Consider the following 69,707-nt stretch of genomic DNA (forward strand, 5'->3'; position numbering starts at 1 on the left):
CTAATCTGTGTGATGTACTCCCTCCGTTTCAATTTGTTTGACTAGTTTTGACTTGGTACCGAGTTTAAGAAAATTTGTTTAGGTGGTTTTGACTTGGTATGGTTTAACAAATCAAACAATACCCGGTGTAATCTCACACCTAGGGTTTGGTCAGGGTAGAGTATACGCAGACCTTGCCCCTACCTTGGGAGTTAGAGAGGCTGTTTTCAGTAGACCCTCGGCTCAATACGTAAAAGATGAAAACAACTAGTAGCATGAATGGCGTTTAATTTCACAGGCTCACAGCCTTTTATTTTTAAGCATCAATTGTTGTCGGGGAGCATTTTTTTTTTTCCTTGTATCAGATTATTGCATCTTTGAGTACTTGGAATTGTAAGAATCGTCTGATGTAATTCAAGGTTTATTTATCACAGGTGAAGATGGCTATCGATGCTGGATCCGGGAGCAAAAGCAAGGATAGCAACGGTAGTAACTCAAAGAACAAATTCGTTAGTAAAGGATCATCAAGTTTTGACTTGGGAAAGACAGGTGTATCGACAAGATCCTCGGTTAAGGCAACCTCATCTAAACAAATGGATTTAAGACCTGCGTATAAAAGGAAGTCTGAGCGCCTCGAAAAGCGACCCCCACCCATGCCTTCTGCTAAGAAGAAGTCTGGCAGACTTGAACAACAGAATGCTCCGAGCCATTTAAGAAGGTCTGAAAGGTTCTCTACTTCATCAGTATCAAAGCACTTGGGCGGGGAATCCAGTTCGTCTAGTATAAAGGAGGAGAAACGTGAGAAGATTGTGAAGAAGCTGACAATGGAATCAGAAAGTGTTAGCACTAGGAATAAGAACTATACAACACCCGTTGATTTAAAAAGGAAAAAAATGGATAGCAGAGCTTACAGGTTGTTATTCAAAAAGCGAAAGAAAGAAAATATTGCATCAGGTAAGCCAATTGTTCTCTTGAAATTCTCATTTTATTATTCCGTTTTCCTTCGCCTTTCTTCTTTTCAAGGTTGTACATCCTTCTCGTTAACTACTTTTAAAATCTGGGTTTCTCTCCTGTATTACTACAATTAACTAAAGCAATCAAATATGAAATCGTGCGGCAAATTAATCTTTTCATCGTTGATTAGTTGAAAGTTCAAAATTAATTTTGTAATTCTTTCGGTGGCCCTGCTTAAATTGTACTTTAACGGAGCTTCATTGAAGAGTTAGATTAATATTGAATGCTGAATTGATTGCAATTTGATTATATAAGTATTTAATTCAAGTACGATCATTATTTATGAACATATGTGAAATGCTTAGCACTATTTTATCGTCAGTAAAAGCGTGCACCTCACTTATCCCTTCTTGATGCGTCATGGACCTTGTCCTTTTTTGCATTTTCCGTTTTTAAAAAAGCGTTGGTCGAAAGGCCGTATCTCTTCGAGTCAACCATATTCAATAGATCACATGTGGTGCAGCGCCTCTTTAGTAACAACTTATAATATGTGTTTGTTGGGTTCAGATGTTTGTGAAGATGATGGTACTGATGGGGAGCATGGTTCTAAATCTCAATCTAGTCCGTTGCATGACATAGACCTGGTTGAGCCTCCGAAATCTCAATCTAGTCCGTTGCATGACACAGACGTGGTTGAGCCTGAAGAAAGAAGAATGCTATACGATGAGCAGAAAAACCTCCATATCCATCTGAAAGCTGAGATAGCAAAACTATTTGGAGTGATAAAAGTTTCGGTATTGACTTTCACATTACACGTCTTCTATTTTATTTGTTTTTGTATTTAGTTTTATCATGTACCTCTAGAAGGGAATGCTAATATGGTATCTACAAAATGGTGTGAACTGTGTGTACTCTGAGAAACGTAGCAAGTGTCAATTTTCTGTTCAGGTGAGAGGATTACGTTCTTGTTAGCTTACCACGGTGTTTACTAGAGCTTTTTTAGTGGTTTTAACCAAATTGTTCGAGTAATAGAACATTTAGGAGAAACATACTGGAATGTTCGTGTTTGCTGTTGTAACTCTTCCCTTGAAGCCCTGTATCATTCAACTCTTGAAATTTTTTGACATAATCTTTTACGGTTGATCCTTTACTGTTGCATTTCTGCCCATTACTCCTATGATCTTTACGTTCCTCGAAGATGCTTTTGAAAAGAATTTTGTGTTTGCTTAAAACTCAATTCTTAAGAAATTTATCTCGCCCTTCCTAATCTTTCATGAGGAACCTCATGGCAACCCTAGTCATGACCTCCCAGTCATTTACTTCACGTTGATATGGCTCTAAAATCTAAATGCAGGAAGTCATCAAACGCATGGCAGAAAAATTTCTGGAATATATTATGGAGAATCATCGTGTTAGCAGGGAACCTGAAACAATTTTACAGGCTTTCCAGATATCTGTGGTTAGTATTTTTTTTCTCATCCACTTCCGGTATCTCTTCGTCTGTATTTTATGTTTCAATAAAGTACTTCTGGCATATTTTGTATTTTTAAGCGCAGATGAATTTCGTTATATTTCTTTATTTTCTATGCGGTCGAGGCTGCCTCTTAGAAACGACCATAGACTTGACATATCTGAATTTAGTTGTATTTGAGGAGATCCATATTTTAGCTTTTGGAACTTATCGACCTTTGGAAAAGACATTGTTTATATTAAATATATAGTATATTGGCTGTGTGGATATAGGTTAAGCCAAGCTTTATAGGTTATTGGCTGTGTGGATATAGGTTGAGCGAATTTTCCTATTAACTTTTTTTCCTGTTGTAATGCTGCACAAAGGGTGGAATGACAGCGGATGCCGATTAAAATTAGTTTTCTATTACTGAGAACGCGAAAAAAATGGAGCAGTTGCAGTTGTCTTTTTTATCACAAAGAAGGTGGATCTATCGTTGATGGTGGGTGGTAAATGGTCGATCTATGGGGTCATTTGGCGGTGCAATGGATGGAGTGTTTGGCCTCTGTGGTACTTGCGGGGACGGTGGAGTGTCAAAAAGGGAAAAAGAGAATCAGTAAACAAATAAAAAACAGGAAATAATTAGAAAATATATATGTGGCAGCACGTGGTATACACCGTTTAACTTGGATTTGGGCGTGTACTTAGTAAATAAAACATATCATAAATCAAAATTCTCATCGTCTTTTAGTAGATGAGGTAAATTATAAACAATTTTTAAGGGAAAAATATTTTGTGATTCCTTCATTATGATTATGGCATGCAATGAGTTTAAATAGAGAAACATGATTTAGTGAAAGCTCGAGGAAAGGGTTTGTCTCAGTTTATGAATCGTCTTGCAGCCTGAGATATCGTTAAAGTAGCCTTAAATTTGCATGTTCATTTTAGAGAATTTTACTATAGTTGCGTTCTCATTGTTGTTAATTTACTGTAATTTTTCAGTCTTGGACCGCAGCTTCAATCTTAAAGGAAAAGATTGACAAAGACTATATATTTTCGCTCGTAAAACAACAGTTAAAGTTCAGATGCACTAAAGAAGAGGCAAACAATGTCTATCTGAAGCTGCGTTCCTTAAAGAAGATGTTTTTGCAGAGATTGGATCAGAACGGTAGTGTTTCAAGCTCTTCAAGACATCCTATATCACCAGTGAAATCTGTTGGAGAAGAACCATCTAAGGACAGCACATCGCAAGCTGTAAAATCTACCCAACTGAACGTGGAAACTGATACCATAGACAGGTTACAAGATAATGAGTTAAGTGGAGAAGGCACTGTTACTCCTACGGAAAAACTTAGGGCTAGTCAAAGGGAAAAGGTCGTTAAGGAGGTTCAGTGTGGACATGGAAAGCGAATATCCATGCTGGAACAAGAGGAAAAGGAGAAAATTGAGGAGTTCCATAGAAGGTGGGAGAAGAAAAAAGAAGTGATAGAGGATGAGTGCAGACTGGAGATAGCTGTTCTTCGTGCTATACATGGTGAGAATGCAGCGACGAAGGATAGACAAAAATCATTAGAATCTAAGTTTGCAAAGAAAATTGAAGCGCACACACGTGATAAGGACCAGCAACTGAAAGAACTTGAGGCTAAATACGCTGCTACGAGGAATGAGGAAATGCAGAAGGTTTCATCACAGCGGACCAGAGAAAACTCCTCTGGTAGGGGCCCCTATTCTGGGGGCGAGCTGGAGTGCTCTCAGGAAAATTTAAATGTCGTTGACAGTATTCCTAAGACAACTGTCTCCGACTTTCAGGGTGACATGGCAGCATCTGATGCACCTGCATCTTCTCCAGACGCGTGTGATGTGCTTCCTGTTCAATCTACTAATGTTTTAGCAGCTTCTGGTTCAGAAGAGCCAGCTGAGATCACATCCACGGAGAGAGCATCTGTTGCTGCTGCTAAGCAGTTCAATGACGCAGGTAATTCTGGTGGCAGTGAAGAAAACATTGTCCGCAAGGTTCCCCCGTCTCCCAAAGAACATGCTGGTGAAATTGCATCAGACAAGCGAAGTAGAGACTGTTTGGAAATATCTGAAGTTTCTTTTAATGAAGCTGTTGGACATGATAAAATTTCTGTAGTAAATAACACTATTCAAGAATTGGTTAAAGAAAATAGTTCTTCTTTGCCAAATGTTGTTGGAAAACAGCGAGATGAGGTTAGTTCCATTGACAGAAACCAAACAACTCCAGAGGAATTGCCAGCAGACTTGCCTCGTGTAGCAGCAGTTCCTTCTTCAGATGATGCTAGTTCTTTGCCGCAAAATCTTGTATGTTCGCTTTTTGTGTTGCACGTTTTTTATTAATGCATGTGTCGGATCATCCTGTTGTCTGTTTAGTTCTAAATCTGGGCACAAGTAGTTTAAGGGTTTCCCTTGGCAAGTTAAAATTTCTGAAATAGCGGATAGGTGTTTTGTATCAGTGAAGTAAGTTCGAGTTATCTCAGGTGTCTTTCACTTAATATCTCCCAAAAATTGTGTACATGTTGTGCGAGCACATGCATTTTCTTTCAATGAGTTATGGATATAACCAGACTAATATGTTATTGATAGTTTTTCACTTCTACTGGATCAGGTAAATTTAGATGAATGTTCCCGGTCTTCAGGAGATAATGAAACAAACAATAACGATATGCCACTTGGTGAAAACCAGATTGGAATGCAAACTGAACTTGTTTCTGAACATACGATAAACAACACTTCTGAAGCAATTTTAGCGGGTAGTTGTGAGCAACATCATAGAGTATATGATGGTGTTCCCGTTGCTACTCATCATACTCACAGGGAATGTGCACCTCAAGCTCATGATGAAAGGAACTCCACTCCAATCCCTGGATCCTCCCCCCATGCAACAGAACCTTCACGTCAAGTTGTTTCTCCAGCTGGGGGAAATCCGGAGCCTTGTACATCTGTTCGGTCAGACGTTAGGGTTACCAACAATCAATCTAGCTTACCAGCAGTCAGTAGAGTGCATCCTCAATCAACTACGAATCTGTGTGTATGTTCTACTTCTCGGAATACTGAAACTGTGTTTCAAGTGGTTCAGCGTTCTGCCGAACTTCCTAGTCAAGCAATTTCTCAGTCTAACACTAACGTTTTCTTTGTTCAGGGATCTAGCACCATGCCCGTGCGTCCTGTCCATCAGATGGCCAATACTAATTTAGTTCTTCCTTTCCATGCTGACCCTCTTCATATAGAATGGGAAAAAATACATAAAGAAAAAGAACAAGCGACAAAGGGCCTTGAGGATCTGGTTGGTGTCCAATATCCTTCGTGATTATATATTCAGGACTCCACGCATCTTTTTGTTAACCTGTTTTCCTCTCTTTGAACAGAAATTGCATTTGAGATCTGAGTGTAAGAAAGAGATAGAGGTGGCTATATCATCAATCAGTAAGAAATATGATTTAAAGCTTCAGGAGGTTGAGGCAGTATATCTTTTGAAGAAGAAGGAGCTTGATATGAATCAGAGCAAAATTCTCATGAATAAAGCTCTGGCTGATGCTTTTAGATTTACGTGCTTGGATGTCAAAATTCCTGACTTTCCAGGTATACCGCAAGATATTTAAATATTTTTAATTATGTGTTCCTAATTGTATATTTCCTGTTTACAACAACAACATACCGAGTGTAATCCCACTAGTGGGGTTTTGGGAGGGTCGGGTGTAAGCAGCCGCATCCCTACCTTATGAAGGTAGAGAAGCTGTTTCCTCTAGACCCTTGGCTCAAGAAGTCACATATTTCCTGTTTACCGACATTAAATATGACATAGGGGAATCGTGCTGTTGACTTCAACATTTCTAGTGGCCCCTAAACACACATATTTGTTCAACATATCTAGCAGCCAAATCTTCTTGATTAAGTCTCGTTTTTGAGATGAACCATAATCTCTACCTCCCAGGCTTAATGTCTTGAACCAAATGCTATTTCTTGCAGAGGCCTCGTGTATCTCAAACTACAACCTGAAATCCATTGGTATCTTCTTAAAGTTGTGTTATATGATGCCTCAGATTTCTAATTTGCTTATAGTATACAGTTGTACGTGGTCTGGATCTAGTTCAAAGGCCCATAAAAATTTCATCTTTATCGCTTATACGGATAGTGCATACATGTATAATTTTCAGCTATCAGCACGACATGAAAAACTTGATTTCTTGTACATATCGTTTTTCTTTAACCAATGAAATTTTGTTTCGTTCCAGTTGCGCCTCCTGGTTATATGCCGCATCTACATCCGGTACGACAGCAGCAGATTTTAAGATCTTCCCCAATCAGTAGTTCGTCCCCAGCTCGCCAACCTGTGCCGGCCCGGCAGACTTCTATCTCATCTTCACCAGTTGCTAATTGTTCAGTACATTCGGCAGAAACTTCTTTGCCTCCATTGAGATCTTCAGCTGTTGCTGGCTCATCATCTAGCCAACCCGCTGCTGTTAGTCGTTCAACCGTATTTTCTGCAGGAAGTGTAAGCAGGCCGCCGCCGCCGCCACCTCTCATTAGTGCAATCACCCCTTCCAGGGGTAACCATCGATTAGGTGGCGAGTTTCGTGCTCCAGCCCCACATCTTCAGCGTTTCAAGGGACCCACATCAACCCCTGTTAGCAGTTCATCAACCCTTCCAAATGGTATGACAGTTCATCCACGGCCCGTTTACGTGGCTGCATCTCTTCGACCAGCATTGCAAAATCAAATACAGCCACCCATAGTGCAACAATTACCTGTAAATCTTCCTGATACTGGAAATGCATCATCGAACCGTGGCCTTGGAGTAGGAATGCCTGCTATACAGAGTCCATCTCTCTCAGCACGAGAACTGCTTCAAGAAATGGAGAATCGATCTCGAGCAAACAGGCCTAATTTTATGCCACCTTTACCAGATATTGGCTGTAACTTTGATTCATTAGACCTATCTGAATTTCATTCACCGGGCAGTGTACAGGGAGGTGCTATCTCTTCAGAGACAGTTGCTAATGTAAGTGGTGTCGTTTGTCTGTCCGATGATGACTGAACTATTGGATAATGAAGTGGATTTTCGTGTGTATTTGTGGGTCACCTCTTGTATATGTATATATGTGTAGAAACTTCCTTTTTAGAAAAATGAAAAAAGCAGAATGGAAAAGAAAGCTGTCAGCGGCAGTAACGGAGGCCTAACCAAATTTAGCGTTGGGAGAGGAAGCTTTGGGGAAGTATCTGGGTACGTACCTCCTTTCTCCACCGTGCTCTATATTTTTTAGGGTTCATGAGTAACGTAGTTGAGTATGCTCCAATTATATGTCTCTATTTATATTGGAATATCATCTGTTCCTCGATTTACGTTTCACTTGAATGTTTATTTCTCTCATAATACCATGTTTCTGAAGCTATGATTGTAGCTAGGCATGCTTAATTTATTGTACCTTGCAGCTCGTTAGAATATTACACCGTTTAGCTAGGTTAAAATTTTAGTTTTATGTATAAATATTATATGTTGACTCCCCATATTTTTTAAGTGTGTCTACATTTTTATATTTTGAGACCCCTCATTAAAATTCCCAACTCCGCCACTGTTACCTTGACACTACCAAAGATGATTTCCATCTTTTTCACTTTCGAGAATTTGGTTTTTCATCCTGTGAATTTGTAGCAATAGCTTGAGCTTCATATTTCAGAGTCTTGAATTCCACTAAACAACTAAAATCATCTATATCTATATATTATTAAAAGGAGAGGACAAATCCTTTCCATTAAGCCAAATGGCAGCATAGAATAAGTCACTTGGTAGTTTAGTTACAAAAATTAGTTATGTTGGTTGTTAGTTACTATTTTTAAAATTCAAAATCTTAAATATTTGAATTAAAATTCAAAAAGAAAATGGATAAAATAAAAGCAATTTAACTTAATCAGAATTGCACATTAACTGCAAATACTAACCGCTTAACACAAACATTCAACAAATTCCTTTTGTTCAAATTTAACCCATTACAAAGAAGAAATCAGTAGAAGCAACAAATTGGCCGGTTAAAAAGTTTCAAAGGTACTAAAATTCCTTAATTTAGTTTCTCCTTTTTTCTGGAGAGTGATTGGTTTTAGGAATTTAGCCACTTAGGTTTATCTGATATGAACAATTTGTTGATATGTGAGAATCATTGAGTATTTAATTTTACCTTCTGCTGATTATTTGTACTTTCTTAGTTCATGATTTGGGAACAATTATATGGTGAACTTGGCTGTTGTGTTGCTAATTCTTTACGTAGTAGATTTGCGTTTCTTTATTGTGTGATTGAAGGGTCACTCCATTTATATCAATTTCAATAAAATTGCGAAATGACTTGGTAATTTTCTTCTCTGCCTCCATCACATGTTACCGTTGTAATAATTTTTGCCTTTTTGTTGTCTAATAAACTTAATTTTAACAAAGCAATCATGGCCTTAATCGTCGGAGTTACTCTATTTTTTAGATTTTCAGATACTTATGTTTGAATTTTTCTCTTTGAGTGGATTATAATCTTTGAGTGGATTATAACATTTCTATGTTAGAAATTGTTGTACTATAGGCATGCGGTGTTGTACCTTATAATATTTATTATTTTTATTATAACTTGATATAACATCTCTATGCGTTGTTGGTTATTTTTTGTGTGTGTTAGGTTATTCTTATCATAGAATCATTTCTATGTTGTGAATGGTCGGGTGTGTCGTTGGATTTCAGAGTCATACACTGTGTATTTGATTTTTCACAAGTGCAATTGCAATCATTCGGTGCATTAAGTGGAAACTTTCTATGACTCATTCTGTATTGGTATTATTCGAAGCTTAGAATATTGAGTTATGGTAACCGATTTTTCGTTTTAATTTTGGAGAATGGAAATACGATTGAAATTGGTTGATTTTCAGAAGAAACAGGACAATGCAGTGGCTGCTGCTCTATATTATCACCCGGAAAATGCCAGCCTGAATATACGTTAATTAACTAAGTCACTTAAAGTAGAACTAGATTCTCTACAACCTTCCAAGGGTTTTTCCGTCTTCAATCGTATGAACTTAGAAAAATCACACGACTATTAATATTTATATGGTCTTATGAAATAGGCCTAAACCCCTAAGTAGAAGTCTAGTTGGCTAACAATAGAAAGACCCAAAGATAGGAAGTATGTTGAACACATTAGAGTTGTCATCGTAGTTGATCACGCTCTTTATGGTGTGGTTGCAGCTCTTTTATGGGTGCAGCCCGGGTGTATTCTGCCCGGGCCACTTAACCCTGCAATTATAGACTTCTTTGCAAGACGGGGGTGGTCACTGGTCCTCTCCTTTGAACTCTTCTATGCTCTCGTCTTGGGCTCCAGATGCGTCTCAATGATTTGAATTGGCTTTGCATCTTCTCGAGAACTCAACGTTATCCTTCTAATGCATTCTTGAATCTTGATCATTCCTTGAAGCTCTTCCAACCCCTTGTCTCGGAATCTCAAGAATGACTTGTTTGTAGTGTGTCCTCAATCCTCATTTGGGGTGTTCATGGTTTGGTTAAAAAACAATTCAAATCGAGAGTTGTGGATCCATTAGAAGATTGACTGTCGTCTCCTTTACCAATTTTTCAACTCACTCTAGTTTGTTTGGTTAAAAATCAATTCAAATCGACTGTTGTGGATCCATTGGAAGATTGACTGTCGTCGCCTTTCCCTATTTTTCAACTCACTCTAGTTTTCAGTCGTTCTTTCCCCGAATCTTGCTTCTCCGGCCCCTATCTTATAAGGACAAAGAAGCCCGTTATTATTTGTGAAAAATCTCATCAAAACTAACAAGGGGTGTTCGTAAATGAACTTGGCCTCTTCTTTTGCTTTTGTAAGTACAGATTGATGAAATTTCAACTTGCGTCTTTTGGCATGAGACCAATACAATATGGAATCCGATAAATATGAGGCCGAGAAAGGGTATGTAATATACTCCGTAATTTGGAACCCCCTACCCCTCCCTTAGTGGTCGTTTGGTTGTTGGTTAGGAGGTGATTTATTCATGTATTAAATCATGCGTAACTTATGCCATGTTTGGTAGCATTTTTTTGCTATGTATAGAATTCAACACGCCAAATAAGCTGTTTGGTTAGTAAGATAGAAGACGGAATAACTAATCCATGTATGAACTCTAATCAGCAACTAAACGACCCCTTAGTGTGTTTTCTTCTTTTTCCCGTACGTATTCCAGCAAAAAAGTAGCTTGATCGGCAGCTCAAATTAAGTGACTAGCTTCATGAAGAGTGTTGTTCTTGCTTGTGTTGCAGGTGCCAGCGAGGTAAAAAAAAGAAAGAAGCTTCAGAGAAGCCTAAAGGACAAGATCGCAGCTGCGCAAAAGCTAGTTTCTCCCAACGGCAAGGTACTTAATCGGCAGAAACTACGTTCCGCGTTTGATCATTTTTTCATGACTAGCTTGTTTGTTTGGCCAAGTTTTTCTGAGGCTAAAAGTAAGTGCTTCGGTTTTCAAAGTTTGAGGTGTTTGGCTGCGTGTTTCAGTAGACGTAGAAGCTGGAAAAAATAGTTTCTCCCCAAAAGGACTTTTGCGAAAATATACATGGAAACACCGATTGCTGCTCAAAAGTGTTTTTCAAACTGATTAGCTTACACAACCCGCTTTTCGCCAAAAATATTTTAAGCCGATTTTTGAAGCTTGGCCGAACAGGCTTATACATCATATGGCCAATTCTCAGAAAGCGGAGACTGTTGCAGGTTGAGACTGCTCCAGTCCTCCGCGAAACTTGCAACGCTATTAAAGCTGTTAAAAAACAGATTCAGGTTCGAACGCATTTCAATGCATTGAAGTAGAACGCATTTCAATGCATTGAAGTAAAAATCAACGCTTTTTCTCGTTTCATCATGCATGATTTACTCATTTGTCTGCAGGACTTGTGTAACACAGCAAGCAACGTTGGTTCCCTTTTTCAGTCGCAGGTAAAAATACGCGTAATCTTTAGCTACTTCATAAATCAATGTATTTCCCTTCGCGAACTATTTATCAATGATGTTAACAGAATAGCGGGGGGAAAAGAAATCGATGTACAAAGCGAAGTTTTTTGCTTGGTTCCAGTGTCACTTGTGCAGAAAGTAACAGACAGACATTTACGACGATGAAAACAGCTCTTTATAACTTATATCAATGAAGTAATCGACTAATAGTCGTAGTTTCAGTGCCAGAAATAGCTCATTTTCTTCATCGTTATCCAAAATATTCGTGGAAATAATATGATAGCACCTCGTATTTGGTACGATAGAAGTCATTTTTCGGATGTTAGTTTTCCAGCAGCACAGTTATTTTATGATGTTTGGTTATCAGGAGAATGTTTTTATACACAAATGTTCATATAAATACATTGTAGTAAGGGAATATTTTTCATTCACCAATCGAACTCCCGAAAACATACGGTAACGACGTATCTAACGTAATCCAGCAAGTAGGTTGAGAGAAGGTAAGGCGTATACAAATTTTATCCCTATCTTTGTGGGGCAGAGAGGTTGTTTTTGACAAACTCTTGATTTAGAAACACCAGAAAGCACGTTCCGAGGGAAATAGTATATAGTCGAAAACAACATCCGTCGTGCTAGATAGGGTACAATGGTATATCTAGCTACGCAAGGGTTGAGCTTGTTCCGGGACTTAAACCAACACCTTACGGCACGAGCTGACGACAACCATGCACATGTGTCTGCATTCCTGAAGGCGCCCTTCTATTTCAAGAGGATTTACGACATGTCAAGTCCTGATAAGGTTCTTCGCTTTGCATTGAATCAAACCACAAGATCCACCGCTTGTGCAGGCTTTCGTCAATTTCTTTGAGTTTCGTTCTTGTGAACGTACTCCTCAGGCGGGGCACTTAATGCGTTAGCTACAGCACCGCACGAGTTAATACACACATCGCCTGGTATTCATTGTTTATGGCTAGGACTACTGGGATATCTAATTTCATTCGCTCTCCTAGCTTTCATCTCTCAGTGTCGGTGTCGGTCCAGTAGAGTGCTTTTGCCGTTGGTGTTCTTTCCAAATTAGCCGCATAAGATGCATGTGTTCACTTATTTAACTGTATACAAATTTAAGTATCTACTTATGCACATTACAAATTGAAGCCAAGTTAAATGATACGTTTACGTATGCCTAAATGAATTAGAGAAAGTGTAATATAACAAAATTTAGCACTTAAAAAATAATTCAAAATTGTTCAATGTTCCATTCAATAATGGGAGTAAAGTGGAGCCAAACTTTTTCAACATTCACCAATAATTTTGGCCACTTTAAATGAATGACAGCCTGTGTGTATTATTATTATTATTAACCACTTTCCTCTTCCTCATAGATTCAATTGTTGAATTTTAATGACATCTAATTTTCTTTCCAACCATAATATATACAGTAAATATTTGCATTGGAACTTGAAAACTTATATGGAAAAAAGTTTAATTTTTTTGGTCACTTAAAAAGGCTGTCACACATGTCTTTTCAATAGTAACATCTTCAATTTCACTTTTGAACAACCAACATGGACTTTGGTGCAGGGCAGTGCAGTTTCGGATGTATCATGAGCTAATTATGTATCTTGACGGATTTAAAATCGAGATTTTGTTAATTATGCAAAATATCAAAAGTTTATATAATGAAGCTCCATATTGTCGGAATTAATGTTGTTTGCCCTCTATTTATTCATAATTTTCTAAATTAAAGTATTATGATCCATAATACATTTTTATGTTATTTCTAATATAAAAGTTTTATCAAAATATCTTTATTTTGAGATTGCTACTAAAATATTCATTAGTGTCTAGTCCTATTTTGGACCTAATTAATCCGAATTCACGTTTAGTAGTCTTACTTTTAAAAATAAATCGTTTTCCGCTAAAAAAAGATTTAATTTTTAAAATTTGAATCTGCGACCTCTTGTTAGAAGTATTACCATTTTAGGCAGAAATGTATTCCCATTCCATATTTACATCAAATTTATATTAATATGACATATTTTTTTGCTTACACTTTATTACCTAACTTTGACTAACAATATATATTCTCACCTCATTCATTACTTAATTATAAAATATATAAATTTGACGTAAATATTAATTATCGATAAAAAATTTATCCGATAAGTAGGAATAAACATTCGGTATTCGGTTGGTTTGGTATTTTTAAATTTAGATTCAATAATTTGATAATCGGTAATTAAAAGTAGATATCAAATACTATATTTTTACATTGCATTACGATAATTCGGTAATTTATAAATTAAACTTTGGTTCGATTCGGTTTCTGTAATACCATATTCCTATTATCTACCTAAAATTTTGAAAATCAACCTACTCGTAGTGAAGACAACGCGCCCTTTTTACTTTGAAAAGTTCCTCGTCGACTCTCTAGCTATCTTTCAAACCCACCTCAACGAACTTAACTCGCTATGAACTTTTTTACGAAGACCTAACTTTAACAAGTCAAAAGGGTCGATTCATAAGGATCTAATCCTCGATCGACTATACTATCAGGTAAGGCAAACGCTCATCGATTTATTTTTTAACGTCTAAGAGGATTCGAAATATAAAAATAGAGTGAGTGACGATGACATAGGTATAAGACATTAATTAAGAATTTAATATCGTACTATTATTATATAGAACATATAACATAAAGTCCCACTTGTTACTATGAATTAAATCATAATATTTATTGCAAACAAAAAATTGCCCCTTGATGATATGTCGGTCATGGCGGCGTGGTAAGTATTTTTTCATGTATAACGAGGGGTCTGAAGTTCGAGTTCTAAATGCGAAGTCGTCCTCCAAAACGAGATTTTCGCGTGTAAATCTGAATTAGTCAAACCTAAAAAAGATACCAGATATCGAGCGGAAAAAAAAAATACAAGTTGGTGAAAGGTATAATAAAAGCATGAAACTTGTGCCATCACTTATGAGATATTGACCTTTATATATATATTATTATTATATGTTGTGACCCCTACAAAATTAAACAAGAAAAATTAAATTTTGGCATTTAATAGCCTCACGTCTCTTGTGTTGAAGCATTTTTGTTGTTCCTTTTATATATATATATATATATACACATCAATAAATAAAATTCATAATTAATTTTATTTAGCAATGAATTAGTCATCGACTACTAAAGTATTCTGTTAGATACGAACCAGTTTTGATAGAATAAAAAAAAAAAATTATAACTAATTCCATATAACTAGCATCAACGTGGATTGTAGTGCAGCGGTGAAAGTTCGGTGGTGGAGCTAGAATTTTTGTTGACGAGGTTCAGAAGTATGTATACGAACTAGTCGAAGAGGGTTCAACATATGCTATATATACATAAAAAATATTTTTAATCATGTAAAAATAGTGTAAAAAAAGTATAATTTTTCATCGAAGGGAGTTCGGATGAACCCCTGGAGTAAAGGTGACTCTGCCACAGGGTGAAACTAATTCACCCTTAATCAGAGATTTCGAATTTGAGTCATGGGTATGAAAAAAATCTTGTTGGGGACGTCGCCCACAAAATGAGCCTTGCACTATGCGATTCGAATTAGTCGAAACTCCGATACGAGTACCAGACACCGGATTGACAACCTATCTCTTATTTCATTTATGAATAAGATTAGTACTATACTTTTATACAACAAAGGAATTGTATATATATATATATATATATATATGACTTACTATATGATTAGGAGCCACATAAATTTGATGTGATGAAAGTGAATAATTTACTTATAATAATTAATTTCCATCAAATGAGAAATGACCAAGTGTCATGCACCATTTGTGGTCAAAGTTCAAACTAGAAATTGGCATATTGTTTATCACATGTAGTGTTATTATTAAGAGAAAGACATTATATATGTTTATACTTTATTGGGTGAGGTATTTATGAAAGTGACTTTATGATAATCCCTTTAACTAAAATTAGTCAATTTTCTTAATGATTCTAAATTATTAGTATAAGCCATTGGTAACTATATACCAAACAAAAATATATAGTGGAAGTAACTATGCCTTACCACGTCGAGGGTTGTGATGTGATGTATAAGATACGTTCACTTTCAGCACGCTAAAAAATTATGAAAGAATGTATGACTAGGAATGACAATGAAGCAGTACGGGTATGGTGTGGTGTGGTGCGGTTTAGCCTATGCGGAGTAGGACAAGTTTTAGACTACGTGGGTGCAATGCGTTTTAGGCTATGTGGAGTGAGATAGGTTTTAGACTATGTGGGTGCGGGGTGGGTGAGGTGCGGCTATGCGGAGCGGGACAAGTTTAGACTATATGGGTGCGGTGCGGTGCGGTTTAGGCTATGTGGAGTGGGACAGGTTTTAGACTATGTGGGTGCGGAGCGGTTTAGGATATGGGGGGCGGGGCAGATTTTAGACTATGTGGGAGCGGGACGGATTGAAGTAAGTTTTCTTTAAAATTATGCGGGTCGAAGCGGGTTGCGGGTATATGCGGATTTAAATAAAAAAAAGGTTAAAAAATAGTATTATTCTCGTGAATCTATCTAAAATTATATGTATTCTTTACTTAGATATTATGATACTAAAAATGTCATGTATAACATTACATATAAATAATTTTATAACTTTCTTTTGAAATCGGAAAAATAATTTTATAACTCAAAATATCAAACAGAAGTTTAAATGTTTTTCTTTGTTAAATAAATTACATTGTCGTGCATATCTTATCTGTAGCAAGGACTTAAATAATAATTGATCTCTAACTTTAATTTCTTTATTCATTTTAATGAAAATCTGATATTTGATCATTGTTTGTACATATGATACTTCTCTGATAATTTCTTAGTGAAAAGTGATATAACGGTATTGGTTATTACTACTTCCTAGTAGCAAATTTTTCAGTGGAGTTACAATTTTTTAAAATATAAAAGAACAAAAACGTGGCGCGTTGCGGTGTGGATATGTGCAGGTATGAGTGTGGGGCGAATTTATGTAGATTTAAAGGTGACGTGAAACGATTTTTAAATTTGCGGATTTAGAAAAAACCTGCCCCGCACCCGCCCCGCTCCATTGCCACCCCTATATACGAGACATTTCACTTTTAATGCGTCGAGGTTTGTGATGGAATGTATGAGACATTATTTTACTTTTAATCACACGTTTCTGGTACGAGTCCTAACGATGGAAAAAACGATAGGGAATACTTTCTGCTTTAATGAGAATTATACAACACAAATTTAAATTAGTCATCGTATCTTTCCTAGTATACGCAACACAATAGAAGTCAATGGTTCCAAAATTCTATATGACTTAAATATAAATTTAGACTTTGAATTATAAGTAAAAGAGATCATTCCAATAAAAGTCATAGTTGAAAATGTATGGGTTTTTTTTTTTCTTTTTATGATAAAATGTATGCATTTAACCATATATCACATAAGAAAAAATAATCAAAAAATAGCATGCTAATATCTAGATTGGGACTTTGGAAAGTTTTATAAATCAACTAATTAATGTGAAATCTCACCTAATTTATATATATGTCTTGAATAAAACCAATAATTAAAGTCTCAACCAACATAAACTTTATGGTTAATGTTTACCCTTTTTTACATCTTTAATTTGGTGTACCAAATATTGAAGATGAAATCAAAGCTACCAATAATGATTAATCGAGTCAGAATTTTTATTAAGGGGACAGAAAAAATATATACATAAAAAAATTAATATATAAAGAAGTAATTAAGAAAATATAATTATCCATCGTGATTAAAAATAATTTTGATTTTATATATATTGTGTAATTTTCTATTAACTAAAGTCTTTCGTTGAATTTCAAAAGTTGAAAAATTTGAATATTTCTTAAACAAATTAAAGAAATTTTATCAAGGTACATAATTTCTCAAATTAAATAACAATTAGTCTACATTTATTTTATTTATTTATTAACAAAATATCTTCTTGGTCCTTACAAGATATTGTCTCTTTCTACCTTTATTATAGTCAAATCAAAATCAACATTAAATTGCAAAAAAGCTGTCGTTTTCATTTACTTAAAATTAATTAATAGCCGTATTTGCTTACTAAAAGATTTGACAATTCTCAAAAAATAAATATCATTGGTGGATTATTATGGGAGTTGCCAAAATAAAAATAAAAAATGAATTATTATTGGATCTTCACTTTGTTATTATGTTTGCCATTATCATTACTAATATTCCTATTTGTTTCGATTTGATATTTGACTAAAAATGCAATTTTTGATTTTGAATTTTAGCAAACCATTTAAAACAAACTTTGATTTTTTGACCTATAACCAACAATATTTTTCTAAGTGATCTATATCCATAATTGTTTAAAAGTCTTTAGGATTTTAGTATTTTGTAATAGTTTATACTTACATCTGTTTGAGTTTACTTGTTACATTTTGACGTTACATAATATTATAATATATAATAATTAATATAATAACTTTATTTCTATTAATTAATGTTTAGGGAGTAATAAATATTAAAAAATAATTTTAAAAAATAAGTAATTAATGCTAATGATAAAATATGAAAAAATTTGAAAATTCATTTCCTTCTTTGCTTGTTATCACTTTTTGTTATCTATTGTTGTTGGACCCTCTTATTTTTATTTTCATCTTTAATTAAATAATTTATAGTAACATATTTCAAAGAAAAAAAAATCAGAAATATATTTAAATTTTTGTAAAATTTGTTGTAACACGTCTCAATTTTGCGGGGGGTCCTATGAACCTCCTCAACTATTTTTTATCGTATTTTTGTGACATATATTTGTCCAGCTGGATCACTGGCGCGTATATTCACGCAGTGATTCAGCTGAGCAAATATATGCTACAAAAAGAAGATAATAAATAGTCGAGGAGGGTCGTAAGACCCCAATAAATTTCGCCGAAATTCAGATATATTTGGAATTTTTTTTTTTTTTTTTCCAATTTCAAATTGATGATACTAGACACAAAGTAGTGGAGTTTGTAAAACCCATGACTATTACAAAGTCCAAATACATCTTAACAAAGGGAAAGGTCAAATACATAACTTTGACCCACTCACTTAACCACCAATCCCAAGGTCTAATCATCCACTCTTTTCCAATTTTACCCTTTCTTTTTTTTTTTTTTTTAAAAAATATTCGATGTTCGATATTTATATTTGAATTGAAGTAAATTTGAATTCACGTGTTACAAGACCTATTTATGAGAATGATGCTCTCAAACGAAAGCATTTGATCAAGGATGAAACATGAAAGGAAGGTAGGGTGTCGATGAAGAGGTGATTAAATAAGACACGACACACCTTCGATAGAGGCGGAGCTAGCCTTTGGAACGGGAGTTCACCGAATCCCCTTCGGCGAGAAATTATTCTATTTATACATCACTAAAATTATATTTTATGTATATATAATAGACGTTGAACCTACTTCGATTAGTTTTTCTTCAAATTTTAAACTTTCTTCATGAAAATTCTAGCTCCGCCTTCTTCGACTTATTACTGAGGATATGACCCTAAGTAAAAAGGTAGAATGTTGAGGATTAGAATAGAAGAGTAGCAGATAGACGATCGTTGTCGTACTTTACGTGGGAGAGATAGAGTCGAATCTCCTCTTCCTTTCTTCTCGTTATTTAGTAGTAGTTCGTATTCACGTAATATCTTATTCTTAAGTTTTACTACTATATGTTATTTCATTTGCTTTGTTCATCCTGATATTTGTTATCGTTATTTTCACTACAATATTTTGTTTTGATTATACTTTTTTAAAGTCCAGAATCTAACAAGAAACAACCTCTTTACCCCACAAAATTAAGAATAAGGTCTTCGTATATCATGCTCTCGTCAGACCTATTTATAAAATTACACTGAGAATGTTATTGTCTTAACGAATGAAATGCCAAAAATATATACTTGCTCTGTCTCAATTTATATGATTCACTTTCTTTTTTAGTCAGTCCTAAACAGAATGATACATTTCTACTTTAGAAATAATTTCACTTTAAAATACCTATTTCATTCTTAATAAAATGATTTATATGCACGGAAACATCTATCATTTTATTTTATACCACAAATTTCAAAAAAATTTCTTTCTCTCTTAAACTCTGCATCTAGTCAAACTAACTCATATCAATTAGTAGAGAGCGAGTATATATATACTCCCTTCGTTTTATTTTATGTGTCGCTATTTATTTTTTGGTTTGTATAAAAAAGAACATTCATTTTAAAGACATAATTTTATTTTTACCCTTATTAATCCTACTTAATTAAAGATTGTAGTGCTTTTTTAATAAAAAATAATCCAATAAATATTATCAAGTGTTTTTTTTATCTTTTAAATTTCGTGTCTGATTAAAGTATGCCACATAAAATAAAACGGACGGAGTGTATACTTTTTTGGGAGCATTTCTCAAGTTGTAAATTTGGACCTTTCCCACTATTTAAAATTAGAAGAAAAATACTTGGGGGTGGGGGCATAAGAATACATATAGATAAACAAATGTATTACATATACAAACATTTATTTTGTCCAAGTGGTAACAAAGCCACATTGAATTGTTTACTGTGTTCAAAGATAACACAAACACTTCAACCAACAACAACAACAGCAAGAAGAAAGCCACCAAAAAAACTCCATTAAAATTTTATGATTTTTTGTTAATATTTCTTCAAGAAAGTGAAGGAAAAAAATGGGAAGTAAATGGAGAAAGGCAAAGTTAGCATTAGGTATAAACATGTGTTTATATGTACCAAAAACACATGAAGATGATTCAGATACTATGGTAAGAGGAAGATTTTCAGATGCAGTTTCATTGTCACCAACAACACCAAATAGAAACTCAGAATGTCATGTTGTTGTTGATATGCCAACTACACCTACACCTTCTTCTTCTGGTCTTCGTTTGCAGCAAAAACAACATCATACTACTTCCAAATCTTCCAAGGTTAGTAGTGTTTGGTTGGATTGATGTTTGGGTTGGTCATTTCTTGTTTATAATGTTTTTTCATTGTTTTGTTTCTATGAGTTTTATATCTGAACTATCAATTTTGTAGATTAGCTAAATCTTCCAAGGTTTGCAAAAACAAAATTATTGTTTTTTTTTGTTTGGTTGGATTGATGTTAAAGAAAGTTGAATTGGATTGGTGGTTTCTTGTTTATATTTGATGTTTTTCACTTTTTTTTTTAAATGGAGTGAAGGGTTGAAAAACACCTAAAGTATTCACGTTTTTTTTTTTTTTGGTGTTTCGTATCTGAACTATCGTGTGTCTGAGTTTTTCAATGGAGTGAAGAGTTGAAAAACACCTAAAGTATTCATGTTTTTTTTTTTTGTTTCGTATCTGAACTATCATGTGTTTGAGTTTCCTAAGTGAATGTTTCGTATCTGAATTATCATGTGTCTGAGTTTTCTAAGTGAATGTTTCGTGTCTGACTATCATGTGTCTGAGTTTTCTAAGTGAATGTTTTGTATCTGAACTATCATATGTATGAATTTTCTAAGTGAATGTTTCGTATCTGAACTATCATATATGTGAGTTTTCTAAGTGAACTATGTGAATTATCTCCTAATGTTTATCGAAATACACATCAACTATTTCTTGATTGTATTTGATGTTTTTTTACTGTACTTTTTGGAGTGAAGTATCACGATTTTTTGAGTTTTATACCCGAACTATCACGGGAGCTCCAAATTTGCAAAGTTGGGAAAAAAAAAGATTCAATTTTTATTGTTTGCTTGATGTGTCTGAGTTTTCTACGTGAACTGTCACCAAATGTTTATTGAAACACACCTTTAACTATCAGTTGTTCAGTTTTCCTACTTGAATAATGGTGAACGGTAATATTTCAGGTAGGAAAAGTTGTTAACGATCGATAGTTGAGGCGTATTTCGATAAATATTCAGGTAGTGAAAATTGAGTGTGTTTGATTGGGAGAAATGTTCAATGTAGAAACTGTTTTTTTTTAAGAAATTATTTTTTATATTATTTTGTTAGTGTTTGTTTGAGTGTAAAAGTGTGTTTGAGTATTAAATTTTTAAGTGTGAAATGAATTTTCTCAACTAATTTTCAACTTAATCTTAAATGGAGCTACTTTTCAACTCTTTTAGAGTAAGTTTCTTATTTGTTTTAATGAGATCATTTAAGTAGCTTTGATTTTCTTTTGCTTTTTTCTATTAATTAAAGGCAAGTTATAAGATGTAGCGGCGTAATTAGGATTTTCAATCAAGTGTTTCAACATATATTATATAGACGTACAAAAAGATTTGACCTTGTATACATAATACGATTCGGATTGTGAAGGACACTTTTGCCATTGTAGCTCCGCCCCTGATAAGATGTGTATGACGTGGGGTAGGAGCCGAGCTAGGTAGGGTCGAGTTTCATAAAAGGGAAGCCCGGTGACACTAAAGCTTTCGCTATGCGCACTATCCGGTGAAGGGATGTATTGTACGCAGCCTTACTTTGCATTTTTGCCAGAGACAGTTTTCAAGGCTTGAACCCGTAACCTCCTCCTGATCACATGACAACAACTTTTACCTTTACTCCAAGGCTCCCCTTCGTAGGGTCAACTTTCATAAATGATTAAAATTATTTTCTTCGTATATATAGTAAATGTACTAGGTATGGTGTTGTTGTCTAAGTTGCTCAGATTCTTCAAAAATGTTGCCGCACCCATGTCGGATCCTTCAGGAATACACTATTTTTGGAGGACATTTTTGAAGAGTCCGAGCAACTTAAGTTGTTGTTACTTTTCCCTGTTGTTTGATTTTATGGGGGTCTATTAGAAACAACCTCTCTACTTCACCTGAGGTAGTGTATACTTTACCTTCCCCAGACTCTACTTTGTGAGAATACACTGAATATTTATTTTTTCGTATTTTGAACCCCTCAGTGAATATACTGGCTCCGTTATTGTGTGGAGGACACTATTTCCCTACCTTTCAAGTGGTTGTTATTGCTATATAGAAAGTTGTGTTAGTGTAGAAGATGTTGATGGCTTTGTATTTTAATGTAGTTTTTGAGAATCTCCATGTTGGGTGGGGATAAAGTAGATAGGTATCTGTGAAAGGGAGGGGAGGGACCCCATATAAATGGTCCACTGGGTTTTCATTGTTAAAAGTAGACACCAGATGGATCAGAGTAAATTTTTTTTTTTTGTTACTGTTCTTGGATGTGGAAAGTGCTTTGCTTGGTCAGCAACTGCACTATTTTTTACACATATATATATATATGACTTTTAACTCATCTGGCCAATTTCTATCACCCCTTTTCATGGCTTTAGTACAAGAAAATAAAGCCTGTTGAGTCATTGATTGAGAGCTTTCTTACCATTTTGTACTTTCAAGAAAGCTGTTTCAACATATCTAGTGAAGTCCGACGAGTGGGGTATAGAGAGGGTAGTGTGTAACGCAAACATTATCCCTATCTTGGGAGACAATAACGCCGTCTGAAGAGGGTAGTGTGTACGGAAACATTACCTCTATCTTGATAGACAAAGAGGCTGTTTTCGGCTAAGTTGTGTTGACTCTTGGGGTCTGGAGAGGGTAGTGTGTATGCAAACATTACCCCTACCTTGATAGACAGAGAGGCCGTTTTCGACTAAGTTGTGCTGACTCTTGGGGTTTGGAGAGGGTAGTGTGTATGTAAACATTACCCTTACCTTGATAGACAAAGAGGCCGTTTTCGACTAAGTTGTGCGGACTCTTGGGGTCCGGAGAAGGTAGCGTGTATGCAAGCATTACCCCTATCTTGATAGACAGAGAGGCCGTTTTCGATTAAGTTGTGCGGACTCTTCACTTTCGATTCCGCACCCGTGCCGGATTCTCCAAAAATACACTAGTTTTGGCGAATCCGACACGCACCCGTTGACATTTTTGAAAGGTCCGAGCAACATAAGTTTTCGATAGACCCTCAGCTCAAGGACAAAATATCAAATCAAGAAAGCAATTTCAGAGTTGAAAAGCAAAAAAAGAACATTTGTTTTTACATGGCCGGGGAGATAGAGATGCTGCTTCCGATAGACTCAATCAAATAAGAATGATTTTCTTTTTCTTTTTTAATTAATGAATGAAACAATGATTTCTACTTCTTTTGATAATGTGGGGTTGTTGATTATATTAACACAACACACTGTATTTAGCTGTCTTGAAATTCTTCATCATTCAGAGTTTCTGTGATTTATACCTACTTTTCAAAAGTTTTTTTTAAGTATATGTCCACTACTTTGCTTTGATATTTGACTACTCAAAACATTTGACTTTATTGAAATGGTAGACCAGTCTGCACATGTAATATTATTCTTATTAAATAGCCATTAGTGTGAAAAGTAATTGTGTAGACATCATCAGTTTCATCTTTTTATGCAGCAAAGTCTTGATAATGTAGTTGACATGCAGACATAAGGGGGCCACACTTTATAATAACAGTAATCTTTGCTGTATTGATGGCAATCTAACTGTAGCCTTCTGTAGATAGTGCCTACTAAGTATATGTAACTGGTTGAGAGGTGGTAGGTGAGCTGAACACTACTCTTTTTATTTTATGTTTTTATAACTGCCGTGTTCGAGCCATCTTGCGGTCACCCCGATTAATTCAGTAGGTAGTGTCTGAGCCATGTTGCGCTCACCCCGGCTAGTTCCATAGGTACTTGCTACCTCCCACTGACACAAGTTACTGGTTATTCTGTCCACCAAGACTTGGACGTATGACTAGAAATCGACTAGTTCCTGGGTCAACCCGACTAGTTCCATAGGTAGTGTCCGAGCCATCTTGCGCTCTCCCTGACTAGTTCCATAGGTAGTGTCCGAGCGATCTTGCGCTCACCCCGGCTAGTTCCATAGGTAGTGTCCGAGCCATCTTGCGCTCACCCCGACTAGTTCCATAGGTACCTGCTACCTCCCACTAACACAAGTTACCGGTTATTCTGTCCACCAAGACTTGGACATATGATGAGAAATCAACTAGTTCCTGGGGCTCTATTGTGCAATACGTAATGTAGAATTTAAAAGATGTTGGACTATGGGAATTGCAAATCGAAAGATGTAACTTTTTGTAATTTAATCCCTCGGTATAAAGAAATGAACGCCTAAATCTGATGAACATTGGACTACAGCCATTGCCCTCCTCTTTTTGTAGTCTGGAGCTGGATTAATGATTGAATTGAACGAATATGTGCTTTTAGAAGGGATTTTAGACATCCGTTTTCTTGAAGTTTTCGAGATATGTTCATGTTGGCGTATTAACACTTTGCGTATATGCGATGCAGAGTACTTGTGCAATATGTTTGATGACCATGAAACCAGGCCAAGGTCATGCAATCTTTACGGCAGAATGCTCACATTCATTCCATTTCAACTGTATCACGTCGAATGTAAAACATGGCAACCAAATTTGTCCAGTTTGCAGAGCGAAATGGAAAGAAATACCCTTTCAGAGTCCTCTTACTGATATATCACAGCCAAGGTCCCGGAACGGACATATACATTGGCCTCAAGATGATGCCTGGATGACAGTTGTAAGACGGGTTCCTCCTGTTCGATTGGATACCAATCGCAACATTTCTACAGTTTTTCAAACTGTGGAACCAGGTGTGTTTGATGATGATGAAGTTGTTGATCAACAACCCATGGGCAGCCGGAAAGACTCGTCAACTGACGTGGCTAATCATCGTTCTATGGAGGCAATAGAAGTTAAAACATGGCCGGAGATCTCTGCAGTCAGAAAATCAGCATCTCATGACAATTTTGCTGTTTTGGTGCATCTGAAAGCCCCGCACACCGTTGGCCTCCGGGTTAACCAGAGTGAGATGGCAGTTACCGGTCAGAATTCCCGAGCTCCAGTTGATCTCGTGACTGTTCTTGATGTTAGCGGCAGCATGGCTGGTACCAAGCTTGCATTGCTAAAGAGAGCAATGGGGTTTGTGATTCAAAACCTAGGCCCTGCTGACAGGCTTTCGGTCATTGCATTCTCTTCTACTGCTCGTCGTCTCTTCCCTCTTCGTAGGATGAGTGATACTGGTAAGCAAGAAGCATTACAAGCAGTGAATTCACTCAGTTCCAATGGTGGGACGAACATTGCCGAGGCCCTAAAGAAGAGTGCCAAGATCATGACTGATCGCAAGTGGAAGAATCCAGTTAGCAGCATAATATTGTTGTCTGATGGACAAGACACATATACCGTTAATAGTCCTAGCGTAGCTGCTACACAGGTGAATTACCAGTCACTACTTCCCGTCTCCATGCAGCGCAATGCAGCTTCAGGTCTCCATATCCCAGTGCATGCATTTGGTTTTGGTGCTGATCACGATGCAGTCTCAATGCACTCAATCTCAGAAACTTCAGGCGGAACATTTTCCTTCATAGAAGCTGAAAGCGTTATTCAAGACGCTTTTGCTCAGTGCATAGGTGGCCTTCTAAGCGTGGTGGTCCAGGAATTGCGTGTGGAAGTTGAATGCGTTCACCCTGTTTTGCATCTCAGTTCAATAAAAGCTGGAAGTTACAAGGCCAGTTTAGCATCGGATAACAGAAGTGGCGATATTGAAGTTGGAGACTTATATGCTGACGAAGAAAGAGATTTCTTGGTCATGATAGACATACCGGCTGATCAGTCAAGCAATGATATGACCCTTGTAAAAGTTAAGTGTACATATAAAGACCCTATATCGAAAGATTCAGTAACCTTGGATCACATTGGTGATATCAAAATCGAGAGGCCTGACACAATCGGACAACTTGTTGTGTCAATGGAAGTTGACAAGCAGCGTAACCGGCTTAGTTCAGCAGAAGCTATGGCGGAAGCAAGAGCTGCAGCTGAAAACGGTGATTTAGGAGCTGCAGTATCCGTTCTTGAGCATTGCCGGAAAAAATTATCAGAAACCGTATCTGCCCAAGCTGGAGACAGGCTATGTCTTGCACTCGACACCGAGCTGAGGGAAATGCAAGAGAGGATGGCAAATCGTCGTGTTTATGAAACATCAGGTAGAGCTTATGTCTTGTCCGGACTAAGTTCACATTCATGGCAGAGGGCAACAGCTCGCGGTGATTCTACTGATAGTACAAGCCTGATTCAGGCTTACCAAACACCATCCATGACTGACATGGTTAGCCGATCACAAACAATGTACCTCGGTAGTCCAGCTCCTCGACCACCACTAAGGCCAGTACGATCATTTCCTGCACGACAACAACCTAGGTGATCCTCGACACACCTTTTCTTCCTGCAACTTCCAAGAATCGGTTCTGTCAAGACTCTTGTTTTCTCTCCTGTTTCAATCTTTTCGGGTTTTCGGACATCATGGGCTAAAGGGGGTATATTTCTAGTAAAATGTACATTAATAAGAAGATTTGGCAAGTAATCCTGAGTTCTCTTTTGGTGAGTTTTGGGGTATAGTCCATTGTAATTGTGGGTATACAAGGGGGTGTTTTCTTGATTTTATATATGAAAGTTTTCTTCACTATTCTTTTGTGAAAGCATATTATTACTCTTTTTTACGTTTATCGTATCAGGCTTGATATGAAGAGTTACTCGTTGACTTAACTCGATGATCTAAAAAATACGTGCTCACTGAGTCCCTCTGCGGCCGGCCATCATGGACCGAGTGTAAGGCCGTGATCCACAAGGAAACAAAGAAACCTAACATCTTAAAACTCAAAGGCGAGTGAGTCTTAGGACCAATGATAAAGTTGTTTCCTTGTGACATATAGGTCGACAATTCCAGTTGTGAAGTCACCAGAATATAGATTACGTACACTATGCTCTCGATCTCAAGATGCTTCATACATTGAAGTGTTGAACTGTCGATAGAGCGTAAACCATCTTAAACTCAAACCCTTGAAAGCTTCATGGGTGCAATAGTTCGTAAACCACACACAAACTTATCTAGCAAGATGTTGCCATTGTACATACCGATTATGCACTTGTTAATAGCAGTTCAACGCATTAAACTCCCGTTATGCACGGGGTCTAGAAAAGACTCGGACTAAAAGGGTCTTTTGTACACGATTTTATCTCGTGTGAATATTTTTACAGCTCGAACTCGTAAACCTCCTGATGACATGTGCAAAAGTTTGAGATTATAATCTATGATCCTACTTTCGATAAATATTTATTTGCATGGGTACGGTAGTCAGTATTTATAATATGCCAACTCAACTTTGCATGGATGGGTGTGGGCGTTCGAATGGGTTTTGGGCGAAATTTTTTGGGATCGCTCCTGACGACCAATTAAACGGACTGTGTTGGTTTGCATGGGCGGGTTGAGGTTTTTATAAAGACATACGAGCGAAATCCTAAAAGTGAGGATTTTTTGTGCGTTTTAGCCTTTGAATTGATGGGTGGTATGAGCGTCCGAGTGAGTTTTAGGCAAAACTTCTTGGGCGCGTCCCTGACCACGTATTAAATGGATTGTGTTTGTTTGGTGGGATAGAAGAGGTTTGTTTAAAGATATATGAGTGACATACCAAATATTGAGGACTTTTTACGATTTTTCGTGTGTATTAGCCTATGAATTGATGGGTGGGTGTGGGTGTCCGAAATGAATTTTGAGCAAAATTTTTTGGGCGAGTCCCTAATAACCTATTAAATGGATCGTGTTGTTTTGGACCAATGGGCCGAGTTTTTTTAATACAAATGATTATTGAGATGCTAAAAATTGAGGATTTTTTACGATTTTTCGTGTGTGAGAGCCTATGAATTGACGGGTGGATGTGGGCGTCCGAATGTATTTAAGGCGAAACATCTTGGGCTCACCCCAACGATCTATTCCATGCTCTCGTATTTAGGGTCATGTCGTCGGTGAGCTGAAGACAAGTCATATCCGTTCTAATCACTTTTCCAATTTTTCATCGATCTACTTCTACCTCTCCTAAAATCTACTATCGCCATTTCTCGCACGTACTTCCTCTGTCGGACATTGTATTTTTATACCTCTTTTCAAGTTGACACTGATTACATTTAAATTGAAGAGTTAAACATTAATGGTATAGTAAAAATTATGATTAAAATATTCAGAAGACTTAAATATATACTTATTTAAAAACAAAGCTAAAAAACAAAATCTGAAATTATTTAGAAACTGAGTGAGTGTATATATATATATACAATTATAAAATTTTACCATTTGTATATTTCTCCTTAATTAATGACATGATCCCGATACAAAATTAAAATAAAGAAGTTCTAATAGTGTATTAATTAATAATATGATATTGGGATTAATATAATGACACCGCATTAATAACAAAATCACTTATGTCAGTAATTGAAATCTGTGCTAATTAATGAGTTTAATGTTAATGAAATAATAATAATAAAAAAATGTTAGTGAAATCTTGTATAGGGGTGGGCGTTCGTTATTCTGTTCGATATTTTTAAAGTTCGAATTCGATAATCGGTATATGAACAGAGATGTCATATACCATACTTATAAACATCAGTTTGGTATTAATATCTTGTACCAAACCCAATCCCGAATACCAAATATTAAAATTTTACTCCCAAATACTGAATACCAATTACTAAATTTTTCGATTCAGTTCGGTAATTCGGTTTTCGGTATTTTATGTCCAGCCCTACTTGTAGATACTTCATTCATTTTCATTTTTACCCTAAACTAGGTTGGGATCGAGTCCAGTGAAATTTTATATATCGTGTTAAAATACCAGAGTTAGCATAGTGGTTCAGCACTATGTCCTTTAAGCAAGAGGTTGGGGGTTCGATCCCCGCCTCTGGCGAATGGAGCAAACTCTGTGGCCAGTTTCCTACCACAAAATGTGCTGACCGAGGAACGGAGGATTAGTCTCACGGCTGCCGGCTGTGGGGATACCTTGGGAAATCGAAAAAAAAAAAAACAAGAATAAAATAGAAGCTTTCATTCGATGTATTATGTAATAAGATATGTTACCACGTCTTAAAGCTAAACTTTATAAAGTGGCGTTCTGACTATTTATGTTGTATGAGGTGAAGTATTAGTCGATCATGAATTCACACGTCTAAAAAATGTAAGTAGAATGAAAATGAGAATCTTTGAGACGGATGCGCGACTACTAGGAGAGATATGGGGTCACGAGCAGAGTGATCGACCTTCGTGATGAACAAGATAAGAGAGACGAGACCGAGATGGTTTAGACGTGTGAGAAAAAAAATGTAAAAATAAGGAGTTGTGAAAGAACGACTATTTTGAATATAAGGAGAGGTAGGTCGAAGAAGTATTCCGGAGAGGTGGATAAGTAAAACATTTTATCGAGGACACAACCTTTAATATGAAGATACAAAAATCGAGAATTAGGGCAGAAGGTTAGTAGGTAGTCGAACGTATTTTCCTTCAGCTTTAATAATATTACTCTCGTACAATCTTATTTTTCGACTTTAATATTACCTAGTATTTTTCTTCAGTCCAGTAATCATATTATTTGTTGTTGTCGTTATTCTCTTCTTCATTTTTTTTACTTCAGATACTTATCGTTTAACATGTTTTACTTGAGGTGAAGGTCTACAGGAGACGATCTCTATAACTCAGTGGCGGAGTCAGAATTTTCATTGCGAGAGTTCACAAGTAAATATACAAACTAATCGAAGGAGGTTCAACATCTACTATATATACATACAAAAATACTTTTAATTTTATATAAAATTTTTACGGAAGAGGGTTCTAATACCTCCGGAATAAAAGGTGGCTCAGCCTCTGCTCTAACTTGACAATGTAGAAATAAGACGGCATACACATTATTCTCTCTAGATCCCACTTGTAAGTTACACTGAATACGTTATTATTGTCGTATTACTATAGAAAAACTATACTCACCTTTGTTTCATCAATCTTATTCAAATCACGAGATGAAATCGCATGTTTTTTTTTTTTTTTTTTTAATACTAGTCAACTGTAATAGGGTGATGCAGGTGTCAGTTTAACAGTTCAATAAAAAGTGCTGCCACATTGGGAAGATCAAATTTCCCACATGGCTCCCTGGGGCCCACCAGAATACACGTGGCATCCTCGAAATCTGTGCAGCAGCTCTTCGAGCTACTAAGCTTTCACTACTACTAAAGTGCATTGCCATTTTCTTATAATGCGAATCGATACGGAAACGGCTGTTATCTATCTTCGAGAGATTATAAGACGTTAGGAAATTTTTTCTTTTTTGTTTCTTATAGTGGGTTTTTGGTTCGGTATAACTCTTTTCTCAGAGTTTTTTTTTTTATTTCTACACGTGTTATTGTAGTAGAGTCTTAAGGATTGATATGAAGACGTCTGTTATTTACCTTTGAGAAGTTGTAAGACTTTAGAAAATTTTGCTCTTTTATTTTTTATCGTATTTTTTTTGGGTCGGTATAACTCTTTTCTCGGAGCTACATGTGTTATTGTAGTAAAGTCTTGAAGATTGATATGATGAAGACGTCTGTTATTTACCTTTGAGAAGCTGTACAACTTTAGGAAATTGTATTCTTTGATTCCTTATCGTGTGTTTTTGGTTCGGTCTAACAACTCTACTTCGCTTCGAAGTATTTTTCGCTCAGGATGAGTTCTTGGTACACGTGACATTTCCAGTATCTTCTCTAATTCTCATGAGAAATGAAGAAGTAAACACACGAGCAATACCGCTTTGTTTTCTAGGTATGATGACTTTTTGCAAATAGAGTATTTGAATTCTTCGTATATTATTCCGCACTGTTTTTCATTAGTTGTCATTATATTTTTTTGCACGATCGTTTTTCTCTCTATTACTATTTTGAGTTGCTTTACTTGAGCCAAGGATATATCGGAAACGGTCTATCTACCTCCAACAAGTAGTGTAAGGTTTGTGTACACTCTACATTCACCACGTGAAATTTCCGTCATCTTAGTTAACTTAGTTTTCTTTCTACTTGTACACGTGACATTTCCGGCAGCTTTCTTCGATTCTTATTGACAACGGAGAAATATGAAGAAATAAACAAATGAACATCATTGCTTTGATATTTACTACTACTAAGTAGTAGTAATAAACAGTCTCTCGCATACACTCTACCCTCATCAGTCACCACGTGAAATTTTCGTCATCTTAATTTACGTAGTTTTTTCTATTTATACACGTGACATTTCCAGTAGCTTTCTCCGATTCTTATCGATAACGGAGAAATAGGAAGAAATAAACAAGCGAACATCATTGCTTCGATATTTACTACTACTATCCTTACCACGTACATTTTCCTTCATCTTAGTTCACGTAATTTTTTTCTACTTGTACGCGTGGCATTTTCAGTAGCTTTCTTCGATTCTTATCGACAACGGTGAAATATGAAGAAATAAACAAACGAACATTATTGCATTTTAGAACTGTGTCGGCACAAGAAAAAAAAGAAGAAAAAATAATAAAGATTATGTATATTTGTTGCATGATTATTGGTTGTTAGATTTAATAATGGATAAATTAAATTAATGATAATATATTCTCTTTCAATGAGTATTTTTGAATTCTTCATTGTGGACCTATAGAAAAAGCCACATATTATTATTCAAATTAAATGCTAATTTGCCACTATAATGAACTGTTCATAAAATTCAAATTTGGACAAAAAAAAAAAAAAGAATCATTATTCATAGAGCCAATATTCACGTTTATTGTTAAAGAACATAAATGTACACTGATTTCTTCTTAATTTTCAAAAGATAAAAAGTAAGTTCTGTGTATATTATATCTTCTTCAAATTCTATTTTCGAGATTTCACTGAATATGTTATTGTTGTTATTAGTATTTTAAACTATATGCAAAAATCGCTTTTATTTTTTATCGCTTTTTAATGCATTATGAGGCGTTTGGTCATGAAAATCTTGCGTATTTGAAAAACGTAATTTTCATTTATGAAGTAAAAAGTGATATTTGAAAATTGAAATATTTGGCTGCGAATATAATATAGAATTGTTTTTTAATTTCTATGAGAATTCTGGAGCGAAAAATACGAAAATAACTTTGTTGGTGTTTTTCAAATTCCTCATAAATTTTTTCGAAATCTTATAGCTAAACGTGTTTTTCATAGTTTAACTCAGAAAAAAAGTAAAAAAATTTCATGACCAGATGTCTTGAGTTCAAACCATTTTGCGAACTTAGCAGTATACATAGTGTCAACTTTTGCAAAGTGAATATCTTCATATTTTTTCTTTTAGATTATTTAACTTTAAAAAAAAATAAATAAATTATTTGTAATGTTTCCCTCTTGTGAGAATCAAAAATATTGGTAAACTAGACAAGAAAGGTATTATAGATTTTATGTCATGTCCCTTTTTGTTAATTTCTATATAGTTTTATTAGTCTTTAACAGACAACCGACACTAATTTTGATTTGTGGGTCTCTTTTAAATAAAAAATTTGTTATATGCACGTCTTTTTTTTATTTTTTTATTTTCATATAACATCACTTTCAATAAAGTCTAGTACAATAAAATAAAAATAAAAATCTGCTACTTATATAGTTGATGTTGCAGGCCAGACTACTACAGCTTTTTTAGTTTCTAAAAAATGTCTTGGAAGCAAAGTCTTTTCTAACCGTTGGTATACACACGTACAATTTAACGTCTCGATCAAAAATTACATTATTTATAGTAAATATAGTACGTGTTGAACCTCTTTTTACTTCTCATATATTTACTTTTCATATTTTAATGTTTTGTCGAAAGTTACATTATTTATATATAATAAATGTTGAACACTCTTTGGATTTTTTTGTGTGTTCACTTTTTATATTTTGAACCTCGTTAGTGAAGATACTGACTCCGCGGCTTCTTGTCTGTTTACTTTTCATATTTTAATGTTTTGTGGAAAGTTACATTGTTTATATATAGTAAATGTTGAACGCTCTTTGGATTTTTCGTGTGTTTGCTTTTTATATTTTGAACCTCGTTAGTGGAGATACTGACTCCGCGGCTTCTTGTCTATTTACTTTTCATATTTTAACGTTTTGTGAAAAGTTACATTGTTTATATATAGTAGATGTTGAACAATCTTTGAATTTTTCGTGTGTTCACTTTTTTATATTTTGAACCTCGTTAGTGAAAATACGGGCTCCGTGGCTAGTGAGTATTTCAATGATTAGTTTGTTACTACTGTATTGACAATGTATTAGTTACTGGTTGTTTTATACTTGTTTTGATTTTTGTTGACAAGTCACTTTCTGGTTTTTCTTGTGTTTGCTTTTTATATTTTGAACCTCGTTAGTGAAAATACTGGCTCCGAAGCTATTGAGTATTTAATGATTAGTTTGTTACTACTGTATTGACAATGTATTTGTTATTGGTTGTTTTATATATACTTGCTTTGAATTTTTGTTGATAAGTCACTTTCTGATTTGAAATTTGGTTGCTTTATAGAGTTTGGTAATTTAATATTTTTGTATCTGACAGACCTTTTTTTCTTTAAAATGACTAGTTTTTTATTTCTTGAAATGAGTTTTCTTTGGATGTATATATGTTAATAGAAAACCAAATGTCTTTGTCTTAGGTGTTTGCTATCAGATGACTATTTTTTCATCATATTTTTGGCCTTTTTATTGTTGATCTTTGATGTGTTTACCTTATATGGTGATTAATAAGCATAGTTATATGAAATCCTCTTGCTTTTTCAGTTCAATAATTGTTGTTTTCATCGCGAAAATTGACTCGCTTGATACGAAAGGAGGGCGTAGCTGGTGTATGATTCAAGAAATGTGGTAGGATATACATGTTGCTGATTGCTGGCTTAGCTGGAGTGTCGTTGAGCCGAGGGTCTATTGGAAACGGCGTTCTACTTCTGACGTAGGGGTAAGGTCTGCGAACGCTTTATCCTTCCTAAACCCCACTTTGTGGGATTATACTTGGTATGTTGTTGTTGTTCTTAACTGAGATTGTCGTTGAGCCGAGGTTCTATTGGAAATGTCCTTCTACTTCTGAAGTAGGGGTAAGGTCTGCGTACACTTTACCCTTCCTAAACTCGACTTGTGGGATTATAATCGGTATGTTGTTGTTGTTTTCGTTTTCGACTGAGATTGTTGTCTAGGTTTATGCTTCTGGTTTGTATATGTGGAATTGTATTTTTCCTACCAAATGTTAGGAACGATATACTGTTATTTGTCATGAGCCGAGGGTCTGTTAGAAACAACCTCTATGGACCTGCATACGCCTTACCCTCCCGAGATGGGAATTCACTGGGTATGTTGTTGTTGTTGTTATACATGATAGTAACGAATAATGAACTGTGGGTCGTCTTAATTGTTTGATGTAACTACAGAGTCAAAAATGCTAGATGTTCTTCGAATGCTTCATTTACTCCTGGTAGATGAGCTTCGGTTTCTCTTAGGATACTTACTATCGATCCATGGTTGTCATCGATGATAACTTGCTTGTTTCCATATAGAGTTTAGTTATTCACTCGACCTGATACAGATTCTGCTTGTTTGTGTTGCAGATATTGTTCAATATGTACACTTGCAGAAGTTCAAACCTACTTTACGTTTGTTGGCCTACCGTCTATTAAGTCAAAATTATACTTGACACTCTTCCTGCTCCATAATTTGATTATTATAATTCCAAGACCCCACTTGTGCGATTTCACTCGGTATGTTGTTGTTGTTGTTCTTATTCGGGACCCCACTCGTGCGATTTCACTCGGTATGTTGTTCTTATTGAGTCTAATTATCATGTTAGACCAAACAGAATAACCAAAGTTGTTTCCAGGCTGTTCTCTTTGTCTTTTCTCTTTTCACTGAAAGACAGTTTGTGGATAATATGAAATCTTCTTATTCCCTTGTCTTTTCTCTTTGTACAAGAATAATGGTTTATGGATGACCTCAGATATATATATATATATATATTTAATTATTCTCGAACTCGCAACCTCAGGGTTGGAGGTGGAGGGTGTTTACCATCCGAGCAACCCCTCTTGTCGATTAGGTGCTCTGATGGTAATTTAGTTGGATTTACGCTGTGTAATTGTTTGGGATTGGTTTCCTGCAGAATGGTACTTGAGATGAAGATTTCGTGAATGAACTGCGTACTCTTTGGTAAGATCTCTCTTCGTTCATTGTTTTGAATTATTTATACGGTTACGAAAAGCTTTTACAATGTTTTCGAGTATTAGTACAAGTTAGTTAGTGAACCTCAAAGAACATGGAGGACAATTACATTTGCAAATATTGTACTTTAACTTATGATGTTGTCCGCCTTACAGTTGGTCGTTATTCTGAATTGTCATTTCGCGTTTTAGTTCAGTGATTTGACGACAAGAAATGAGGAGTGGAAAGGAAGCTGCGATTGCTATCATCGTTAGCTTGTTCTGGATACAGCAAGTTGTTGGCGGTGAGTGTTATTGTTGGGAGCATTACGGTCGCATAATAGAGTAGTAGCCTTTCCCTTTTACCGTCCTATCTAGGGTCGTGTCCTCGGTAAGCTGTAACTGCGTCATATCATATCTGATCACTTCTCTCCAATATTTCTTCGGTCTACCTCTACCTCTCCTGAATCCATCCGTGCATCTTCTCATCACATGCCCGAATGATCTCAACCTTGCTTCCCGCATCTTGTCTTCTACCGAAGTCAGTTTGTTTCACCTCAATGAAACAATGTAAATTCTCGTTTAAATGTGCACGCAGTAAACTGAAGCATTGTCTATCTCCTTATCAGACGGGCGTAATGCATCAGTAGTAACAAGTAATTGGACCTGCAGCTGTCTCGCCAACCCAAGTTTTGCCGTTCCAGGAAACTGTTCATCATCCTGTGATTGCAATATTGGTATGATTTTCTTTGCCGCAGTACTGTGACACAGTTTCTGTAGTGTTCAGACTGCTAATACTCATTCGTCTTATGCATTTTCGCAGACAAATTAAGCGAGAACAAATGGATATGTATATGTGCAGCCGATGGCCTTCCTAGAGTGGCTGCTGATCATAACCACAGCAGCTGTTTTACCGCCTGTGATTGCCGTTATGGTACTTTTCTTCGTGTCTGCCGAGTGATTCATTGCATCAACTCTTTGTCGCTACAAAACCTGCAAACTAGTTATCCGTTTTTCTTCTAAAAAAAGTGTCCATCGGAGTTTGCTTAGCTAACAGGTTCAAACAGTTGATTAATTATGTGTTTGTTTCCGATAGGAACTCAACTTGAAATGCAGTCCGCGAAGAAGAAGATATCCAGCAAAGTTATTTTGGTCATTCTTTTACTATGTGCGACGGTCATAACTCTTGGATTTGTTGCTTCGATGTTGTGCTATGCCTATCGAAAGGATAAATATTTTATTCAACGTCCTCTATTTTCATCCGACAAAGACACTAGTTTCAGCAGTGCTGCAAACTTAATACCAAGCCAAGGAACTTCAAATGGAGAACACGGCGGAGACACAAGTTCCTCCAACTGCATTGCAGGTTACTGGATTTCGCTACGTCGTATGAGCTTCCTGATGTCAAGAATTGTGTTAATTTCTCTCTGAACTTTGTATCTTGTAGGTTGTGTTCCGAAAGCATCCATTCTTTTCAGAAGAAAACAGGAAATGTTTTACGGAACGATTATTCAGTTTTCATATGCTGACTTAGAGAGCGCAACCTGTAAGTTCTCCAATTCCAATTTGATCGGGCTGGGAGGAAGTAGCCATGTATACCGCGGTCATTTCAAAGATGGAAAAACTCTTGCGATTAAGCGAATCAAAACTCAGGCAGGGCGCGATGCTGACTGTGCTTTCTTGACGGAGGTAACGCTTACAGCGATCATCCACTTTATACGTTAGACATAATGAGAAGGTTATTCAAATGTTATTTTGTTTGACAGATAGAACTCATATCAAGACTTCATCATCGCCATGTGGTTCCGTTGCTTGGCTACTGCTCCGAGCACCATGGGAAACACGTAGAGAGGCTGCTTGTTTTCGAGTTCATGGAAAATGGCAATCTGAGAGATTGTCTGGATGGGACTTCAGGGAGATATCTTGATTGGAGCACACGAGTCGCAGTTGCTTATGGAGCTGCACGCGGCTTGGAGTATCTCCATGAAGCCGCCGCACCAAGAATTTTACACAGAGATGTTAAATCCACTAACGTCCTATTGGACGATAACTATAGAGCAAAGGTAAACTTTACTGCCACCATTAGATGAGATGGTTACACACTTTTTAACGCTAACCACAAATTGTAAACTGTCTCATGTTCCGTTATTATTTTCATCGTGTAATATCCCGCTGTATCTTTGACTACCTGAATATACATGTCCAGATTACTGATCTCGGGATGGCAAAGCACCTCCAAAATGACGGTATTCCTAGCTGTCCGAGTTCTCCTGCTCGAATGCAGGGAACATTTGGCTATTTCGCACCTGAATATGCGATTGTGGGACGAGCTTCTCTGAAGTCTGATGTTTTCAGTTTTGGAGTTGTGCTCCTTGAACTGATTACTGGACGACAACCAATACATAAGTCGGCCAACAAAGTAGAAGAGAGCCTCGTGATATGGGTACGATAAATGTCTTCCTCCTCTCTCCAGTTTGCATATCTCCATGTATCGAGAGAAAGATAATGGCGATCACTAATTTTCATCTGAATACAGGCTACCCCTCGTCTGCTAGACAGTAGACGCGTGGTCTCAGAATTGCCCGATCCAATGCTGAAAGGAGAGTTTGACGAAGAAGAATTGCAGGTTATGGCTTACTTGGCTAAGGAGTGTCTTCTACTGGATCCAGATTCTCGGCCAACGATGAGTGAGGTTGTTCAGATTCTGTCAACTATCGCACCTGAAACAGCGAAAAGGAAACATTTTTCGCGAGATGACTTCAAGGTACCAACGGCACTAACTAACATGCTTTTCATTCGCCATTTTATGTTTCTGCAATCGCTTAATCGATCTGTTCATTTCACAAACACGTACGCCTGCATCATAGTTTTCTAAAAGAGGTAAGAATACGTTCCGATTTAGCAGAAGCTTCATCTAGGCACATGAAGGTTAGCGCTTTGTCGTTGTAGTTGTGTTCGCTAGCACATTGAGCATTATCCTCGTCTTGTTTTACTTGGCTCTTTGAGCACGGCTCATTCATGTCATCGTGTATTTGCAAGTCCAGTTTCTGTAGTAGTTTGATATACTTACATCGCGCTGAGAGACATGTACGTTATCTATAGGGCTCGTTCAGTTACGACAACAAGAGTAATGCAGAAAGTTCCGGCTTTGTTGAAGACGAGGAGATCAAGCAAATCACATCTGAGAATCACTGCTCAACGCACTGCTTATTACCGAACTGTGAGTTCAGTCATTGTAGCGAAACTAGTCATCCAAAACATGATGTTATCGCAGATGCATATATCGAGAAGCTTCTCCTCCAGAGTTCAAATTCCAAAAGTTGGAGCGCGAATGATGATGAATCAGTGGACTTAACTGAACCGCGTTTTGAGAAATTTCATATGCCAACTGTTAGATCATCGACAGGTAAAAACATAATCGGTACACTGTAGGAACATCGCAGATTTCATTTCTTACGCGCAAATGGCAGTTGATTTCATTTTTTTCAATCGATGTAAACAAGTTTACGAGGAATTTTCTAGTCGTTTTACTGTTGTAAATGATGATCCTAGTTAGATATACAATTTTCTGGAAAGAAAAAGATACAAATTTTACATGACTATATGTTATACAAGAGCAATCAACAAATTATGAAGTGTATACTGCATGTATAATTGATAGAGTAATGTATATATGGAACTTGAAGACAGCGCGGTGCATTAAGCTTCCGTAATGAGCGTCGTTCGAAAAGGATTGGATCACAGAGGTTTATTGTACGCATCCTTATCTTGCATTTCCCTCAAGAGGTTATTTTCATGACTCAAACTCGTGACTTTTGTCGTTACATGACAACTAGTTTTAACATTAAGATTATTAGAGGGTGTACTAATTAGACGCATAACTGGAGTTTTGATGCATCGGAATGTCCTAATAATCATTTTTTAACTTAGCCCACAACAATGTATAAATGTGTATGGGAATCCAAATATACAACTGTATGATATACTTTCACTTATTCTCTTTCCCACTTTATAAAAAAATTGAAGTCTAAACTCAAAATTCCTTATTTTTTGGTCTTTCCCATTTATGAAAAAAACAAGGATATAATTTTTTTTTTAATATAAAATTAATTATTTGTTAGACAACAACAACAATATACCAATATATTTTAACAAAGTGAGATCTGGAGAGGATAAGTGTACGTAGTCCATACCGCTACTTCTCAGTGGGATCTGGGGAGGGTAAGTGTATGCTGTCCATATATACCGCTACTTCTCAGTGGGATCTGGGGAGGGTAAGTGTAAGTAGTCCATACTGCTACTTCTCAGTGGGATCTGGAGAGAGTAAGTGTATGCTGTCCATACCGCTACTTCTCAGTGGGATCCGGAGAGGATAAGTGTACGTTGTCCATACCGCTACTTCTTAGTGGGATCTGGAGAAGGTAAGTGTATGTAGTCCATACCGCTACTTCTCAATGGGATCTGGGGAGGGTAAGTGTACGCTGTCCATACCGCTACTTCTAAGTGGGATCTGGAGAGGATAAGTGTACGCTGTCCATACCGCTACTTCTCCATGGGATCTGGGGAGGGTAGGTGTACGCTGTCCATACCGCAACTTCTCAGTGGAATCTGGGAAGAGTAAGTGTACATAATTCATACCGCTACCTCAGAAGCGAGATAATGAACTTGTTTCCGATAGATCCCGGGAAATTTAAATTTAAATTTAAATTTCTTTTTTAAGCTAACATAAAATGGGCCCACTCCAACATTTGCATTATCATGTGGGCCATACATATAGAATGGGCTTTGGGTAGCGAGATCTCGCTGTCAATGTCGGGCCCAGCCCAACACCTTTCATCAATTTCTTTGCCGGCAGTTCTAACTTACTATGTGCATTTACAGATATACCCCCACCGTCACGCTATTGTATACTCGCTCCCGTTCCAACTTATATGACATAGTTTGAACCAGTACGAGATTTATGGAATAAAGAAACCTAGGCAGTATCAAATTCTTCATATTGAAGTAGATTTATCGAAATTATTGTCACCTTAATGAATAAAATAATTTCAAGCATCTTTAATCAAACATAGAATTAAATAATCCTGCATTTTCTTTGCCATAGTGCGAATGTTGGAGCAGTTCCTCTATGTTGTGGGTGTGGAAGGGGAGGGAGAGGTTTCATTTGGGGGGGGGGGGGGGGGGCCAGTGCATGCCAGGATTTTCACCGAGGGGGTTCACAAGTGAACTAACCGAAGGGGGGTTTGACATCTACTATACGTGCATAAAAAATAATTTTAATCATCTATATATAATATAATCTTTTGGCGAAGGAGATTCGGATGAACATCCTGGGAGTTTGAGGTTGTTGCCCCTCGAAAGAGGCAGAAGCAGTGGCCACCGGAGCTATCCTCAACACCAAACGACCCCTTAACAACTTTACTAATAAAAATAATCTCAAAACAGATTAATATCTCTAACTAAACATAAAATGAAATAATTGTATGTGTATTTTGTTTCGAATTAATTATTCCTTATCCCAGTACTAAACGACCCGTAAATACCTTCATGGATATAAAAATGTACTATGAGAGTACATCATCGTACAATAAAATTGGTCCATTAAAAAAGAAACCTTTCTCTCTCTACCAAATATTTGCATAATCTTGATAGCCAATGTAAAACGAGGAAATCATCTCTTATGATTATTTATAAATTTTAGTATTTTCACTGTGTCGGAATTTCTTTAATTAAGTCTGTCAGGCAAACGCCATATTCGATTATGACTCCGTTGGCCTCGCCATGGGTAGTATATTGGTGTTACCTAACAATCTCCGCCCGTTCCAGCACTCTTGATTCTGATGTCAGTTGTTAGAATTTACAGCTTATGGAGGACATGACCTTTGATAGGAAGGTGAGGAGGACACGAATTAGGGTAGAGGGTTAAGGGGTGGTAGTGCGTCTGTAACAGTTGGGGAGCATTCTTGATTTGTGTCTGAAGTTTCTTGTTCGGTGCTGTACTGTTGAGTGATGTCTATGATTTCAGATAGATAGTTTTAATGTCATCTTGTGGCTAGCGGTGTTAATTTATTTTGCATACTGTACTCGTTTATATACATTTATGTTTTGTGTTTGTTATACTGTTATTGGTCCTAAGCCGAGGGTCTATAGGAAACAACCTTTCTACTTCACCTAATGTAGTGGTATGATCTGCGTACACTCTACCCTCCCCAGACCCCACCACTATGTGGGAATACACTGGGTATGTTGTTGTTGTTGTTAGAATTAAGCACTTACGATCATGTCAAAAGTTCTAGCTGATCATAGCACAGGTACAATTTTATTTCTTAACCGAGCCCAACAATCAAGCATTATATATTGGATTGTGACTCTAACTCGAATCACCCAACCCCCTAGTGAACCTTGCTATAGGTAAGACGTTGGCATTATCAAACAAACCTTACATTTCTGCCGGAGGCTGTTTTTAAGGCTTGAACCTGTGACCTCCTGGTCACATGACAATAATTTTACCTGTTACTTCGAGGCTCCCCTTCAACAAAAGGAAAGGTTTTACACCCTAGTGATGGAGCCCTTTCCCGAATCCTGTACATAGTGGGAGTTTTAATGCACCGAACATGCATAATTATGGTCTCCTAGGAATTTATTGTTGGCCATCCCTCTTATTCAAGGCTAACACATTCTTGTTTCTTCAAGGAAATACAGTCTACCTTTTATTAATTAATTAATTAATTTATTTATTTATAAAAATGCAATAATCATAGTGCTTTAAATAAGTCTTATATATAATGTTACATTAAGTGTACTTGTGCATTGAATTGCTAGCTAAGATAACCCTACATAATTAATAGGTGGTTAGTTAATTTCTTACATAATAAGAAAATAGTAGTAATATTATAAATCCATTTTTTCAATTTAATTTTGAGCTTCAAATTGCATGATCAAACATTTACTTGATATATAATAAGGTAGGCTAAGTCTCAACTATATATTTGAAGCTTCATACTACAACAACAAATAACAACAATAACGATAACATATCCAATGAATCTCACAACTTTATTCCTATCTTGTAAAAATAAAAAAAGTTGTTTTCTATAGACTTTATCTGCTCAGGCTGACTTCCCAAGCGGAGGTCGCAGTATCGATCCCCCTAATGTCTCCTCAATCTAGCTCGTCGCACGGGGTCTATCTAGTGCGGTTAACATCTTCTGTGTAATTTACGAGCGATTGCAAAGTAAGGGATTTACTCAGTGCGCACCACAGAGTGCTCACCCGAAGGACAGAGACTGTGACAGAGGTTGTAGCGTCTGCGGATTTTCCTAGAATTTCTAAAAAAAAAAAAAAGTAAAACATCCGAACGTAGCATGAAAAGGAGAACATGAAAATGTAAAAAGTAACAACAATGAACCACTATCTCAGAAGCGAGTTCGAGAGGTTATTTCCGCTAGACCATCGACTTAAGATGTAATAAAGATACATACAAAAGACGATAAAAATAATTTTAACATTTATATATATATGAGCAGTGGCGCAATCAGGATTTTCATTGAGGGGTCAGAAGTAAACATACGGACTAGTCGAAGGAGGTTCAACATCTGTTATATATACATAAAAAATATTTTTGACCATGTAAAAATAGTATGATTTTTCCTACAAAATCATTTTTATTAGAAAGTATTTTATTTCTGATGTTGAACTTTCTAACGTGAATTTTAATTTAATTAAATTTCAATATGAATATCCAACGTCAGATTAGAAATTATGAATTAAAAAAGAACACATGTGAATTTTCCAAAAGTCATGGTCATAATTCAATTCCAATTCTTAGCTAGCCTAACAAACTTCAATCTTACCTAAACACCCCTTTGAAATTTGTGACCTAATCCAAATTAAATTAATAAAATTATAACAATGATTGAAGTACCTTTAGCCTTATTGTCAAACTATCCAGTTGGATACAATATACATGCTTTTCCTTTTATAAAAATAAATAAATTATATTCATCTTTTAAATTTTAATTTGTGCTTAAAATAAAATAAAATAAAAAAGCTGGTAAAAGAGTCATAAATATACCTCAACGAAATTTGCCGTAACACGTTTCAACTTTACTGGGGTCCTATGACCCCATCGGCTATTTATTATCGTATTTCTGTGGTAGATATTTGTCCAGTTGGACTACTTCAGACCCTTACGCGCCAGTGCGCGTGTATTCACGTAGTGGTCTAGCTGAGCAAATATATGCCATAAAAATATGGTAATAAATAATCGAGGGGGATCATAGCACCCCCGTAAAGTTGAGGCATTTTACAACAAATTTAGCCAAAGTTTAGGTATATTTCAAACTTTTTTCCTAAAAAGTTTGGGTAGGGTGCAAAATCAGCGGATTTATAATTTAAACTTTATGTATTCAGAATTCTAGTTTATTGAAGTTATTGACTTTTAAATTTATTTATAATTTATATATATTAAATAAATTCTTAAAAATTAAATAATCAAAATTATTGAATTCTCCCGATACCGTAAATTGTATGATATGTGTGGAGTTCTCATTCTTCTAGAAGTTTTACTATTCATGCAATTATTGTTAGCACTAATTAGTCAAATTTTCAAGCATAAAGGTGATTAATGTAAACATTAATTCAATTTGTGGGGAACATATTATTCTTCCTATGGTTGTACTTATATTTTTTTTTTTCTTTCTAATAATACAATGTGGTTAAAGAATCATAATAAAGTAGAAAAAATTAATGAAGAATATTTTCTTCTTTTACAGTGATCAATTAGTTCCTTCTTTATTGTTTTCTTTAACACTCTTCAATTAAAGATTTCTTTTGCATCTAGGATTATTCATTTAATAACAATTTTGGAGAATTATGTGGATATATTTTAAAATAAAACATATTATAAATGTGGCGGCCATAATAAAGGGTGCATATAATATCTTGAGCGAGTTTCATATCAGAATATGATAAAAAAAAAGTGAAAATCTTTATATGACGTGGCATAAGTTTACATAATACATGTGTTTTTAGGTTCAATAATAGCATAGTCCGAAGAATAAATCTGTGAGGCTTGTTGAGCCAAGGCGTGAATCATGACAAATATGATATCAGAACGCACCGCACACTTATGAGTCCCATAGCAGAGATTGGGTCAATGAGGGCGAGTCGAAATACTGACAAGCTTCTGAAAAAGGATTGGACATGACACGTTAGACGAATCCATATTGAAATTAAAGAAAAAATAAAGAATTTTATAAGACGTGACCACAAGTTCAGATGATACAGACACTTTTGGGCTTAATGATGGCTTAACAAAAGAGGCAAATTCTTGAGACTTATTAGGTCAAACCGGACAATACATGCCTAAGTTCGGAACGTGAGGGGATAATACTTACAAAAATATCTGAACTTTGACCGGATTTTCAGTTGAGGATACTGAACTTTGCGGGGATCCTATTACCCCCTAGACCTTTTAGAGTGAATTTAAACTCTATACCCAGTGTCGACGGCTGGCGCGTGTAATACACACGCCAATCTCGTTTTACAAGTGTATTGGCGCGTGTAATACATGCACCAACCTCATATTTACACGTGTCCAAGTAGGTAGATATATGCCATTAAAATACGAAAAAAAAAGTCTAGGGGTAATAGGACCCCCGCAAAGTTCAGTATGCTCAACTGAAAATCCGATCAAAGTTCAAATATTTTTGTAGGTATTATCTCGACAATAAACATTATTTTACACAATAAAAGATCAAAAAAATATATATACATATCACATATTTGAAAGTTTTTGGGCATCAAATTCCATGTCCAAAGAAAATTTCTATCTTTCAGTTAACTTGATCTCAAATCATGATATTTACTAATCGAGATAAGCATCTAGTACCCTTCTGAACTACAGCCAAAGTTGCTACGCTACATTCCAAATTCACAGGGATCCTATCACCCTCCTGAACTCAATTTTAGCATATTTTTATCACCCTTTTGTGCTGACGTGACACCTTTATTACATAAAGTGGAGTCCATGTCAAAGGTGTCACGTCAGCTAGAAAGATTGACAAAAGGTGTCACGTCACCTGAAAATGATGACAAAAATATGCTAAAATTTAGTTCGGGTGGGGGGTAATAGGACCCCGTGAAGTTGAAATGTGTACGTGGTAGCAAATTTGATCATAATTCAACTATACACTTAGATAAACAATTTTAAATCCTTCTTTCTTAATCCAATTTGGGCTAAAAAATATTTAAATTAATTGACTAACCACAAATAGTGGGGGGTTATATTCCATTTGTTGCTAATTAAGGAACATACTGTCCAAACTACGAAAAAATAAAAAATAAAAAAATAAAAAAATAAAACAGAGTTATACAAAGTACAAACCCTAATAGTCCGTACGATTCCAGGAAAGGTCAAAACTAACTAATGAGGAGAAAAATAAAATTACTAAACATTTACTAAATAATAATTAGTCAATTTGATATAGTTTTAAAGTTTGCATGAGTGTTGGATCATGTGATGTTTTTTTTTTGAAAAATATTTTTCTCCATATCAAATACACCCTACAAGTCAAATCGCACCGATAAATAATGTTCACAACAATAAATAATATTTGATGATTTCTTATATATTTTAGCGATCGAGGAATACCCTATGATCCAATCGCTATAACCGAACACACCACCAAAAGTCGTAATAAGATGAATAAGATCTCTTCATCGAGTTCGAGTCATCAAAAAAAAAAAAAAAAAAAGACATAAAAAGCATATGTTTCTTTGTTGCTACTGCTATTTACTGACCACCAAATGATGTAGTGCAGTGAATGAGGCTGTTTCTCCCTTAAACAGAGGTCTCAGGTTCGAGTCCTGGATATGAAAAAATCCTTGATAGGGAGCGCTACACCCGAATGGGCTCTACCCGGTGCGAATCCGAATTAGTTGGGTTCCAATGCAAAAAAGACATAAAAGCATATGTTTCTTTGTTGCTACTGCTATTTACTGACCACCAAATGATGTGGTGCAGTGGATGAGGTAACCAGATGTTTTGGGTTCGAGTCTTGGGTATAAAAAAATTCTTGGTAAGGAGCGCTACCCCCGAATGGGCTCTACCCGGCACGAATCCGAATTAATTAGTTGGGTTTCAATGCTGGGAGTGCTACTCCCGAACGGGCTCTACCCGGCGTGAATCCGAATTAGTTGGGTTCCAATGCAGGTAATACCGGACACCATTTGGTAAACCGTGCTTTTCATAGTGATTTATTTTGTTGTTGTTATGACTTTTATTTTCGTATTCTCTTTTTCAAATTACTTTGAGATATTTTACTTGAGTTGAAAGCCTATCGAACTTCATAATGTAAAGGTAGAAAAAGTGCGTACATTCTACCCTTTTCAATACTTCATTTTTACGATTGCACTACGTATGTTATCGTAATAGATAAATGATAGCTCTTATATTTCCGCAAAAGGTTATTTTCACGATTTAACCCTATGACTTGATAACACGACAACAACTTTACCAGTTTTCCCGATAGTCTCTGTAATATATCCAACCAAAAAATTAAAAAAAAAAAAATTTATTAAAGAAATGTTAACGAGCACCATATGTTTACAGTGCCACGTGACACTATCCAGTTTTTCAGTTAGTCAACTCATTTGGATTTTTAGAAAATCCAAATAAATAAATAATACTGCAATAATAATATACTTTAATAAAATTAAAAATCCACACTTAAGCCAGTTGTGTACTTTATTCTAGCCTAAATAGCTGGATATATATATAGTATTCATTTCACACAATTATAGTCTTGTCTTTTTCTTGCGGATACTGTACTACACTTACACTAAAAATCTAACATAAAATACTGTCTTTCGAGGAAAGTTGTAGAGTAACTGACAAAGTTGCTCTAATATGATCAGGAGATCACGAAGTTCGAGCCATTGAAACAATCTCTAGCACAACTACAAAATAAGATTGCGTAGACCGTTATCGTCCGACCTTTCATAGTGGCGTTAGTGCACCAACCTACCATTTTTTCTGACGATAAATCATTTTCATTAAGTGCTATAATAAGGTAACTTTTGAAACACATTAAAAAGAAAGTGTCATGTAAATTTAAATGGTGGAAGTAATATATATATATTCCCATTATTTGTAACTGAAAGTCCTTCTCTCCCAAATTTCTGCAACTGAGGTTGCTGCAAATAGCAAAGGATAAAGGGAAATAATATTCTCTATTTATCATCATTTCAGTTTTTGGTAAGACTACGTATAATAAATTCATGTGGTTCGATTCGTTCGCGAATCAGTGGAAGTTTTAGTGTACGGAGTTATCTTTTTTCTTTCTCATCATTTCAGTTTAGTTCGGTCTTCTGCGGATCCTACATATATCGGGAACTTTAATGCATCGATATGTCTCTTTATAATAAATTCTTGTAGTTCCATCCTTTCGCGAACTCCGCCATGCGCAGAGAGTTTTAGTGCACCGGACTGAATGTTTTCTTTTTTTTCATCATTTCAGTTTTTCGTAAATTTACATATAATAAATTCTTGTAGTTCGATCATTCGGTGAACTCTGTGTATAGTTGGAGTTTTAGTGTATCAGACTGTTATTTTCTTCATTTCCTTAATTTCGATGTGTTCCTTTATTTTCCTTTATAAGAAAAGTTTGGGTCTTTCCTTTTATGGATTTTACTTAGTATGTTGGTCTTTCTGATTTATTTTTTCTCTGAAATTTATCAAGAATCATATAGTAACAAATATATATCATCAAAGCAAAAAAAAAAAAAAAAAAAAAAAACACTTGAAAAGATTATAAAAATTTGATCTTTTTTGAGTTTTGTATTGATGTCGCATTTTGTTGTTCCTCAATGATGATGGTTAGTTGCCTTTTCTCCCTCACACTTATCAACGGGTAATAGTAATTTTTTGCTCCCTCGATGACTCGAACTAACCAATCCATATTGGAAAGAAAATGGAGTAAAAGATTTGATTTGTTTTTTTGTTTGAGCTTGGTATTGATCCTGCATTTTTGTTCCTCAAAGATGATGGTTAGTACCCTTTTTGCTCCTCGGTGACTCGAGCCCACAACCCCATATTGAAGGTATGGAGAGACTCGAACCCAAAACCTCAGGTTTGGAGGTGGAGTTGGACCCCACAAACTTAGGTTGGAAGTGGAGTGACTGGAATCCGCGACCTCAAGTTTGGATATAGAGGTTTGGAGGTGGAGTTGGACCCCACAATCTTAGGTTGGAAGTGGAGTGCCTCGAATCCACAACCTCATGTTTGGATATGGAGGTTGACCCCACAATCCCAGGTTAGAGGTGGAGTGACTCGACCCCACAACCTCAAGTTGAAGGTCGAGCGACTCGACCCCACAACCTCAAGTTGAACGTCGAGTGACTCGACCCCACAAATTCAGGGGTTGGAGATGGAGGTGGAGGGTGCTTATTGTTCGAGTGACCCTTTTGTCAGAAGGGTACTAGTAGAATTTGTTATCCATCAATATTTCTCACTGTTTCTGGATTTTGACATTTTACTACGTTTTGTTTTTCTTTCTTGCTGTGTTCAACATGAATTTTTCTGTTCACTGTAGAATGTAAGACTATTTTTTTTTAATTTGTTTTGTTATAATATATGCTCTAAAGGGCTGATGCATTCTTTGGTTATTGTTTATTATATTAAAAATTTAGTGCATTTAAGGCTGGCTCTAGTTGTTGACTTGATTCTTCCACCAATGGAGTACTGAGAAATCAAAGTTATGTGGAAAATGAGATTTGAAGACTTAGTCACAAGATTGACTTGAATTTTTTTAGTCTATAGTTTAGACTTATAAAACTTAGGAGTATTAATTGTATAGTCTTTTATCTACTTTATGTGTAAGTTGTGTATGTATTCAACTTTTTGCAGTTCTTCACATGATTTCTATTGAAAGGAAAAAAGAACAGCTAGTTCTGTTTCTGTCATTTGTTTGGCTTATAATTCATCTTGAGTCATTTTCGGGTTGTTAATTCGTCCGTGATAGTCACAGGCTTTCGCTTTTATGTATCACAGATCGAAAACTTATGATTGAAGTTGTTACGAGTTGTGTTGGCGTTGCTTGTGTGAGGTTAGTCGACTGAAAGTGCTATTGTTGGGACGGTGTTTCAATGGCCTATGGTAATTCAAGATCGGTAAGGTTAGTCCATTTTGACTTGTTCCGTTATGTTATGTTAGTATGTATTCTTGTTGACATTTTCTTTGTCTTGAGTCGGGAGTCTATCGGAAACAACCTTTCTACTTCTCCGGAGGTAGTGGTATGAACTGCATACATTTTACTCTCCTCCGACCCCACTATGTGGGAATAAACTGGGTTTGTTGTTGTTGTCTCGTTGACATTGTCATAGATTATGTTGTAAGGTTATGTATGTATTTCAGATTCCAAGATGATCTTGAATCGACAAAGTATGCAACGATGAATGGAGATAATGTGATTAAAGTGAAGTACAAGATTGATGGATCGCGATTACCTGAGCCGCCAGGTAGTAGAATGAGTGAAAAGGAGCCTGACAGAACCGGAAAATCCTTGAAGGCTAAAGTGTTATCGCGGGTATTCTCAGAAGATTATGAAAGAGTGAAGAGAAAGATACTCGATCCTCGTGGACCTACAGTTCGTAGATGGAACAAGATTCTCTTAGTAGCTTGTTTAATTGGTTTATTCGTCGACCCTCTATTCTTTTACTTGCCGGTGGTCCAAGATGAAGTCTGCATAGATATAGGAACTAATCTTGAAATCGCGCTTACAGTTATTAGATCGATAGCTGATGTGTTTTATATGATTCAGATATATATTCGGTTTAGAACTGCTTACGTTGCTCCATCTTCTCGAGTATTTGGGAGAGGAGAGCTCGTTATTGATTCTTCGAAGATAGCTCAACGATACTATAAAAAAGGTTTCTGGATTGATCTCATTGCTGCTCTGCCTTTGCCGCAGGTTTGTCAAGTAGATATTCAGCCAACTACAATCCTTACTCGAGTAAAGTTGAAAATGCTAATGAATTCATCGATGTTCATGTACTGTTGCAGGTGTTGATTTGGGGGATTATCCCTAATTTAAGTGGCTCAACGATGGCGAATACAAAGAATGTCCTTAGATTCATCATCATTTTCCAGTATCTCCCTCGATTTTATCTGATATTTCCGCTGTCATCACAAATAGTTAAGACTACTGGTGTTGTTACTGAAACAGCATGGGCTGGAGCTGCTTACAACTTGATGCTTTACATGTTAGCCAGCCACGTAAGTAGTTTCCGAGCTAGCTTGCTCTCCGAATCCACTTCCAATTACAAGTAGTAATAAACTAATAGTAGTTTTTCGTATATAGGTCGGAGGAGCTTGCTGGTACCTACTGTCAATCGAGAGGCAAGAAGCTTGCTGGAGACACGCCTGCAGTTTTGAGGAACGATCTTGTGATTTTGGATATTTTGATTGCCGGAGGGTTAAGGAACCGCTAAGAAGTGCCTGGTTCCGGTCCAGCAATATTACAAAACAATGCGATCCCAATGCTAGCGATTACCCTTTTGGCATTTACAGCGATGCCGTGACAGCTAGTGTTACAACTGCTTCGTTTTTCAACAAATACTTCTACTGCCTGTGGTGGGGTTTGAAGAACCTAAGGTGAGGACGCTTCAAACATTAAGTCTTCGTTAAATACTTGTTGTACCGATGGATAGCTGATGGTCGTTTATGTTGTTTGATACGTAGTTCTCTAGGGCAAAATCTCACGACAAGCACTTACATCGGAGAAATTGGTTTTGCCATCATAATAGCAACTCTCGGCCTAGTTCTGTTTGCGTTGCTGATTGGAAATATGCAGGTAAGTCCGCTCGTGTATCCTTTCTTCATTTTAGGCTTGTCGTCCACAACACTGTCGCATTTGACTACATGGCTAACGCACTTTATTGACAGACGTATCTCCAATCAACAACGGTAAGATTAGAGGAATGGAGAATCAGGAGAACGGATACAGAACAATGGATGCATCACAGACAGTTGCCGCAAGAACTAAGGCAGTCTGTACGGAAGTATGATCAATACAAATGGGTGGCTACAAGAGGCGTTGACGAGGAAGCTCTTATGAAAGGACTTCCTTTAGATCTCCGTAGAGATATCAAGCGGCATTTGTGCTATGATTTAGTTCGAAGGGTGAGTTCTATAGTTGTTTCATCTTGTTGTATGATATGCAGACGTTAGTACTATACGCGCCTCACTAAACTGTCGTTGAAATACGATAGGTTCCTTTGTTCGATCAAATGGATGAAAGGATGTTGGATGCGATATGTGAGAGGCTTAAACCCGCATTATGCACACAAGGCACTTGTCTTGTACGCGAGGGTGATCCTGTCAACGAAATGCTCTTCATAATTCGAGGGAATCTTGATTCTTACACCACGAATGGTGGCCGTACTGGTTTCTTCAACTCCTGTCGTATTGGTCCAGGCGACTTCTGCGGTGAGGAGCTGTTAACATGGGCACTCGACCCACGTCCAGGTGTGATTCTACCATCGTCCACTAGGACAGTAAAAGCGGTATCTGAAGTAGAGTCCTTCGCGCTAGTAGCAGAAGACTTAAAGTTTGTTGCAGCACAATTTCGGAGGCTACATAGCAAACAACTACGACACAAATTCAGGTTCTACTCGCACCAGTGGCGTACGTGGGCTGCATGTTTCATTCAAGCAGCATGGCGTAGACATAAAAAGCGAAAGAATGCAGCCGAGCTTAGAGCGCTAGAGAATCTAATCGATGAAACTGAGCCACTAAACGGACAGTCGGATAAAAATGCAGCATCACCTGGACCAGGATTTGCAGCAAGATTGGCAACAAGTAGAAGAGGTCATCACAAACACACAAGTTCAGATGGAGTTAGCTCACTACAAAAGCCTGCAGAACCTGATTTCTCAGTAGATGAAGAGTAACAGTCTAAGTTGCTCGGAATCTCCAAAAATGTTGCCGCACTCATGTCGGATCCTTCAAAAATACACTACTTTCGGAGGATCCGACACGCCTCCGTCGACATCTTTGAAGAGTTCGAGTAACATAGGAGTAACTTAAAAGGAGCAAATATATCATATGAATATATACAAGTATACAAAATTGTTAGAGGTGCTTTATATGTACAATTAGGATTTTCAACATATTTGTTTAAACTTTTGAGTTATAGAAACCATCTTATTGTTGCTGTATAAAAAGAATGTGTAGTAAATGAAATGAAGCAAGAACTTGGCTTCAAAAAGAGGGAAAAAATAGTAGCTCGGTGCACTAATGCTCCCGCTATGCGCGGGGTTCAACTAAGGGACGAACCACAAAAGACTGGACTAATGCTCCCGCTATGCGCGGGGTTGAAGTAAGGGACGAACCACAAAAAGACTGGACTAATGCTTCCGCTAAGTGTTGGGTTCAAGTAAGGGACGAACAACAAAAAGACCGGAATAATGCTCCTGCTATGCGCGGGGTTCAAGTAAGGGGCGAACCACAAAAAGACCTGACTAATGCTTCCGCTATGCATGGGGTTCAAGTAAGGGACGAACCACAAAAAGACCGGAATAATACTCCTGCTATGCGCGGGGTTCAACTAAGGGACAAACCACAAAAAGAACGGACTTATGTTCCCGCTATGCGCGGGGTTCAACTAAGGGATGAACCACAAAAAGACTGGACTAATGCTTCTGCTATGTGGGGGGTTCAAGTAAGGGGCGAACCACAAAAAGACCGGACTAATGCTCCTGCTATGCTCGGGGTTCAAGCAAGGGGCAAACCACAAAAAGACAGGACTAATGCTATGCTCGGGGTTCAAGCAAGGGATGAACCACAAAAAGATCGAACTAATGCTCCTGCTATGCGCGGGGTTCAAGTAAGGGACGAACCACAAAAAGACCGGACTAATGCTCCCACTATATGCAGGGTTCAACTAAGGGACGAACCACAAAGGTCTACTATATGCAGTCTTACCTTGCATTTCTACTAGAGGTTGTTTCCACGATTCATGATCTCCTGGTCACATGGCCTCGAAAAAGATGTAGATATTTTATTTTTATTGGACTTAATCCACGTATTATTTGGTTTAAGTCCTGAAGCCAACGAAATCATGCCACATGTTGAGGGACGTGGCATGCCAAGTTGAGTCAATTTGCTCATACAAGTCAATTTGATCTCAATAATGAAAATATTCCCGCTTTTTCAAATTATTTGTTATGTTTCTCTTTTACACGTCTATTAAAATAATATTAATTATAATAAATATTATATCTAAACACATGATTAATAGTATATGCCAACAAACAAACATTTCAAAAGTATTACACAAGTGTATTATTATTTTACCAAATTAGGACCTAGATACATATTAAATCAATTATGGTCACTTAATAAAAACAAATGAAACCATATTCCATAAAACATTGAAAAATTAATATGGCATATACTAATTTGATCTTAATTTAATGTTTTTTTCACCATATTGATTTAGCAAGTGTAAAGGTGGAAATAAATAATTAATTTTATCATGATTTTCCAAAATAAAAAATATTCTTCCCATCTCAAATCATCTGCCATGTTTCTCTTTTACACGTCTATTAAGAAAATATTAATTAATAATAATTATTATATCTAAATATATGGTTAATATTGTACTCTCCCAGTTTAGAAGGATTGCAACTTATAACATTTTTCGTATAGTTTTTAAATGTCTAAATTTTAAATTTAAATTATTAAATTAACCTACTTCAATTTAGCAAGTTTAGTCAAATTAAATTGACTTTTATAAAATAAAATATGACAAGTACATATTAAATCAAATATGGTCATTAATAAAAAAAAATTAAACCACATTCCATAAGACATTGAAAAATATTTTTTCTTACCAAATTAATATTTCACTTACCAAATTCTATTAATCCACATCCAATTTTTGCCACTATATATTCTTGATAATAACATGTAGAATTATCAAGAAATAAAAATGGAGAGACAATTTTCAAAAATGATTTTTGTTCTAGCTTTATTTCTTATTTCATCTGGTATGAATTCTTACTCTAATTCATCTTCTTTTATTTTCTTTTCTTTTTTTAAATACTAACACATACATGATTAATTTTATGTATGATTGTTGAATTTTATTAGTTATAATAGTAAAATTACAAAATTATTATTTAGAGCTAGAAGCTTCGTCAGAAGCAACAGGGGCAAATCTAAGGCTAATTTTTGGTTGTCGGCTTCGGCACTTGTTAAACCCGACGCAGACCAGGTATAAAAGCACCCAATAAATCAAGATGATGGATGAATGCTTTAGTTTTCAGGCGGAACTTTAAAGCTTTCGGCGTTAATATGTGTGTTCGGACCTCCCGGACACCCACGACCCATAAATCTTGAGTCCGCCACTAAGAAGCAAGTAATATGAGGTCACTAGATCGATCTGCTTCCTTGACAAGGCTCGTTCTGTACTTTACTTATGAGATCGTATAGTACTTACCCCTACATACGTAAGATGAGGTCATCAGATCGATCTGCTTTCTTAACAAGGCTCGTTCTGTACTTTACTTATGAGCTCGTATAGTACTTACCCCCTACTTACATAAGATGAGGTCACTAGATCGATCTGCTTCCTTGACAACACTCGTTATGTACTTTACTTATGAGCTCGTATAGTACTTACCCCTACTTACATAAGATGAGGTCATCAGATCGATCTGTTTTCTTGACAAGGCTCGTTCTGTACTTTACTTATGAGCTCTTATAGTATTTACCCCTACTTACGTAAGATGAGGTCACTAGATCTACTACTTTGACAAGACTCGTTCTGTAATTTACTTATGAGCTCGTATAGTACTTAACCCTACTTACGTAAGATGAAGTCACTAGATCGATCTGCTTCATTGATAATACTCGTTCTGTACTTTACTTATGAGGTCGTATAGCACTTACCCCTACTTACGTAAGACGAGGTTACTAGATTGATCTGCTTCTTTGACAAGGCTCGTTCTGTACTTTACTACGTATGAGCTCGTATACTACTTATTGCCCCTACTTATGTAACATGAGGTCACTAGATATGTTTCTTTGACTGCGCTCGTTCTGTACTTTATTTACGAGCTCGTATAGTACTTACCCCTACTTATGTAACATGAGGTCACTAGATCTGTTTCTTTGACGGCGCTCGTTCTGCACTTTATTTACGAGCTCGTATAGTACTTACCCCTACTTATGTTTTTTTTTTTTTTTTTCTAATAATAATATTGCAGATTTAATGTTGCAAGTAGAAAGTAAACCATGTAAGGATGCTTCAGATTGTACAAACTTTTGTGGTCCAAAGTTGTTGCCTGCTTGTCTTAGACATGTATGTTCTTGTGTCAATGTGAAGAACATATTTGCAAGACGTAGGATGAATGAAAATGCTCATGTTCTTCATGAAGATTCATGAAATTAATTATTTCTTATTTTGTATAATTGAGAATAATAATATTGTTATTATTTTTTTTAATGCAACTATAGTGATTATATGAAAAATACTTTATTGGTTCTTATTGCAAGTGTTTCCTATTATTTGATGAATTTTTATATATTGTTCGGATTCTTTAAAGATGTTGGTAGGTGTGCGGAGAGCTGTCAATAAGGGTCGGTCCAGCCCATCTGGGCTAGCCCACACGAGCTTTGAGTTTGACGGCCCAGGCGGGGCTAACTCATCAAAATGATGGGCTAAAAAACATCAAGCCCACACCATTACTCTGTGGGCTGCAGGCCTCACGGGTCAACCTACTTTTTAAAAAATAATATTTTATAATTTAATTTTAGAATGTTAATAGACATAAATATTACGAGACAATATTACATAGTGTTACTTGTTAATCAAGTCTCCAACACCCCAAAAAATACTCCTAATAGAGAAATTAAATAACTTTTGACATGATATCCTTCGAACCAAATAAAAATACAAATAAGGAGTCTAAATAGTTGCATGTATTTGACTTATGGGCCGGCCCACGGGCTAGCCCAACCCACATTGCTCAAATCCTACGGGCTTATCTGGGCCGAGATAAAAAGCTCTGCTCTTAAATGGACTGCAAAAAATGAAGCCCAAATCCATCAAATTACAGGCCGGATCGGGTCGGTCCAACTGGCCTGACCCATATTTACGGCTCTAGGTGTGTGGAGGGTGTGGTAAAATTTAAGTAGGTTTGTTTATCTCAATTTAATTGACACGGGTTGTAGTAGAGTGGTCGGTAAGTACTCCTTCATCCTTAATCAGAGATTTCGTGTTCGAGTCTCTCTAGGTACGGAGTCACCTTGTAGAGCGCTTTTCCCCAATGTGAGACTTTCCGGTGCGACTTCAGATTGCGCTTTTTCTCCAATGTGAGACTTTTCGGTGCGACTTCAAATTTAGTCGGGCTCTAATATGGGTAGGTACCAAACACCAATTGCGAAACCAAGGAAGTAAATACCCCTATACAATACAATACGTAACAACCATCCAACATAGTGATAATTAACACATTACGATATGATACAATACTGTATAAGAACGGACAGCAATAAACGATATGATAAGCAAAAGGAAAAACAAGATGAACACACAGATTTACGTAGAAATCCTTACGGGGAAAAACCACGGGCAGAGCCAGCGAAATTTCACTATAATGGATAGATAATACAATTAGGAGAATGACACATTTAAAACGTCCAAAACGACCCACTAAACACACTTATATAACACGTGTGTACAAATAAATCATATCTGCCCGATCCCTCAGCTACCACCACAGATCCCATGAAAAATCACAAACATGAGTCGCACCGCAAACTTTTCAAGGCCGGATCAACAAAATTCGAGTCACAAACTCTAACAAATACAATACGTAACAACATCCGTAGTTCCATACAGAGTATTAAATTAAAGTAACTCAATAACGTAAGACACAAACACATTACAGTGCGATAGAATACGAATTAAATTAAAGTAACTCAACAATGGAAGACACTAACACATTACAGTACGATACAATACAACACAACACAACACAACACAGTACAGTACGCAACAACCATCCATGCATAGTGCTAAACTAAAGTAACTCAATAATATTGAAAGACACTAACACATTACAGTACAATACAATACAACACAACACAGTACGTAACAACCATCCATACATAGTGCTAAACTAAAGTAACTCAATAATATTGAAAGACAGTAATACATTACAGTACGATAAAATACAACACAACACTGTACATAAAAACCATCCATAGAAAGTCTTAAATTAAAGTAACTCAACAATGGAAGACACTAACACATTACAGTACGATACAACACAACACAACACAATACAATACGTAACAACCATCCATACAGAGTCTTAAACTAAAGTAACTCAATAATATTGAAAGACACCAACACATTACAGTACGATACAATACAACACAACACAGTACGTAACAACCATCCATACATAGTGTTAACTTAAAGTAACTCAATAATGAAAGACATAAACATCATACTCAGAAACAGCATCACCAGTCTTGACATTATAACTATAAGTCTTTGCCTGAGCATAACCATAAGCAAACCTAAAAACCCCACTTCCACCAATAACTGGCATCTCCCTAAGTGGCAACATCACCGAATTTCTTCCCAATACACTTAAACTACTTCCATTATACTTACCTTCAACAAAAGCAAAGTTAAAAACCATCAACAAACTATCATCATTCAATGAAGATTGTGCATAAACCCCTTGTGCTCTTCCAACTAATTTGGAATTTGGTTCTGGTCCAATGGTTAAAGTGTCATCTATCATAGCCAAAAGTCCAAATCCTGTAACTGATGTGTTGCATATTTTAATGGCTGTAGGGTTTTTGCCACTCACTTGGTCATGGAAGTAGAAGTGGAGGTGACTAAGTTTCTGTCTTTTTAGTCCCATTGTTTTCTTGGATAACTTTCTTGAGAATTCATGGCAGTTTGTTCCATGGATAAAGATTGAAATTAGGAGAAGAATGAGTAGGAGTATAGTGGAAAAAAGTTTATCCATGGTGTTAGGATGATAAAGTAATCAATTAAAGACAGTAACAAAGACGATAGTTGTGATAAGCTGAGAAAATAAAGGAGGCACGAACTTATGACCTACGTCCAAAACTAAGAAAGAGGCGCAGATTTAAAATAAAGGAGGCATGAATTCAACGTGGTTCAGACAACATGACCTACGTCCACAACCAAGAACGAGGCACAGATTTAAAATAAAGGAGACACGAATTTAACGTGATCTTCCAGTCAACATGACCTACGTCCACAATCACGAAAGAGGAGCGAATTTAAAATAAAGGAGGCACGAATATAAGAAAACATTACCTACGTCCACAACCAAGACAGAAGGTGCAAATTTTCTAACACCAAAGAATACAAAAGAAAGTGCAAAAGAACAAAAGTACAAAATTAGAGATTTCAAAACTCCCAACAGAATAATCTCACAAGATCACGTACTTCGAATTCATACAAGTATTTTCCAACACAACTCTCTTACAAAATACCCTCTAAAAAACAAATACAACAAGACTGAAAATTGGTGTGTAGAAACTAAAATAAGATGCCTCATTTTTATAGCAACAAATTCATGGCTTTCAAAATTGATAAATGTATTTTCCACCACAATATCCAAATAGGAATAAGCATATTGATAGGAATGGACCTCACAATAATGTGAGCCAAAGAAAGTCCACGTTACAAATCTTCACTTTATTCTTACTTTGGCTAATATAATATAAATATATGCTCCACTTTCTCTAGAAGCCTCAAAATGGCATACTTCAAAACGAAAAAAGGGTCAAAAATATTTGTCAACTATTTGAAATAAAGTAATAATATACTTCGTTAGTTTTTTTACTCAAAAATACTTCTTCGTTAAATTTTTAACTCAAAAATATCTTTTAAAATGACACCAAATATGTCACGTAGACAAAAAACACCACTTAAACAGTCCACGTCATCATCCACAAGGAAAATTCTAATTTATCATCATCATGATGTCATGTTATTTTGATTCCAACAACAACATATTGTTGGTAAGTGAAAAAAGCCAAATTATATTGGTGGTGGCCTCAATTTGCACTAGTTTTTTTTTTTTAGTGGAATTGGTACAAATGTCACTTTTATAGTCATTAATTTCTCTTCTAATAATTACAAAATTTGTAAAAACTTAAAGCATGGGAGAGGACAATGCCCCACTCACTGTATCAAATCATGATGTTTGTTAAGTTGACGTGAGTTGTGCTGGAATGATTTTATGGTTTTTTTTTTTGTTTTTAATTAAAAATTTTGAATTTGAATTTCTGAAAAAAAGAAAAATTGTTCGAACACCAAAAACACATAACAGACTTTGTAGTGTGTGAATCTGAATTTAAGCGAAGTTTTTCATCTAAATTAATGTTTTTGTTGCAATACAATATGTTGTGGCTATGATATAAATATTGCTACTAGTATTATTCGTTATGACAAAAGAATAAAATCACTTGCTAGAAGTGTATTTTTCCTGACAAGAAATTGTACCATCACTATTACGACACAAAAAATCGTGGCTATAATTATAATTACTAGTTTTTAGCCACCAATCATGTACGCTCTGTAGCTGCCTTTAGTTAGTCATGAAAATTTTCATAGTTAGTTACGAAGTGTTCTGTAACTATATACACCTTATGTTGTAGTGATCGTATCGTTATCTTATATTTTTTTCTTATTTTGTCTATGCTTACAATAAAAAGATCTTATTTTATCCCTTAACATACATTTTATAGTAGTTTTATTTTGAGTTGTGGTTAAATTAGAATTATTTTGGGGTGGGATTGGGATAAATAAATTTTAACAAAAAAATGAACAGGATTGTAACACGTGTCCTGTCGTTTATGAGAAGGGTATATATGTACATTTTCATTAAATATTTGTACCTAAAGTATGCCAGAAGGTAAATATTTGTACCATTTATTAAAATTCAGAGGTATATATGTACCTTTTCATTAACGACAAGTGTATATTTATACCTAAAGTATGACGGAGGATGTATTTGTACTGTTTATCAAAATTCAGGGGTATATATGTACCTTTTCATTAACGGTAAGGGTAGTACCTAAAATATGACGAAGAATATATCTGCACCATTTATTAAAGTTTAGGAGTATATTCGTATCTTTTTCGAAATAAAAAATAGGGCTGAAGTGTTTAGTCATGAAAATTTGTATATTTATTAGCTATACGCACCTTATGTTGTAGTGATTGTATCGCTATCATTTTATTTTTTTAATCATTTTGTCTTCTCTTAAAATAAAAAGATCTTCTTTTATCCCTTAACGTAATTTTTTATAATAGTATCTATATATATATATATATATATATATATATATGTGTGTGTGTGTGTGTGTGTGTGTGTCTGTATCCTTCAAATTATTGATGTGTGATATTATGTAACGATGAAAAATAATAAAATATCTCTAAATGACCATTTCAATGATATTGTAAGATTGAATCATAGTCATGATCTAAATATTTAAGTATTGATCCTTATCAATATTATACATTAGGTCATTAGGAGAAAATTAATAAATTGTCCAGATTCTTTGATACAAATGTAGTATGTATTTTCAGACAAATATAGATATTTAATAAAAACAATAAAACTATATTCTTTATAATAGTGTGAACACATTTATCATTTTTCTTTTTTTATATATATATTCCATTTCTATTCATAAATACTCACTAATATATTGTTTATAATTAACAATTAAACTTGTTAAATAATTAGTGTTAATTGCAGAAATAATATCAAGAAAATATGGGGATGCAATTATCAAAGATGATTTTTCAACTTGTTTTATTTTTTATATCAACTGGTTTGTTCTTCATTCTTTCATTTCATTTTTTTTCTCCTCACTATATATATTGTTTGAAGATTAATTAATTTTTTTTCGATATTTTGCATAATTACTGAAAATCTTGATTTTGGGTCTGTCAAAGTACATAATTAGCTCTCGGTACATCTAAAGAAGATGTCTTTTTTTCTTTGTAAAGATACATTTTAGGTCACGATATTTTTTATTTTTATTTTGGATCTGTCGAGATACATAATACATCGAACGAAGATACATGCATTTTTCCTTTGTAAAGATACATAATTAGCTCCCAATATATTTTTTCGATTTTGGGTTTCCTGAGATTTATAATTAGCCCCCGATACATTCAATGAAGATACATAATTAGTTGGATTTTTTGTAATATATTATTCTGTAAGGATGAGAATTTATGTAAATGTGATAAGTTAAGGTGTATATTTATGTTATTTTTCCTATACTATAACTGTAATTTCTTATTTACCCTTTATGTGAATCTTTTATTGCTACATAAAAGATCTAATATATTCAAAATTGTAAGTTACACAAATGTTATGACATGTAAATTTAACTTACACTTTCAACAAAAATTCTTTTATTTCTTCAATTTTATGTATTGTCAAACATGTATTGTAAAACTATATCACATAAATTGGAATGAATAAGTACTTATTATTTCTATGCCACAACAAAAAATAAATGGATTCTCACTAATTCGTCGATAAATAGTCTGTCGCTTTTAGTTGTCACTGTTTCACTTCACTGATGATGAGATTCTTGATCGTTTTGACCGGATTTCGATCATTTTTCTTGTTATTTAGAATACTAGAGTTTTATAAAATAAAGAGTAAAGCATCTAGTACACCCCTGAACTGTGGCCAAAATTGTTACGACACACCAACTTTACGGGGGTCCTTTTACCCGCTGAACTCAATTTTAGCATATTTTTGTCACCTTTTTGTACTGACGTGACACCTTTTGTCAACTTTTTTGGCTGACGTAGCACATTTGATGTGGGCCCCATTTTATGTAATAAAGTTGTCATGTCAGCACAAAAGGGTGACAAAAATACGCTTAAATTGAGTTCAGGGGTAATAGGATTCCTGTGAAGTTGGAGTGTGTCGTATCAACTTTGACCATAGTTCAGAGAGGTACTGGATGCTTATCTCTAAAATAAAATTTGTTGAATTATTTATTCAAATTGCAGAAATATTGTTAATTTTTTTTTTTAAAAAAAAAATCTAATATTTTTGCAGATTCAATGTTGGAATCAGCATTCATAAGGTGTTCAAATGATGAAGATTGGGCCAACATATCATGTCCTCCAGATTATTTATTCCTCTGTCTTAATCGCCGTTGCGTTTGCATGTCCAATCAAAACTTCAATCACGATGAACAACGTATCGTGTCTAAAAAGTTTGCGAGACGTATGATGAGTATAGCAGATGATGGCGTTGCTCGATCTTCCTAAAGTACTTTAAATATTTTTATGCATATATAGTAAAATCCGTAATAGTAATTTTTACATGTAATAGTCTGTTTTGTGGTAAAAATAGATATCTATTTTAATAAATAGATGTTACAATAAGTATTTTCACAATTGATTACAAAGACTAAGATGATAATGGTCGAATTTCGAGAATCAAATGAGCTTTTTAATTTAATTTTTATATGTTATTTAAGTATTTTAAATTTTAATTAACTATGACTTACAATACTATTTATGTAGTTTTCAAATAAAAAGGTCAAATATGCCGTAAGATATTTAAAATGGGTCAGTTTTACCTTATGTTTTTAGATCTTCAACTAACATAATAGCTCAAAAATACCCTTTTTACTAACGGTTGCCCTAGAACAAGAAAAAATTAATTTAGTTTTACCTTTGAACAATTCGAAATATGAAAATTTGCCTAAATAGTTTTGTAAAAAATCGAGAGAACTGTTCTTTGAGTTCTCATGATACTGGTACATTTCATCTGTTTCATTTTATGTGACACTAAGTGAATGAGAATGAAATTTAGGAAAGAAGTTAAAAGACTTTTGAAACTGGTGATCTTACATCTCTCGCGTGTTGATGAATAGACTAGGACATTATCAATAGTTTTGGTGAATTGGTAAAAGTAGAAAAGTGACTTTCTGGAGTAATTTTCATTAGTGAGAAATCTAACTCTTGCTTTTTGATATAAATTGTAAGTAGAGGACAAACGTTTACGTTAGTTGCATGTGGCATTGAAAATTTTGATACACAGTTTGGTCTTTTAGCAGGTATATATCATGGATCTGCTGTGCGTGCTTCGCGAGGACATTGTCAATCTTCTTGATTTCGTAGAGAGGTTAAAGAATGCAGAAGATCAAACTGTTCTTGACGCGGATCAAATTGGAGGTTGAGGCATGTCTACATCTTTGTTATTACATTTTGAATGGTTCTAATGCCAAAATGTTTGAGCCTCAGTTGGTTGAACTTTTGGCGCTGAGTTGATTTTCCCATCAATGACTCAATATGAGCGTCGTCAGAAGAGAGATAGCAAGACGCCTCTCCATACATTCTTAGAGAATATCTGATTCATCTACGAGCGCACATGGTTATTGTTGTTACTCAGCTCATCAAAACATTCATGTCGGGATAGAGTTTCTATTGCCTTTTCTTACTGATATGCCAAAGGACTTTATTTGTGTTGGAGGACTTATCAGGGAGGTATATAATGATGAGTATGTTGTTGCAGAAAATTTCCAGTCAGTCAGTGAGGATGGCACAGACGAAAACAACTGTTTGGAAAGAGGTACCTTAAAAAAGTCACCTAACACACGTGACGCTTCTTAAAAGGTTGGAGCTTCGCCGTATAAAATTTTGACAAATCCTTTGCTGAATGACACTATTCTCCACAATGATTATGTGATTAACCAAGTCTGCACTGCGCCTTCCCTCCCCCACCAGTCACTCACACAAGGGTAGGTCTCGAGTAGTAGTCGCTGATGGAGAAGAAGATAATGAAGCAACAAAGCAAATTGTTGCGGAGAAGCCCTCAACTTGAAGAGTTGGTCCTCAAGATTAAGGAATATGTTGCAGAAAATACAGGAGAAGACAAGCTCGAGGTACACTACTGGTAGATGTGTGTGTGGGGGCGCGCGCATATATATATAGCAGTGTTTATCAAGTGTTACCAGGACTCAATTCATGTCTTATATATCATGCATCATCTTGGAACGATTGGATCTGAATCTACCGTCTTATCCTCAATCAATAACATAATAGGTGAAAAGAGACTGAAACTCGATCATCCTCGAATCAAAAGAAAATAACGTTAAACACTCTCCATCTTCAACCTGAAGCTTTTAGGTTCGAGTCACAAGAAAGCAAAAAAAAAATGTATTATACATGTTTTCTAAAAATGTTTTTTTAAAAAGAAAATTCACTAGGCGAGGTGGCTAGTGAATATATATATAAAAAAAAAAGCTCAAAAGAAAAAGTACAGGCAAGACGATATGCCTTACCTTGAATGGGATAAGGATATACTTCCAGGCTTAAGCCTTGGATATCTCATCTTATCCCGTGTATCAAACAACTCGTGATAATTTAAGTCAGGCGGTTAAAAGAGTTTTCACGCGCTTAACTGTAACATTTTGTAGCCATCATCGGTATATACTTCGTATAACAAGTGTATGTGTGTGTGTATATAATGTATAATTATTAACTTATTATATACATGGTATAACAAGTGTATGTGTATGTATATATAATGTATAATTATTAAATTTTTAAATACATTATAACAAGTGTATGTGTGTGTATATATAATGTATACTTATTAATTTATTTATGTTTTTGGTTTCCCATCCGGTGTCCGGTACACGCATTGGAGTCATACTAATCCAGATTCGCACCGGGTAGGGCCCCATTCGGGGGGTAGCACTCCCAATAGAGTTTTCTCCATGCCCAGGATCGAACCCTCGACCTCTGATTACATATCATACAGATTTCTTGAGGTGACAATGACTTCATTAGTATGGTTTATTGAAATAATATATTATAAATGATTTGCTCATAACTCAAAAAAAAAAAAAAAGAAGGAAGAAATGGGCTTTCTAAATCCATTAATTCAGAATCAATCAAATCTCCCCAAATAGAATTCGAATCTATAAACAATCGATCGCTCTTCTATTATCTCTTTTTCGACTTGATAATAGTCTGATAAATCGAAAACTATTATATATATATAACTAAATTTACCTAACAAATATACAAAATTTACCTAACAAAAGTTGTTCCTCAAATCGTTCCATTGTTGTCATAATAAATAATAAAGGACAAATAACATAAATTTCGATAGTTTCGAGGTTATTTACCGAAATTTTGATATTTTGTATAATTACTGAATACCCTGATTTTGAGTCTATCGAGATACATAATTAGCTCCCGATACATCCAACGAAGATACATTTTTTCCTTTATAAAGATACAGAATTAGCACTCGATACATTTTTTTGATTTGGATCTGCCGAGATACATAATACATCCAATAAGGATCCATTTTTTCCTTGTAAAGATACATAATTAGCTTTCGATACCTTTTTTCGATTCTGAAACTGTCGAGATACATAATTAGTTTTTCGATACATCCAGCGATTACTTTATAAGGATGAGAATTTGTATAAATATGATAAGTTAAGACGAATGTTTATGCTATTTTTTTAATAATAAAAGGTATCACTCTTAATAGGCTATTTGAATTATGTGATCAACAACTTAATTTTGCTCTCTCTCTCTCTACTTGCAACAAGATTCTTTTTCAAATTGACTAATATTTTTTTTAATTATTAATATGATTTAAAAAAGACACACACACACACACACACATATATATATATATATATATATATATATATATATATATATATATATATATTACATCAACATTGTCAAATCATTTTTGAATAAATACGTGGCTAAATCCTTTCATTTTCTATCTTTTTTTTTTTCACTTTAATTTGTTCACTTTTTGCCCACACAATTCTCTTTTATGTTAAATTTTGAACCCCATTAAATTGACAACTTTAGACTTATCAAGAAAACAACATAATAAAAGTCATCCTCAATTTATGGACAAAAATAAAGTCGGTTTGTTTACTTTTATTATAAGTAATACATTTAACATTGGAAGAGAAAAAAAAATTCAAAAATTGACTTGTCTTTATTTTTAATTCCTTCCATTTCATATTACTTGTCATATTTTATTTTTCAAAAATTGAATTTTACAAATAATATGAAAATTATTACAAGTTATAATTTTTCTCCTGTCAATTTAATAAAGATACACATTTTAAAATGCCGATCAGAATTTACATAATTTAACTCTTGAGAATTAATATATGACAATTAATTTTAGACGGAGAGAGTATTTTTTTAATTCTCAATTTTGAAGTATTTTTCAATGTTTTTTTGGTTTCTATCGCTTTTGTAATTAATTTTGAATATGACGTTTATAAATTATGTCATTTTCGTTTTAACTAGGTTTTAATCATCACGTATCTATTATGTTAATTAATCATCATTTGGATTATTGATAATTGTTACTTTAATTGGTTACATTATTTGCTTTGATATGTGCATGATGCATGTACAGTATATGGAATAAAGTCTAGAATACTTATGAAACTTGTTTTTCGAAAAGTTATTTTCTCTATTTTAAATAATTTTAATTAACCAACTATCAAAAAATATATATATTTATATATTTTCTCAAAAATATTTCTCTTACTTTCCTATCAATATCATAATCCCATCTATTATTCTTGCACCCCACTATGGAAAAATACTAGTAGAACAATATATATATATATATATATTGTTGATTTTTCTAAAAAGGTTCCCTCTAAAATTCTCTTACTCACACCTAGTTGTATTGTCGACATATGGCATATGTACATTTTTGGTTTCTCACTCAGTGTTCGATACTGATTTTCACGCTACAGCTAAATGAATTTACGTTGTGTAAGCAGGAGTTGATCTGTGGTATAGTGTTTGGATTCACGAGAAGCACGTATTTTTATTAAGAAATTCACTAAATATTGTAAATAGATGACTGTAAACCAATTATTATTGTATATTAACTTGAAGCTATATATTGTATGAATTCATAAATAATCATTATGGATTTGTACCAAAATTTTTAAATACCACCAATTAAATTAAAGTTTTAAGGAGAAAAAACAGAAATAATGAAAGTGATATTTTTCTTTCCCCATTAAAACACACAAGTTAAAATCAAAGTTCCCATTTTGAGAAGGCAACAATGACAAAGAGAGAAGCTGAAAAAAAAAAAACTACATATTAAAAGTTTTCAAAGTGGTCCATAGGTCTTAAAAAAGGAATGGTTGAATTAATATGCACATTTTTTTTTAAATTAGGTAAGAAAATATTATCGCGTTGGATCCATTCATAAGGGGTGTTAAATAATCCACGAGTACGTTATAATATAACGGCTAGGGTTTGGAGGAGTTCTCTTCATCGAAATAAGTGAATTCATTCATGTTTTGAGGATTCCACACGACGAGTAATTCGAATTAGGTCCACGCTAAATGATTCATGAGCGCGTTATAATAGAATGACTAGGGCTTAGAGGAGTTCTCTGCATCAAATAAATTTCCAAACGACTGTGAAAACGGCAGATCAATTCATTCATGTTGTGAGGATTCCAAACAACCAGTAATTCGAATTAGGCTATGCTAAATGAAGCATGAACCTGTTATAATAGAACGACTAGGGTTTGGATGAGTTCTCTGTATCAAATAATTTTTAGGCGATTGTGAAAACGACAAAGTTCGTTCATGTTGCGAGGATTCTAAACGACCGGTAATTCGAATTAGGCTATGCTAGATAATCCATGAGCCTGTTATAATAGAACGACTAGGGTTTGGAGGAGTTTTCTGTATCAGATGAATTTTTAGGCGATTGTGAAAACGACAGAGTTCGTTCATGTTGTGAGGATTCCACACAACCAGTAATATTCGAATTAGGCTAAGCTAAATGATTTATGCTCCCGTTATAATAGAACGACTAGGGTTTGTAGGAGTTCTCTGTATTAAATGAATTTTTAGACGATTGTGAAAATAACAGGGTTCATTCATTCATGTTATGAGGATTTCTAACGACCATTATAAATTCCGCTTACGCCAGAAAAACTATTATAAGTCTCCAAATAGATTTTTATTTCAATAAGTGAAAAGGATTTTAATGTTATCTCCAAAAATAATGCCTAAGTCTATTACAAGAACCACAAAAAATTAAGACTTTTAATTTGAAACATATTGGCTATTCAATTTCAACTTTATATCATATTTCTCTATCAAGTAAGGTACAATTTTATCTTATTTCTTTATCAACTTATGAAAAAGAAGAAGATATTTCAAAAAAAAAAAAAAGTAACCATCAACAAGTCGAATATTCTTTGTTTATTTGGTGAAGCAACCTCTATTGATTCCTTATTTCTTCCAAACTTTTAGTTGTCAAAAAAGCATGGGTAATAATATATTAATATTATCCAATCTTAAAGTTAGTTCATCATATATTATATTTAAAATATAATTAAAAGAAAATTAAAATCAATATACTTTCATTTCATTTAACAGTTTAAACTTTTAAATAAATTTGCTCCTTTCAAATGCACACATAAGTATGATCAGTCGAACAAGTAATAAAGTGATACGATTAGAATATATATTATAATCTCAACGATTTATGAAATTTTTTAATTTTAATGGTTTTTTTTTTTTTGTTATTATTGATTTTCCGCTTGATATTCGATTTTTTTATTGAGAATCAACTAAATTTGAATTTCCACCTTATAAATAATAAAATATCATGATATTCCACTACCAAAGGAATGAGTTGCTTGAATGGCCAATCATGTATAAACTTACATATAATTAAATATATAAATTGTGAATCCATATAAAACATCTTTTTTTGATAATGACATTTTCCATATCCATCATATTAGTTTTAAAAAAATATTTTCTTTATATAAAGGACACGTATTGAAGTACAACATGCAACAAATTTTAATCCTTTGTGTAAATTCCAAAATTAATTTCTTGATATTCTTTTACAGATGTAAATAGGACTATACTAGATATTTTTATTGTTATAGTAATATAACCTTGTGGTTCGATTCTTTTCGAATCTTACGAATAATGAAAACGTTAGTGTATTGGATTGTCTTTTTTTATTCTTGTCATATGTACGCTAATAACACACACATATACGTGTACATATTTCATAAGGATTTCATTATACTTTAAAGATTAAAACAGCTAGTACCTCCTCAACTATGACCAAATTTGTCACGACACGCTTCAACTTCACGAGAGTCCTATTACCCCCTGAACTAAATTTTAGCATACT

At 35.2% G+C, this 69,707-nt stretch overlaps 6 protein-coding genes across 26 annotated transcripts in view; 5 read left to right on the top strand and 1 right to left on the bottom strand.

The window, feature by feature from the left end:
• LOC107847475 (helicase protein MOM1) overlaps positions 1 to 7,472 on the top strand; it is a 9,824-nt gene extending 2,352 nt beyond the window's left edge. For 4 of the 5 annotated variants that reach the window (XM_047399962.1, XM_047399959.1, XM_016691746.2 and 1 more), the window contains 8 exons: positions 414 to 933; positions 1,501 to 1,727; positions 2,288 to 2,392; positions 3,386 to 4,705; positions 5,010 to 5,432; positions 5,544 to 5,687; positions 5,770 to 5,983; positions 6,637 to 7,472. In XM_047399962.1, coding sequence (XP_047255918.1) covers positions 420 to 933; positions 1,501 to 1,727; positions 2,288 to 2,392; positions 3,386 to 4,705; positions 5,010 to 5,432; positions 5,544 to 5,687; positions 5,770 to 5,983; positions 6,637 to 7,439 — 3,750 coding nt within the window. In that variant the 5' untranslated portion in view covers positions 414 to 419 and the 3' untranslated portion in view covers positions 7,440 to 7,472. The remainder of the gene's footprint in view (positions 1 to 413; positions 934 to 1,500; positions 1,728 to 2,287; positions 2,393 to 3,385; positions 4,706 to 5,009; positions 5,433 to 5,543; positions 5,688 to 5,769; positions 5,984 to 6,636) is intronic. The other variant, XM_047399963.1, reaches the window with a different exon arrangement.
• Positions 7,473 to 7,556: 84 nt separating this feature from the next.
• LOC124888745 (transcription factor bHLH113-like) lies at positions 7,557 to 11,795 on the top strand. Of its 5 annotated transcripts, none has more exons than XM_047399964.1 (5): positions 7,557 to 7,625; positions 10,260 to 10,338; positions 10,686 to 10,777; positions 11,128 to 11,193; positions 11,302 to 11,588. In XM_047399964.1, exons 2-5 carry the CDS (start codon positions 10,323 to 10,325, stop codon positions 11,527 to 11,529), a joined length of 402 nt encoding a protein of 133 aa, XP_047255920.1. In that variant the 5' UTR covers positions 7,557 to 7,625; positions 10,260 to 10,322; the 3' UTR covers positions 11,530 to 11,588. The 5 variants fall into 5 exon arrangements, with proteins under 5 accessions (XP_047255920.1, XP_047255921.1, XP_047255923.1 ...); XM_047399965.1 differs by having other exon boundaries at positions 7,619 to 10,338; positions 11,302 to 11,349; positions 11,430 to 11,795; XM_047399967.1 differs by having other exon boundaries at positions 7,619 to 10,338; positions 11,302 to 11,349; positions 11,435 to 11,795.
• An 8,076-nt stretch (positions 11,796 to 19,871) lies between these two features.
• Positions 19,872 to 26,861, top strand: LOC107847832 (E3 ubiquitin-protein ligase WAV3). Its single transcript, XM_016692354.2, has 2 exons — positions 19,872 to 20,352; positions 24,672 to 26,861. Exons 1-2 carry the CDS (start codon positions 20,098 to 20,100, stop codon positions 26,598 to 26,600), a joined length of 2,184 nt encoding a protein of 727 aa, XP_016547840.2. The 5' UTR covers positions 19,872 to 20,097; the 3' UTR covers positions 26,601 to 26,861.
• Positions 26,862 to 30,999: 4,138 nt separating this feature from the next.
• LOC107847994 (receptor-like serine/threonine-protein kinase NCRK) lies at positions 31,000 to 39,005 on the top strand. Of its 9 annotated transcripts, none has more exons than XM_047399971.1 (12): positions 31,000 to 31,016; positions 34,001 to 34,175; positions 35,367 to 35,413; positions 35,617 to 35,708; positions 36,033 to 36,140; positions 36,227 to 36,337; positions 36,500 to 36,769; positions 36,851 to 37,092; positions 37,170 to 37,466; positions 37,610 to 37,846; positions 37,940 to 38,167; positions 38,506 to 39,005. In XM_047399971.1, exons 4-12 carry the CDS (start codon positions 35,639 to 35,641, stop codon positions 38,833 to 38,835), a joined length of 1,893 nt encoding a protein of 630 aa, XP_047255927.1. In that variant the 5' UTR covers positions 31,000 to 31,016; positions 34,001 to 34,175; positions 35,367 to 35,413; positions 35,617 to 35,638; the 3' UTR covers positions 38,836 to 39,005. The 9 variants fall into 9 exon arrangements, with proteins under 9 accessions (XP_047255927.1, XP_047255926.1, XP_016548124.1 ...); XM_047399970.1 differs by lacking the exon at positions 31,000 to 31,016 and adding an exon at positions 32,870 to 32,990; XM_016692638.2 differs by lacking the exon at positions 31,000 to 31,016 and adding an exon at positions 34,819 to 34,968 and having other exon boundaries at positions 33,816 to 34,175.
• Positions 39,006 to 47,507: 8,502 nt separating this feature from the next.
• LOC107848339 (protein CNGC15b) lies at positions 47,508 to 52,673 on the top strand. Of its 5 annotated transcripts, none has more exons than XM_016693082.2 (8): positions 47,508 to 47,662; positions 49,457 to 49,580; positions 49,820 to 50,375; positions 50,468 to 50,680; positions 50,766 to 51,058; positions 51,146 to 51,257; positions 51,350 to 51,586; positions 51,676 to 52,673. In XM_016693082.2, the coding sequence occupies exons 2-8, from the start codon at positions 49,552 to 49,554 to the stop codon at positions 52,354 to 52,356; spliced, it is 2,121 nt and encodes a 706-aa protein (XP_016548568.2). In that variant the 5' UTR covers positions 47,508 to 47,662; positions 49,457 to 49,551; the 3' UTR covers positions 52,357 to 52,673. The 5 variants fall into 5 exon arrangements, with proteins under 5 accessions (XP_016548568.2, XP_047255931.1, XP_016548569.2 ...); XM_047399975.1 differs by having other exon boundaries at positions 49,457 to 49,575; positions 51,676 to 52,575; XM_016693083.2 differs by lacking the exon at positions 47,508 to 47,662 and adding an exon at positions 48,095 to 48,282.
• Positions 52,674 to 57,613: 4,940 nt separating this feature from the next.
• Positions 57,614 to 59,150, bottom strand: LOC107848450 (dirigent protein 21). Its single transcript, XM_016693220.2, has one exon. It carries the CDS (start codon positions 58,459 to 58,461, stop codon positions 57,904 to 57,906), a length of 558 nt encoding a protein of 185 aa, XP_016548706.1. The 5' UTR covers positions 58,462 to 59,150; the 3' UTR covers positions 57,614 to 57,903.
• Between the last annotated feature and the right edge of the window lie 10,557 nt (positions 59,151 to 69,707).

Source organism: Capsicum annuum, chromosome 11 (assembly GCF_002878395.1).
Source record: "Capsicum annuum cultivar UCD-10X-F1 chromosome 11, UCD10Xv1.1, whole genome shotgun sequence".
Classification (NCBI taxonomy): Eukaryota; Viridiplantae; Streptophyta; class Magnoliopsida; order Solanales; family Solanaceae; genus Capsicum; species Capsicum annuum.

Excerpts from the sequence above, each read along its gene's own strand:
- LOC107847832 (XM_016692354.2), top strand. The coding sequence starts at position 20,098 with ATGGGAAGTAAATGGAGAAAGGCAAAGTTAGCATTAGGTATAAACATG. Across the intron at positions 20,353-24,671 it reads CTACTTCCAAATCTTCCAAG|AGTACTTGTGCAATATGTTT; the intron begins GTTAGTAGTGTT and ends TATGCGATGCAG.
- LOC107848339 (XM_016693082.2), top strand. The coding sequence starts at position 49,552 with ATGGCCTATGGTAATTCAAGATCGGTAAG. Across the intron at positions 50,376-50,467 it reads CTGCTCTGCCTTTGCCGCAG|GTGTTGATTTGGGGGATTAT; the intron begins GTTTGTCAAGTA and ends GTACTGTTGCAG. Across the intron at positions 51,059-51,145 it reads TGGGGTTTGAAGAACCTAAG|TTCTCTAGGGCAAAATCTCA; the intron begins GTGAGGACGCTT and ends TTTGATACGTAG.
- LOC107848450 (XM_016693220.2), bottom strand. The coding sequence starts at position 58,461 with ATGGATAAACTTTTTTCCACTATACTCCTACTCATTCTTCTCCTAATT.
- LOC107847994 (XM_047399971.1), top strand. The coding sequence starts at position 35,639 with ATGAGGAGTGGAAAGGAAGCTGCGATTGCTATCATCGTTAGCTTGTTC. Across the intron at positions 36,770-36,850 it reads TTCCTCCAACTGCATTGCAG|GTTGTGTTCCGAAAGCATCC; the intron begins GTTACTGGATTT and ends TGTATCTTGTAG. Across the intron at positions 37,847-37,939 it reads AAGAGAGCCTCGTGATATGG|GCTACCCCTCGTCTGCTAGA; the intron begins GTACGATAAATG and ends ATCTGAATACAG.
- LOC124888745 (XM_047399964.1), top strand. Across the intron at positions 10,778-11,127 it reads TAGTTTCTCCCAACGGCAAG|GTTGAGACTGCTCCAGTCCT; the intron begins GTACTTAATCGG and ends AGACTGTTGCAG. Across the intron at positions 11,194-11,301 it reads CTGTTAAAAAACAGATTCAG|GACTTGTGTAACACAGCAAG; the intron begins GTTCGAACGCAT and ends ATTTGTCTGCAG.